Consider the following 68,986-nt stretch of genomic DNA (forward strand, 5'->3'; position numbering starts at 1 on the left):
TTGGGAGGTGATCAGGGTTTGATGAGGTCATGAGGGTGAGGCCCCCACTATGGGGTTAGTGATCTTACGAGAAGAGCCCAGAAAGCCCCTTCTCCTCTGTCCACACACAGCACAGAGGAAGGGCCAGGTGAGCACAGGCGAGAAGCGGCTGACCGTCTGCCAGCCAGGAAGTGAGTCCTCACCAGAAACTGACAATGCCTGCACCCTGATCTCGGACGTCCAGCCCGTGAGAAATAAATAAATGTCTTTTGTTTAAGCTGCCCGGTCTGCAGCGTTCTGTTACGGCAGCCTGAGCAGATCAAGACAGTGTGCAAAAGCTAAGACCCTCGGGCTTCCCTGGTGGCGCAGTGGTTAAGGATCCGCCTGCCAATGCAGGAGACACAGGTTCGAGCCCTGGTCCGGGAAGATCCCGCATGCCGTGGAGCAACTAAGCCTGTGAGCCACAACTACTGAGCCTGTGCTCTAGAGCCCGTGAGCCACAACTACTGAGTCCACGTGCCACAACTACGAAGGCTGCGTGCTCCACAGCAAGAGAAGGCACAGTAGCCCCCGCTCACCACAACTAGAGAAAGCCTGCACACAGCAACGAAGACCCAACGCAGCCAAAAATAAAAACAAACAAACAAAAAAAAGCTAAGCCCCTCCTAGAAGAGTGAAGCAGGTGTACAGGTGAGGCCTAGACTCCTTCCCGACAGCCTGGCCTTGACCATCTTTGCCAATTGCATGACCAGATCCTGGTCTGTTTGCTCAGCAGTCACCATAGGACTTCGTGGCCATCCCTCCCAGCCTGAAGGGGGGGGGTGATGAGCCAACCCCCCAGACCAAATCCACTCGCCGCTCCGTCTTGATCTCCACACGTTCTTCTGCCTTCTCCCCCCACCCCCCCGCCACTGCTCCTCTGGTCCCCTCCTCTGCTCAGCCCTGCAGCCGCAGGCCCAGGGCTCAGCATGTGGCCAGCCCTCTCACTTCCTCCTGTGGGGACCTCAACCAGCCCCGACTTACCATCTGAGCCCCAGCCTCACGCAGCCAACCAGGAGCCTGACACCAACCGCAGATGTTGGTCTCTGGAATTCAACAGGGCCAGGCCAACTTTGATCTCCACTCTCATCTCTGCACTGCTCTCCCATCCCCTCCCCTGCAGTCTTTCATCTCAGCCGAGGGCAGCTTCATTCTTCCTGCTGCTCCGGCCAAAGCCCGGCAGGCAAATGTGACCTCTTTGTCGCATACCCTGGATTTAACCCACCATGTGTCCTACCTTCATACATACCTGAAGTCTAACCCTTCTCACCAGCACCACCGCCCGCCCCTTGCCTGAGCCCTACTGTGTCTTGGAGGGCGGCGATGGCCCCTCAAGGTTCTCCAGCATCTTCTCTTCCCCTGGTTTGCTGTCCTTCCAACACGCTCGCCCCTTCTGCCTCAGGGCCTTTGCACATGCAGTTCCTCTGCCTGGGCTGCTTGCCTCTCCTCACCTCCTTGACCCACGGTCTCCTTCTCAGAGAGGACACAGAGGACCCACTGTGTGCAACAGCCCCCTCCGCCCGCCCTGCTTTACTGATTTTTATAGCACTTAACTTCACCTTACTTGTTTATTTGTTTTGGGTCTCTCTCCTGGAACGCAGACCCAGGGGCACTTGGGCTTGGCTTTGTCTCCAGGGCTTGGTGTGGAGCAGAAGCCCAGCAAATGTTAGTGAAGGAAGGCAGGAAGAATGAATGGGGAGGGGGCGGAAGTGCCTCGTCCAGGGGCCCTTTGGTTTGGATCATCTTAGCCAGGGTTTTCTAACCTTTGTCTGAAGCAAAAACAACAAAGCTCTTTTCAGACAAAATCTTACACAGAACCTCACAATGTAAAGGGCAGAGAGAGGATTGCATTGCTATAAATGTAGTTTGTGTTCAGATCATACCATTTACATATTTAACAATCACGCATAAGAATGAGGTGGCCTGGAATGTGAGAATTTGACCTTCCAGGCCAAGGGATGACGGATGCTGACTCACGTCCGCTCTGTTGTCCACTTCCTTTCTTTTCTGTTTTGGTCACACAGTTCAGAGAAAATCTTGATATGCATAAAACAATTAGGAATAGCAATTGAAAAAACAGGTCTGCTGTTAGATTGAGCAAACAAGCCATAGGAATCTTTACTTCCTAGGTGCACGGAGAAGTCACCCCTGAACGTTCTAAAACTTACCTCTGTAACACATCTGAGTTTGTGCGGGTGTTTTGTTACATTTTATGAGTTAAAATACCATATTAAAAAGTCAAGGTCAGCGTTGCAGACCCTCTGAAGCCGCAGGTAGGGTTGCCAGAGAAAACACAGGACGCGCAGTAAAATGTGAATTTCACTTAAACAGCGGATCGTTTTTAAGTCTAAGTATGTCCCATTAAATTTGCATTTCAGGTATGATACATACTTAGACTTCAAAACAACTCTCGAAAAAAACCCCAAAAACAAAAAACGGCTCTCCGTTTATTTGAAATTCACATTTAACTGAGCGTCCCGTACCTTCGCTTGCTAAATCTGGCGACCCCATCCCAGCTTGGGGTGGGGAGTGGGGTGTGTGGTGTGTCTGCGGAGGCGGTGAGAGTAGGGGCGGGGCATGGAGGGGCGGAGCCGGACGCGAGGGGGCGGGGTCCGAAGGCGTGGCCAGGTGGTTGGGGAGGGGCCATGAGCTCAGGGGCGGAGGCAGGAGGCGTGACCAGGAGGTTGGAGGAGGGGCGAGTCGGTGCCTGGCGCTCAGGGTACGGGACTGAGGGGCGCCTGGGAGCCGGGGCCGGGCGTGGGCGGAGCTGGGGGCGGGGCCTGGTCTCCGGCGGTGGGGGCGGGGCCGGGCGCTGGAGGAGGGGCCGGGCGCGCGCGGCGCACTTGACGGCGGTTGCCGGGGTGAAAGGTCAGGCGTGGCGCGGCGCTCCCAACATGGCGGCGGCCGGGACGTCGGTGTTGGCGGCGCGCAGCCCGGGAGCCCCGGCGGGAATGGAGGCCCGAGTCCGGCGCCCGCCCCCGGCGCGGCCCTCGCGGCTGCCCCCGCTGCTCGTGCTGCTGGCGGCGGCGGCGGGGCCGGGCGCGGGCGGCGCGGCGCGGCTGTACCGCGCGGGCGAGGACGCCGTGTGGGTGCTGGACAGCGGCAGCGTGCGCGGGGCCACGGCCAACAGCTCCGCCGCGTGGCTCGTGCAGTTCTACTCCTCGTGGTGCGGCCACTGCATCGGCTACGCGCCCACCTGGCGGGCCCTGGCCGGGGACGTGCGAGGTGAGGCGCGCCCCCGCGTGGGACTCGACCCCGGCCGCTCGGCCTGGCACCTGCGACCCCCGGATTCTCCCCTCCGGGTCGCGGCAGCCTCTCAGGCCCCTTTCCCGTTGCCCTACGGGGGCACCTCGCATAGGCCGCCGCTGGCCTGCACCCCGGGGTGTATTCCCCATCTGACCGGTGAGATCCTGGGAAGTCAGCCGTCTCAAGTCAGAATGACAAGAACCCTTCTCCTCCAGCCCTCACTCCACAGCTGGGGACAGGGAGGCCTCCCCATTATCGCCTAGCTCTCCAGACCCCTAGTTTTGAGTCCCTAAGACCTTCAGTAACGTCCCAGGCCTTTTTCCTAGCTGTGTCCCGACGTGCGTCCCAGCCTCGGTAATTCCACTCCAGTCCTTAGACTCCTCATTCTTTGAGGACCCCCATTCCTCTTCCAGGCCGCTTTCCCTGTGAGTCCTTCTTCATCCTCTTCAGGTTTGGTTAGCTGAGCATATGGTGGATACTCAGAGTGTCCACAACATAGATGTCCAACTACGCTGGAGACTTCTCTATAGAAGCAGAAAAAGACCTTCAAAGCATTTCATTGGTTGGTTCCTTGTTCATGGACATGCAGCCTTGGATAAATCTGTCACCCACCAAACTTCTGGTTATGTTCCCACAGTTTATTGATGTTTGGCACCTTTGTCATGTTGCAAATTGCTAATCAGTCACTGAGCTATTGGCCTGCTTTAAATGGCAGAGTTGTAGCCAATCAGGCGTTTTGCTGCAGCCTCCCTGCAAGCTGGCCACGCTTCAGAACGGAATGCGAATTGCTCTGAAGTGGGAGCTGGTCTCCAGCAAGACCGAGGTTTGGCAGGGCTCTGGCTGAGGTTGAGCTGACCTCTAATTATGTATTTCAGTGGGCAAGAGAGTACCAAATTGCTGGGTTCTCTTCCTGCACTTTAGTTTTACATCCAACCCTGTTGTGATTTTTTTCATATCTAGACAGACTCATAAGGAAACTTTAAAAAAGTCTGAATAGGGCTTTTGTGCACGATTGTAAATGATTATTTTTAGATGCATCTCCATTTGCCTTAGGGTGTTGGGGCCTGTTGATTCTAGAGGGTCTGTTCTTTGATCTAATGTTTTCTTGAGTCCCTAGTGTTTGGCAATGGTCAGAACTAAAATCAGAGGCTATGAAACGGACATTTTACTCCTTAGTAGGTTATTTTTTTTTAAGCCTTTGCTTTGACGCCAAACAGAGGACTTTGCAATTCTCTTTTGTCATTGGGCGGCAGAAACACAGGTCAATTAAAATGCGGGTAGCTCTGGCAAGACGTTTGTCACCTATTCTGTGCATATTTTGATTTTTTCAGTTTAGTGTCTGAGATATAAATGTTGTAAACCAGCTTTGAGTGTCGCAAACTATTTCATGATTGTAAACCAGCTTTGAGTGTCGCAAACTATTTCATAGTTGAACCAGCATGTAAAGAGCCTTGAAAATTGTCCCTGGAACTCAGAAGGAAAGTTATTTTTGGAACTGAAACGAGTAAAACCCATACCTAATGGTGTGATTAACTTAACTGTTAGCTAAATAAGGTTATCTTAAATGAGTTGGACATCCTACAAGTCAAAGCAGGAAGAGCAGGCCTGAGACAGAAGGACATGTGGCTGAGTGAAAGACGGCAGGCTCGAGAGACAGGGCGGGCAGGGGCAGGGTGAGGGGCGCGGCGGCCGGGGGGTCCTGAGAGCCAAACTGCCCGGGGGGCTCCCGAGCACCAGCTCTAACTGGAGGCAGAGCCTTGGCACTTGGGGTCCCCAGAGAGAGCTTACCTGGGGACTTTGCCGGCCCAGCCCAGGCCTGCTGGATCAGAAGCTCTGGGCGTGAGGCCTGGCATCCTGTCAGCACAAGCCCCGGAGGTGGAGGATTTCTGTGCTCAGGGACACTAACCCTGCAGGACAACTGCAGGAATGGGCCTGTGGGCAAAGGGGGCGGAAGCGTGGCTTACGAAATACCCCCTCGTGGCTGTCCACACACGAGAACTCCCCAGTAAAGGAACCCGTTACCTGGCCCTGGGGTCCCACGTGACTGGCCACAGGGCCCTTCCGGTGCCTCGTTTCCCGAAGTCCCCGTGGAACGCGTTGGGAAGAACTGCCCTCACCCTCACTGAGGAGGCTGGCGCAGCCCCTCTGCCCAGCGCCGCCTTCTGGCCGCGGGCCATCCCACAGGGGAGGGGGCGCCCAGCGCCCACAGGGTCCAGTCTGAGCGCCGTTGTCACTCCCGCTGTCACTGATTTGGGCCGGCTCCGTCACTGGTGAATTGGAGTGTCCAGTGAGTCCCCGGGGCACGCAGACCTTGGACTAGGCCCGTCGGGTGCCTCTTCCCACCCCTCTTGAAATGCAGTGTCCAGCCAGCTTGTCCCATCTGCCCCCCACCCCAGTCTCGACAGCAGTGTGGCTTCTAGAAGGTGGGTGGTTACAGTACAGCCTCTCCTCCCTGGCTTGAGATTGCCTGTGGGGCGGGGGCGGTGACTGAGCTAGAGGAGCACCTGCTTCCCCTGCTGTCCCCCTACGAGCACCTCCTCAGTGGCCTCTTCCACTTGCTCAGAGTGGGTAGGGGTCTGCAGAAGGCGGGACTCCTCCGCTCGGCAGGGCCTCTCTGTGCACAGCTTAGGGACACCTTTGTTTTCCTAAAAGATTTGGATTGAACTTTAGCTCTTCACTGATATTTTCAAGATTTTAAAAATAATTGTTTTTCCTTCTAAGAAGATGGCTTAACAAACAAAAGATCTACTGTTGGGTGCCAATTGTCCTCCCAGCGTTTATGTAGATCTGGCTCAGGCCTGTCACTTCTAAGTCCTTCGCAAAACAAAACCTTGCTGTGTCCCTGAAAATCCTTTTGCCCAGAGCTGTGATGTTAGCTCAGTTGGTGATGCCACTTCCTTTTGAGGTGGGAGCTGAGACACCTGTCGGGGTGGGGGGCAGCCCGCCACCACCGAGACAGAGCCGTGGAGACTTTGTCAAGGCAAGGAGCGTCCCTGTCAGCATCACCGGGTCCTGGGGTCTGTCCCGGCCCATCTCTCCTCCGCTCTGTCTTTGGGGAAGAGCGCCAGGGAAGCGGGGGCAGGTTTTCTGTCATTGGCCCCAGAATTCTTATGAGAGACTCAGAGGGGCGCCCCGGAGCTGGCAGGCAGGCACCCGCCGCACACCCCTTCTCCTCCTGTCACCCACGTGTGGTCACACGGTTGAGTGGCAGGCCGGGGGCACCAGAGCCCCGACGGCTCGCTCCTGGCATCTGTGGGGACAGCCTGGCCCCTTCTTGCTGCCGGGGCCTGGTCTCCCCTCCCGGTGAGCTCTTCATCACCAGCGGTCTCCTGGTCAGCATGGCCGCAGGCTTCGTGGACGTGAACTAGACCACCTGGTGTTCCCCCCGGTCATTACCTGTGCACCGCAGAAGGAGGCGGGGCTGAGGGAGGAGGGGGTGCTGATGGAAGGGGAGCTCACCTGGACCCCAGAGAGGTGGGTGGGCAGGGGCGCCCCCCTCCCTCCCCCGTCACGGGCCCAGCAAAGCTTGTCGTGGGCTCCCGCCACCAAGACTTGTCTGCAAGACCCAGACTTCATTGCGACCAGGTCCAGAGGGACACCGCCGCTGTGTGAAGCCCGTGACATTGAGTGAAGGAGCTCTGGTGGTAAATGCCGCCGGCCCTGCCTGGGCTTTACGGGCGAGTCAGAGACCTTACCCGTCTTGGGAGCTTTTCCTGCCTCGCGAAGCACAGCCTCCAGCCAGCAGGAGCCCGTCCGCATCCAGTGGGCTCACTGCAAAGCCCGTGGGACCACGTACAGTGTCAGCTTAACCACACCGGGCGAACTCGGGGGATGAAAGGACGCTTGAGACCCAGTCCCGGCCCTCTGCCCCGTGGCGAGGCTGAGGCAGGGCGCCCAACTCCAGGCTGCTCTGGGGGGGCTCGTGTCTAACGCGTGCTCCTTAGCATGAGGCTTAGTTTCTGCCTAGGCATGTGTGTCCTGATTTGCAGCCTGCACTTGGAGCTTATCTAAAAAGCCCTTGGCTCGTCCAGGAAGGGGCCTATGCAGGGACCAGAACGTCCTCCAGCAGCTGGAATGCGGGATCAGAAACCCCAGCGTCCCCCTGACTTCCCGAGGACGAGGAGGAAGAGGAGGCCGTAATGGAGCTGGGCCTTAAGCACTACACTCGGTCGCATCCTTTTAAGCCTCGGGGGTGAATTAATCTGTACTGTAATCATTTTCTAGAACCAGTTGTTGCTTGACCATAAATCAGACTTTTATAGATGTTTTATTAGAACTTGACAAGTAATGGTGAAAAGTTTAATCCTGTTAGGTTAAGTAATGTGGTTACTTGACAAGGAAACTTGAAATAAATTTTAGTCTACTGTGTATAGAAGCTTAATTGTTTCACAAGTATTTTTTAAGCCTGTGGTACTAAAAACAGACGGGCCCATGAGTGGGAGTGGGGAACGGGCGCGGGCCTCACCGCTGCTCCCTGTGGAGGCTCTGGCGGCCTCCCTGCCTCGCAGCTGGCGCGCTTCACCCCCGTGTCTGGTTGTGGGTGGCTGATGCTGTCTTGTCCTGAAAGCAGGCAATTTACATTCGGTTTAGAGCGCTTCTCTCCTTTGTGTGGTGGGGTCCCAACAGGTGGGAGAGGCAGGAGGAGGGGAGGGTACCAGCTGAATGGGCGAAGACCCCGAAGCTCAACCTCTGAAGTGGTTTGCATTTTATTTGATAAAATAGACTGTCTCCCTTTTGTGTGGCGTGAATGCCGTCCATCTGCTGGGATACTTGCAGTGGCTGCTGGCGCCTCTATAACCGAAATTCTCCCTCATCTGCCTCCTTCCGGGCCTTCCTGCGGCTCTTTTCAAAGGTGGACAAAGGCCGTGTGAGGTGTGGGCAGGCCCCGCCCCAGGCTGCCGCCTCGACGGGGCGCGCCGTCAGGAGTGGAGCCCCGGCCGCCCTCGGGCCGGGCAGGCGGCTGTCCTCTGCCCACCAGCGTGTGCCCTGTCAGAGCAGCGTCGGACTTCGGCTCTGCGTTAATCCAAGTGGTTCCCTCTCCCGTGGACCCCGTCCTTGGGGGGAGGTGCGGACAGCGAACAGAAAGCGGGCAGCATGGGCAGGGGGTTGGAGGGGTAAGTCCTGGGAAGGGGAGCGGGGCGGTGGGAGCGGCGCAGGGCAGGGCCGCTGAGCGGGGGGCCCGCCACGTGGGGGCACGGCAGGGTCGGGGCCCGCCCAGAGGGTCCAGCTCCGAAAGGGGCCGGGGGAGCCGTGCTCTCCCTCCTCCTGGCCAGCAGAGGAGGAGCAGTTTTCAGCCGGGGCCGCACGACCTGCTTCCTCTGGAGGATCCCTGGCTGCTCCCTGGAGGACTGAGGGCTAGAGCCCCACTGGCCGGCGGGAGTGCTGCGGGGGAGGGAGGTGCCCCACCCCGCGCCAGCTCGCTTCGTGAGGGGCTGACGGGCTTGGGGGGGTGGGTTGTGGAGGGTAGTAGCGCTTGTCCTCCAGAGCGTTCAGGTGTTTGGGAGGTAGCGTCCAGTTCGCGAACGGGAGGAAGGACGGCCTTCCAGGTGGAATGCACTCTGGGGTAGATGGGGTTTGGCCCAGACTTGCCAAGTGAAACAGCGGGCGGCCCGAGGCGCTGTGGCGTCACTGTCGCGTTCGTTTCCAGGCCCAGCTGCCATTCCTGCCCTTGGCCAGGCACTGCCCAGTCGGGCTAGTTTTCTTCCACATCCTGCTGTTGAGACACATTTAAAACTTGGACAGAAGGGTGGGACTCGTGTCCTCTCAGTGTCATGTGGCCTCATCCCCAGGTTCCCCAAGGACTAAGTCCAGGGGGTGTACCTGTGTTTGACCTTTGCTGAATGACTGTTAGTTCAGACTCAGGCTGCAGTGAACTCGCAGACCTGATCGGGCAGAGATGCAAATCGCTTCTGTCCAGTGGGAAAGGGAACCCTGCTGGCGTTGGCCAGCTCCGTCTCAGCTGGGCTGGTGCTGGTGGCCATGTGCTTTGTCCTCTCTCACCCCGAACGGGTCCTTCAGTGACCAGGTCAAGGGCATGTGTGACACCTGTTCCCTCTGCAATGTATGAGTCATGCTCTTAGCTTTTTGAAAATTACACCGTGATACTGACTTAGGATGGATGCAGCATAGGGAACCCTCATGCTAGTAAATTTACCAAGCATTTCATCTATTAGAGATGTCCAAGGAAAGACTAGGCCGGCGTACGTTTTTCTTAAACATCCCACAAAGCATTTCAGCACGGTCGGACTGCTCCTGAGGCACCATTGCTTTTTCAGGTAACACCTCAACTTTTCACTGTTACGCTGGGAATAAGCAATTGGTTAAAAACCTGGGGAAAACCAAGGTGGTTTTTTTTTCTTTTTCTTTTTCATTTTGAAGCCACTGGCAGTTGTACCCTATTTTGAAGGGCTGGGTCTACCTACTGGGTGCCTGGGACACTTGAAGGCGCTTTGGAGGCTGAAAAACCTGAGTAGGAAGAGGTAATCTAGGGTCTCTGTTTTACAGTTGGGGTGACACAGGCACAAAGAGACTCCTAAGTTTCCCGGCTCCTCGAAACCTGCTGGCAGAGCGGGTGTGGGCTGGACGCTCTGCCTCCAGCCGGGCATCCTTATGCTGTCCGGCACTGCCTGCCACATTGGGGTGGGACACAGTGAGGCTGGAGGACCTTTGGGGTCCATTCAGGGCGGTGGCCCGGTCCCAGCTTGAAGGGATGGTGGGTGCACACTGACTCCCTCCCAGGAGGGCTCCCAGGGTGCTGGTGCATGCGGGTGCCCACCCCCAGCAAAGCCTGTTTCCCCACCCGAGCATCCCCTGCGTCAGGCCAAAAAGAATTTTCCACCTTTTCACTGGGAAGGTGCAAGTTGACGCTGAGCTGGACGAGTGTGACCTGCCAGTTGAGGGCGGGCTGCCCTGCCTGGAGACTTAGTAGAAAAGCACGCTTGGGCCTTCCCTGGAGGTCCAGCGGTTGAGACTCTGCGCTTCCACTGCAGAGGGCGCGGGTTCGGTCCCTGGTCGGGGAACTAGGATCCCACATGCCGCGCGGCCAAAAACAAACAAAAGCGAGCTCAAGGTCTGTGTGTCATGAATGTAACAGGAGGTGGGGAGATTCCCTGCCTGGCGGTCTCCTCTGCCTTCCCGGCTACTGCCCAAAGGTCCAGCCTGGCACAGCTCCAGGGCAGAATGCCAGGCCCCCCTCGGTCATCCTGTGGGGACTTTGAGCTGCTTCCCCACCGGTAAAGCAGGAAGGGAGACAGTCGCATCCCAGGCTTGGCTGTGAGGCTTGCCCGGGATCACGAGCAGCAGAGTTGCCTTGAGAGCTGTGAGTCCTGAGCGGGATGGAGGAGGTGACAGCGGCCCTCATGGCACAGGTACATCGTGCGGGTCGGGCCTGGCCGGCCGTGGCGCTGTGGGTGGAATGCCAGGCCCTTCCGCTCCATCCGTGCGTTCAGGCCCGTGACATGGCTGCGTCCTGTGGTCGAGGTGGGGTGCCACGCTCACGAACGGCTTCCTGCCCTCTGGGGTAGCCCACGTCTAGTGAAGAGAAGGTGTGGGATGTGTCGCGAGTACAAGGATTGTCTGTACGTTGAAGAAGGGGCCACGCTGTGCAGAGGCTTTTGAAAGAAGTTATCAGAGGAAACAGCTGCTTCATTCCACGCGTGACCGTCTGAGGGTCTGGGGGGCGGGCGTTGGGGTGGCAGCGTCAGGGGGCGCTGAGTTGGAAGTGGGGCACGTCTTCGTCTGGAGGCAGCAGGACCAAGTGGGGAAAAGATCCTAGTGGGACCCTCCGCTTCGGTGGAGGGCGGGCCGGGCGCCTCGGGTGCGGTGTCTGCTCTGCCTGCCTGGACGGCGGGCCACGGGCTCTGTAGCCACCAAGCCAACTGGACCTTGGGCGGAGCTCCAGGCCCCTCCTGCATAACAGCCAGCTGCCCGCCAAGCGGGCCCCACAGCGCGTAACCTGTGAACTTGCTCCGCTTGGGAAGAGAGGCCGCGGGGCTTCTCTTGCCCTGGTGACCGCTCCTGGGCAGGGCCAGGGGTGGCCTCTGTGAGGAGGAGACGTGTGTGACACTGAGGAAGAACGTGGCCGGCCACTCAGAGGACAGTGTCCGCCTGAGGACTGTGTCCTGTGGGCTAAGAGCCGGGCGCGTTGTGGTGGGGCCAGCGTCCCCACGCTGGCCGGGCAGAGTCTCGGGCTGGGGTGGGCGCCGGGCCCCGATCCGGCTCTGCGGGCCGAGCAGCCCATGGAGCCCGCGGTTCTCGTTTGCAGTCACGGAGCTGTTGAAGCGGGGCCATGCGTGAAGCCAGCGCCGTGTTAGAGTTGGGAGGGCCGGCACCCCGGCCTGCGGCCTCCTCTCCCTGCGGCCGCGTGCGGCAGCCATGCTGTGTGCTGTTTGCAGCCTCCTGCGCCGGGAATCCTGGGAGGTGCAAGCTGAGGAACAGGACACGCGGCCTGCGATGCACAGACACGTAACACGCGGCCCTCGCAAGTACCCTGAGGTTCCCAAGTTTTCTACATTTATTTTTATAAGTAACACATACTTATTAAGAAAAATCTGAAAAAAAAGTGGGCCCAAGTCCTACCGTGAAAACTGCGCCCTCGTGAACGGCTTTTTCTGTCCGGGGCCGGCTCCGTTGTGCGCATAATGTCAGCTCTTGAAGCAATTTTCCGTTTTCTTTCTCTCTGGGTCCTAGAGCACTTTTTTTGAAGATGGAGTGAAAGTGTGCCACGGAGATTCTCAGTAAGCCCTGAGCCCTGTGTCTGTGCGCCGGGAGGAGGTAGCAGGAGCGTGGTGGCGAGTACGCCCACAGCCTGGCCGCTGGGGCGGAGGTGGCCCTGGGAGCCCAGCAACCTGCCAGCCGTGCATCCTGTGCTGCGTCTGGGCCTCTGCCGCACTAAGTGGATGAGAGTATTAACTGTTCTTCCTTAGGTCCTTGTAATTGGAGACTCCAGAAAGATGTGACCTGGGATTCGAGAGGGCTCTGTGATTTTAGTTTTCCATCCATTTAAATGGCCTCGAGATGAACCGGTTTCACTGAGGCCACATTAAGTGGAACACTGTTCGGTCATTGATTGTGAAAGCAGAACTTTGGTTTTGTTTTTTGTTTTTTTTTTCTACTTGATTCTTTGCATTATGTTAAGGTCGGTAAATATTTTGTATAATTACAGAGGAAAAGTTTTTTTTAAGATTTTTTTTTTTAATGTGGACCATTTTTGAAGTCTTTATGGAATTTGTTACAATATTGCTTCTATTCTATGTTTTGGTTTTTTGGCCCTGAGGCATGGGGGATCTTAGCTCCCCGACCAGGGATCGAACCTGCACCCCCTGCATTGGAAGGCAGAAATCTTAACCACTGGACTGCCAGGGAAGTCCCAAAGGCATGTATTTTTAAGCAAAAATGGTATATGAGGCGGAAAAAAAGTAATGATTGAATGCTAATATGTAGAAGCCGTCATGTTTGTATAATACTTAGTGACGGGCAGTATTTTCTCTCTCCTTCCAGGCATGCTTTTAATACAACCTCTGAAGTCTCAGGTCTTAGCAACTCTCAGAGAAAACCCGCTTGGCGTGATTTATAACCAAATGACTCGTTTAGATGGGTGGTGTCTGTCGGAACTCACCAGCACCTCAGGGATGGACCGTTGTCAGTTCCCACTCAGACGTCACATGGTGCAGAAGGCAGCTAGCGGGACTCGCCCCGTCCCTGGCCCGTCCCCTCCGGCCGGTCCTGCCTGGGTGGTTCTCTGCTCCTCTGTGTGTCTGCAGAGGCCGCCAGCTCATCCTGCTTCCCCTGCAGCCCATCCCCCTGTAGGCGAGGAGCCAGGAAACGTTTGGGAATCTTACCGTCCAGAGAAAGGGAGCAGATCTTTAAAGGGAAAACCTCACTGGAGGATGCTGGGAGACCGCTCCTTGGAAGCTGGTGACCGAAGGGACAAGCTCCGCCCTTAGCGCTGGGTGAGCCGCGCCCTGGGGTCTCCAGGGCACAGCTTCATCTGTACAGACTGCCCCCGCCCGCCGTCTGGCCTGCAACCCTCGGGAATTAAAGTGTTGGGCGGGGGTCAGTAAGAAGGAAGGCAGCCAAAGGCCCCCCATCTCCTGTTGGAAGGATGCCACACCACCTGGGAACTGCTGTCCCCCAAAGCTGAGAGCTAGGTCCGCATGCTTACAGAAAACCCGGGGGCGGGGGCAGGCACAAAATCCAGATGGTTGGGAGACCGCGGGTGTAGAAGACAGGCTTGTTTGGACGCGATTTAAACAAAGTAAGCCAAAATGGGACAGTTAGGAAGATTGGACTCCCGACCAGTTGTTTGTTGCTGTTGAAGCACGTTGGTCTGAGTTGGTGTGGTGCCGGGAGGACGCTTGTGCTGGGAGAGAAGCTCTTCCCTTCGGAGGCGCGTGGTCGGTGATGTTGAAACGACTGGCTGGCGGAGGCCCACTTGGCACCGTTGGGAAGGGGCTCAGGGTTTGAGTGAAACAAGACTCAGCTGTGAGCTGGTTAAGTGTTGCTATTAAAGGTGGGAAAAAAATACGTGAAACTGCTTCTTTTCTCCCAAGAACGGCAGCAGTGTCTGAGGGTGTGGGAGGGGCCTCGGGGAAACACTTCCTTGGTGTGTGCACACAGCTGGCTGTGTCTTTGGCCTGAAAGACCAGTGGCCGGACGCTGCCGGCCTTTCCTGTCGTTCGAGTGAGTGCACAGGAACGTTCTGGCTAAACGGCCTGGACCACGCGCGTCCAGTTAAACTGTAAACGCTGGCTCGGTGTCCCTGACAGAGGGCCGGCCACGGGCTGATGGCAGCCCTCTGTTCCCGGCGCTCTCATCCGTCTTGGTGTCGTTTAATTAGGAGACCGAGGAGGCTGCGGGGCGATTTGCAGGTTCGCCAAACAGCGCTTTGCCGTGTTGCCGTCAGCGATGAGGGTCCCGTCCTCTTTCCCAGCTCAGCTCAGGACTGTCCCGAGCGTGGACAGGCTTGCAGGATGGCCCGCGAGGCTGCGGGCCTGGGTGGACCGTGGGGACGGGGCCGCACTGACGGTGTCACTCCTGCTTTTCAGACTGGGCCGCTGCCATCCGAGTCGCCGCCCTGGACTGTGCGGAAGAGAAGAACCACGAGGTGTGCCGCGCCTACGAGATCCACTTCTACCCCACCTTCCGGGTGAGTACCTCCTCCCTCCGCGTGGCGGCGGCTGTAAGTTGAAACCCACCAGCTATGTAATTGCTGCATTTTCAGCATTTGGGGCAGGCGTCTTGAAACGTAGGGGGGATTCTGTTTGCGGAGGGGCGCCTCTCCTTCCACCCCGTTGGGTTGCCCGTGTCGTGGTGGGATTGTACCCGCGGCTCCCGCTCACACCCAGCGAGGGGAGGGGGGTGAGGCCTGCAGGTGGGGGAATGGCCGGGAGCTGCCCTGAGAGCCTGTCTGAGGCCTCCAGCCGTCGACGTGCGGCCGTGTGCCTGGCACGGCTGTCCCTCAGACAGGCCTGTCCCAGTCTCTCCCACTAGGGGGCGGACTGGAAGCTGAGAAGCAGACCCAGGTCTGTGTGTGCACGTGTGCGGTCACTCGCCTGCACCCGAGCGCATCACGGTGACTTTACATCTCAGGAAAAAAGCTGAGCTTCTGGAAGTGACCTTTGAGAAGCTTGGAGACCCCCCTGCCTCTCAGCCCTCACGTCCCACGCTCTCTGTGGCGCAGCGTCAGATGCTCCTCCCCTAAGTGTTGACCTGGTGACAGCCATGCATCTGTCCCCTGGCTGGGCCGCGCCCACTGGTCGGCCTGGTGCCCCAGCCCCACCAGAGTCACCCTCCCCTTGAGCTCCGTGTCGAAACATGTTCCTGTTTTATTTTCCTGTCTTATTTTGTTTCCGCTTTACGCACAGAGCTCTGTGTGCTGTGTGTGAGCTTCTGGCCTCCTCTTTTTCCTAACAGGACGTTGCTAGAATCACCCGCACACCGGGTGGGGCTGGGGTCCGCCGGCAGCACGGTTTACCGCCGCAGGCCCTGAGCTGCCGTGGGCACTCACGTGTGTCTTCTGTGCCGCCTGGCGCCGGCTTGGTGTGCGGTGCTGGCCCTTCCCTGCTGATGCGTGACAGGGAGTGATCACTACTCCACGGGTGGCCCTGTCTGTTGGTGTCATTTGCCCGTTTTCCTCTCCCCCGTGTGTGCTTTTTTGACTGATTTACAGGAGTCCTGTGTCTTCCCGACACTAGCCCTCCTTCAGCTATGCGTGTCCGGGGGTGTCAGCACCCAGCCTGTCACTGTTTCCACTGTCTTTACCGTGTCTTTTAACGAAGAAAGTTTTTAATTTTGATGTAAAATCCTTTTGTTCTGCTCAAAGACACTTGGTATAGTGCCTGCCCTCGTCCCTAGGAGTTTTTGTGTCGTTGAGCGGACATACCGTGAACACCTAGCACCAGGAGCCTTTAGGGGATGCGCTGTCTGCCATAGTTCCAGCCCTGCTGGGGCAGAAAATGGAAACAGCAGGGCTCCGGTCGGTACTGAGCAGCCACTCAGTGAATCCGGAGGGAAACACTGTTATCCACAGAAACACATAGAAGTGTGGTTCGTCATCAGTCAACGTAAAGTTTCTGGAAAAAAGGGACTAAAGCTCTCAAAGATGATGGTCGTTTTGTTGCCTAAAGATTAAACGTTTACACAGACGCCAGGCAAGGCTGTTTCTTATTTGTTCTTTGCTTTTCTTCTTAGTATTTTAAAGCATTTGCAAAGGACTTTACAACTGGAGAAGATTTTAAAGGTAAGGACCTAAGTGTTCTATTCTACCGTCCTAGATTCCTTCCCTCTTAGATAAATCTATTCAGGTGAGACTAGAACACGCCCTGGTTGGGTCTGCCCCTCACCCCGGCTTTGGCACATTTACGTCGGCACTATCGGCCCTTTCTTTCCTGTAAGGGTTCAAAGGGTCCTAGTTTCAGCGAGAATTCTTTCTTCTGTGCTTTGCCTTCCTTGGCAAATATGGTGGTGAAATTTATTTTCTTAAGTAAACCTTTCTGGGAAAAAGAAAAGTTTGAGAAGTGCACACATCACAAGGGCACCCCGATGCATTTTTGTCAGTGATCCCCACCAGCTCCCCCTGGGAGCCCACAGTGAGGGCAGTCTGCCTGCCTCTGAACTTGGTATAGATGGACACATGCCTCTGTCTCCACGCCGCGTGTGTGTGCGTGCGTGGGGGGGCGCCCCCCCGTGGCCGTGTGTCCCTGGAGCTCACCGATTCCCACGCTGGTTGCTGAGAGGCCTCCCGGCATGTGAATCCACGGCCGCGTGCGCTCGCACCATCAGGGCCCTGGGGTGGGACGGGCGCTCGGCAGGCAGACGCGGCCGTGACGGTGGGTGCCGCCCTGCAGGGCCGGACAGAGAGCCGCAGACCGTGAGGCACACGATGATCGACTTCCTGCAGAGCCACACGGACGAAGGCAGGCCTCCCGGGTGCCCGTCTTTGGACCCCATTCGGTGCGTAGTGCTGTGAAAAAGGTGGCACGCTGCAAGCTGAGTTTAATTTTGTAAAGTAGCGACTTGCGTTAAGTGATGTGGGCGCTGGTCTACGATGGCCTTGAAAGCACTAAAAGCCTCTTTTCCTCTTAAAAGGCCCAGGGACGTTCTTTCTCTCATTGACAACAGCGGCGGCCGTTACGTGGCTGTCTTATTTGAAAGCAACAGCTCCTACGTTGGACGCGAGGTACTGTCTGCGCCTCTTCCAGTGTCGGGTCTGTGATCAGATTCCTGTGTAGCAGTAACTACGTCGCCTGATCTGTTGTATTCTCGGAATTGGCGTTTGTGTTATTCAGCAGACGCACTGGTTACAGAGAAGACTGTTGGGGCGAGGATCTGCCTCCAAGGGGAGGGGAAGCAGCTCCTGAGTGCAGCCTGGTCCTCTGGGTGGGGGGCCTGGTCCCCCGGGGCGGGGCCAGGAAGGACTCGCGGCAGACCTAGCCCTCGGGACGCGCGTCTTCCCTGAGGTCATTCTCTCTTTCCTAGGCGTTACTTATTTATTTATTTTTGCTGTACGCGGGCCTCTCACTGTTGTGGCCTCTCCCGTTGCGGAGCACAGGCTCCGGACGCGCAGGCTCAGCGGCCATGGCTCACGGGCCCAGCCACTCCGCGGCACGTGGGACCTTCCCGGCCCGGGGTACGAACCCGTGTCCCCTGCATCGGCAGGCGGACTCTCAACCACTGCACCACCAGGGAAGCCCTCCTAGGCGTTATGATCAAGACTTTTCCTTTGCTGTATCTGAACTCCCAACTTTCCTGCCAAATCCCAGATTCTGTAAAACAGTGTTTCTGTCGTGAATCTTTGCTTTATTATCACTTCACACGTGTGGGTCTGAAGCCCTTGCCTTTGGCAAAGTCTCAGTAAAATCCAGGTGCCAGGAGCCGGGCTGGAGGACAGGGATTCTTTACCCCGAGGTCTCCTAGGGATGAGAGAAGACCTCACTCCGAAACTTAGCCCCGGGTGCCATGTTTCTCCCTCTCTGCTGGCCTCTCGACTGTTCTTCCGAGATTGGGGCTCTGGGAAGAAAGTGTGGTGGTCCCAGTGGGGCTTTGGCTGCCGGGCGGGTGCCCGGTTCCCGCTCTCAGCGAGGCCTCTGGGTGGGACACGGCTCTGTCGCTCCTGAGAGAGAGGTGGTTCCGCACCCGACTGTCCGGGTGGCACGCCCGGGGCTTGCTGTTCGTCTTTCACACTCCTCTAGCTCCTGAGATGCCACCCGGGGGTCCCCCTGCCACTGCCCCCCACCACTGCGCCTTCAGTCTCAGAAGCCCTGGACCGGGCAGCTCTGGAGGGAGGAACGGCCAACCGGGGGCGCTGTCAGCCTCCCAGCGCAGGCCCCGAGGGTGGAGGGGAAGCTGGAGGCCGGGGCGCGGCCCCAGCTCGCGTGGGGCTGACCGTCCGTGTCTGACGACTGCGGGCCTTGGAGGGTGCGTGCGGAACACAGCACAGGCCCCTCTGACGGTCGGCTCGGTGAGGAGGCTGTAGTTCCTGCCGCGCGACAGTCGGGGGCCTGAAAGTGCCACAGAACAGGGATGTCGGTGGTCCGGCTTAGAGGGGATGAGCCGCGATGCTGTAAGAAGCTGCGTTCGTCAGTTCCATTTCCGGAGGACCCTGCCGTCCACAGCGAAGGTGACCGTACTTTCTCGTTGCCCAGGTGATCTTAGACCTGATTCCCTACGAGAACATCGAGGTGAAGAGAGCGCTGGGCTGGGATAAAGCCTTGCTGCAGAAGCTCGGTGTTTATTCCGTCCCCTCGTGTTACTTGATTTACCCAAACGGGTCCCACGGATTAGTTACCGTGTAAGTAGAGTCTGGCTTCCGGGATGTTTGTGACGCCCCCGACACCCCCAGCCCCTGGGCGCTCACTGGTGTGTGGGGTGGTGGGGGAGACCGGCTGCAGGCCCCACACGGGCGCTCACCTTGCTGACACCAGCAGCACCGTCATCAAAATGCCACTCGCCTCTGTGCTGGGTGCCTGCACACCCGTAAGATAAGCTTGGCTGAAGAGGAAGCAAGTTGAGTCAAGGCTGGGAGAGCGTCACAGGTGGGGAGGTGAGCTGCCTGCCTGGCCCCCCAGCCTCAGGCTGGAGGCCCCAGGCCAGCCTCGCCCGCGTCCCCGGAGCTCTTGGCGAGGCACCGCGTGTGGACAAGGCGGCGAGAAGGCGGGCGCTTTCCTCCCTCTGGGCTCCTGTCTCAGCCTCTGGGAAGTTTAGCTGGGGCACCGAGGGCGCCGCCCCCAGGAGCCTCAAGCACGCCGTAGTTCCTTGGGTGTATTTTCTATTCTTTGAAAAAAATGGAATTCAGGGTAAGCCAGGAGGTCTTACCTGGGGCGCCCGGCCCTACAGCAGACCTTCCTTGAACAAACTGCCATCTTGTTTTGAAGAAAAAAGCTTGTTTTACATTCAAAGCGTCATCTGTACAACCTCAACATAAAATGACGTTGATATTTTTACCAGTAACTGCTGCGTTCTCCTTTGGGGAATGAAAATAATCTCTGGACCCTTTGGGGGACCCCTGAGCTACCTGGGGAGGGCACAGTAACGGCCTTCACAGCCCTCCACTCCCCGCCAGTGGAGGGGCCACTCCGCAGTGCTCAGGAGCCACCGGGCTGTGAGGAGGGGCCGGGCGCTCCTTCCCCCTCCCCGCCCGACTCCGGACGCCCCACGCGGAGCTGGCAGCCTGTGGGCAGAGGATGTCGAAACCACAGTTTGGATAAAGCTGATCTTGGCAGATGCTCAAACCAGCGTAGTACACGATTCATTTTTGTTTGGTGGGGATGTTACGTTCTCAGGTTGGGGGCCAGCTCCCCGAGGCCCGGTCTTTGCCACCATCCCGCTCCGCCCAGGATACCTGCAGTAGATGCCCAGAGAATGGCTGGGCTGGGTGGTGCACGTCACCCCGGAGTTACGGAGGGAGGGCTGCTCTGAACCTGGGGCCACAAGGCGCCTGCGGACGGGGGCCAGGCCGCCGAAGCCCGCCTCTGAGCCCGCGCCCTGCCCTCCCCTTTCTCGCAGCGGGAAGCCTCTCCGATCGTTTTTCTCCTCTTATTTGAAGTCATTGCCGGATGTGAGGAAGAAATCGCTTTCATTGCCTGAAAAACCAAGCAGAGAAGACAACTCTGAAGCCGTGGTTTGGAGGGAATTTGACAGGTGAGTGAAGCTGCCTGGAACGTGTGGCTGGGGGTCCAGGGGTCACTGCAGGGCGGCTCGTTCAGAAGCCCGCCTGCCGGCACTCGGGGATTCTCCGCGTTGTCTCCCCGGGGTGGCGTCCCTCTGGGGTAGAAGCCAGCACTCGGGAATCTACGTGAAGAGAGAGGCACCCACACTGACCTTGTAGCGTTTCCTCCCAGGTCGAAGCTGTACGTGGCTGACCTGGAATCGGGGCTGCACCACCTCCTGAGGGTGGAGCTAGCCGCCCGCAGGTCCCTGGCCGGGGCCGAGCTGAAGACACTCAAGGACTTCATCACTGTCCTGGCCAAGGTGTGTGGGCGTCTGGACCGGGCCGGGGTGCACGGGCCAGCCTGGGCTTGACCACGCGACCTCGCCCGTCCTCCACTCACCCAGACGCCTGCCGTGTGCTGGGGGCCTGCGGGGCACAAAGCTCCTGGCCGCGTGGAGGCGCCCGCACACTCGGCGGGGGGTGGGGTGGGGGGGCTGGGACCGTGCAGGGCAGCGCCGCGGCCTGAGGGCCCTGCCGGCTCGGGGCGAGCGGTGCCTGGGGCAGGCCTGAGGACCAGCAGGACGAGCGGGGAGTGAGCGGGAGTGGGCAGGAGGCCTGTGTGTCGGGGAGCTGGGAGGAGAGGTGGGGAGCGGCGGGCCTCCGGGCAGGGAGACGGCTGTGGCCTGCGGTGTCGTGTTGGGTGGGCCCTGGGGGTGGGGCACGTGGTGGCTGCTGTGTCAGCTCACGTTTAGAGGGGTGCGGCTGTCGGGATTACATTCCTGCCAAGAACTCTTAGCTCCAGAGCTGAAAGTCCAGGCTTGTGGTCTTTTTCTGGGCCCAGAGCCCCTGTGCTGGGCAGAGGTTAGAGCAGTCAGTCATCCCTCTTCCCCGGGGATGGACCTGGGCCCCTGTTCTGTTGGCCCAGCAGCCCTGGCTGTGGCCCTTCTGCTCTCTGACCTCTGAGATAGCCCAGGCCCTAGGCACGCCCCGCCCGCCGTGGTCACCTTTGGTCACCTTTGGTCTTGCGCTGGCTGCCTCCAGAGGCCACCCTTCATAACCCTGTTGTTATCTAAGAGATAAGGAAGCTTAATTCTGAAAGGTTTCCCTTGCCAAGTGTGTGCCGTCCCTGACGAGGTGCTCCGCAGCCAACACTTCTGCTGGTCAGAGTTTACTCACGTTGTAAGATCTTTGAAGAAACTCAGGAGGTAGAATTTACATTTTAGGGAATAAGGAGTCACCTGATTTGTTTCAAATGAATAAATGGAAGCTGTTTAGGCAGCTCTCCTCGCGCTGCGCCCCGCAGAGGTCGGAGCCCCCGCCTGCCCGTCCGCGTCGGGACAGGGGTCTTGCTGCGCACGTGCCTCGCGTTCCCTGTCCTCGTTCCAGCCCAGTGTCACCCTGGAGGGCTCCACACGTGGGCAGAGCCTGTGAGTCAGATCAGCATACATTATTCTGACTAGTTTTTCTACGCGTTACTTAAACTGTAGATGCTGGTCCGTTGGTAATGGTGCCCTGTAACCAGTGTTGGAAAACCCCAGATTTTGCAGAGATGAAGATACGATGTTTCCGCTGTGGCTGTTTCTGCAGCTGAGGCAGCTGCATCTGTCTCGGCACCGGTGTTAGTTAAGGTCTCAGCCCAGGTTTTTAAGAGCTCTTTCAGCCTTGAATTTGCACATTTCATTGGCAGCATCTAATCGAAGTTCCTCACAGAAGGCCTGCAGGACCGCTGGGATCCTTGCACTCGAGGCTTCCCGGGCCGCCAGCGCAGCCTGAGTGTCGACATGTAGTTAGCCAGCGCTGGCACTTGTTTGCGTGGAAGCCTCAGGGGTGTGCATGCCTTTTCCAAATAGTCTGACAGTCAGAGATGGCAGAGGGGGAGACGAGGCAGTGTAAGGACAGCGGGCAGGATTGGCATGAATTACCATGAGGGCGTGGAGTGAGAAGGCAGCAATTTCAGAAAGGCCCACAAGCCCTTGACAACGTGGTAAATAAGGCCCCCGGCGGCCGTGTGGTCCGTGGTCGTGAAGTGGCCGCCGGGCGTGAGGATGAGCGGCTGTGTCCCGGGTGCCGGGCGACGGTGGAGCTGCAGGAATGGGGCCCAGTGCGGACTTCCCCCTCGTCTGTGTTCTGGGGAAACTCTAGTTCCTCCAGAGACCCCCACCCCTGTGCTCCGTCGGAGCCTGGGTGGACTGGAGACACTTGCTCCCTCCAGCTGGTGGGTCCAGGGCAGGGCAGGCCCGGTCTCCGCCCCTGGGAGGCCGCGCCGTGGGGGGCGCTTCCCGACCGGTCCCTGAGTGTGGTCTTCCCTGCTCAGCTGTTCCCCGGGCGGCCGCCAGTCAGGAAGCTGCTGGAGACGCTGCAGGAGTGGCTGGCCAGCCTGCCCCTGGACAGGATCCCTTACGACGCCGTCCTCGACCTGGTCAACAACAAGATGCGGGTGAGGCAGCCCCTTCGACGAGCTTGGGGGACCCCGCGCCTGCCCTCGGCCGATGCGCCGCCGGTCTCCCTCCCCGGTTCTGCCGCCCGGTCTCCACAGCAACCTCCAGCTCCCTCTGCCTGGGTCTGGGACAGACGGCCGACCGAGACGATGGGGGTTTTGTCAGGCAGTGAAGCATTAGGGTTTGTTTTCTGTTTTAATTTTTAGTAAACTCATCTAGATTTCACACTTAAAAAAGTAGTGAATAAAGGCGATGGGTCGAGCTGCCGTGCAGGCCGGGTGTGCAGCCAGGGTCTTGGGCCGGCGTCTGTGGCCACAGGCTCCACGGCGTAGGCTCCCCGGGGTCTGATTCCAGCAGCCCCGTGGGTGCCGGTCTCTAGCCTTGGCCTCTGCTCCATGGGACCTGAGCCGTGTGACGGGGAAGGTGGCCGAGAGCAGGGGCTCAGACCCACAGGGGCCGGGCCTGTGCAGTCACCCGTGGGGACCGAGGGGCCGGGACGCCCGCGGAGCGCAGTTCGCAGCCCCGCTTCTGGGCTGTTACAGCCCTTCGGCCTCCGGCTCACTCCTTGTAAAGTGAAGATCCTATTCATTCAGATGGAGAATTGCCTGACAATTGAATTTTTTTGTTACTAGTCTCCTATAAATCTCATTGTAACTAATTCTAACTTTAAAAAAAGATGGGTGTCTTTCATGCTGCCTAGTGCTGCTTCATGAGGATACAGGTGAACTCTTACCTTCTCCCCAAAGACTGGAAAACAACGGGCAACGTTTCCATATTTTGAGAACTCTTTTAGTAAAATAGAGACTTTTTTTCCCCTCATTTATTCGTTATTGGATTTAAATTTACACATGGTGAGATGTACAGTTAAGTTTTGAGAGACGTGCTCCCTGTGTAACCACCGCCCAATCAAGACTGACCACAGTCACCAACTTTTTTTTTTTTTTTTTTTGGCTGTGTTGGGTCTTCATTGCAGCACGTGGCTTTCTCCAGTTGCAGCTACTGGGCTCTAGGCACGCGGGCTTCAGTAGTTGTGGCTCATGGGCTCTAGAGCGCAGGCTCAGAAGTGGTGGCTCACGGGCTTAGTTGCTCCATGGCATGTGGGATCTTCTCCGACCAGGGCTTGAACCTATGTCCCCTGCTTTGGCAGGCAGATTCCTAACCACTGCGCAACCAGGGAAGTCCACCACCAACTATTTTTAATTTTAACAATTCAATTATCTCTTATTTTTTTCCTACCCCCCCCCCAGATTTCTGGAATATTCCTTACTAATCACATAAAGTGGGTTGGATGTCAAGGAAGCCGACCAGAGCTGAGGGGCTACACGTGTTCTCTGTGGAAATTGTTCCATACTTTGACTGTTCGAGCTGGGACCCATCCAAAAGCGCTGGACGGCACAGGTGAGCTGTCCCCACCTGGGCCACCCGACACGGGTGCTGCGCTACTGCCTGCCGGGGCCGTCCCAAGCTCACACAGAGGGTAACGTGCCTTCAGGGTGCCCGGGGTCCATTCTAAGGAGGGTGGAGGTGAGCATCTTTCCTGGAGGTCTGCTCAGCCCCTGTGCCGGCTTGGGATGCCGGAGCCCGAGTCCCCACCCTCTTTCCTCACAGCCGGTGCCTGGCTGACCCTTGGGGACATGAGTCATGGGCGGGGTGAGGGAGCGCTGGCCAGGAACGTCTCTCGGTGTCAGCGCCTCTTTCTTTGCTTTAAAGAACACGAGAGTAAATGAAACACATTTGGAGAAGTGTACGGTTACCTGTTGTTTCTAACAAGTCACCTGGAGCAGCGCACACCCCTTATCTCATGGTGTCTGTGGGGCGGGCGCTCAGGTGTGGCCTGACCAGGGTCTTCGGCTTCAGGTCTCCGAGAGCCTGGGTGCAGAGTGCTGGCCTGGGACGGTGGGGAAGAGAGGAAAAGACACCCTCCCTGCACTTGCGCCCCACATGGGGGGCTATCCTTCCTCACCGTGTGGTCTCCCCATAGGCAGCCGGCTTCATCGGGGCCCTCGGTGGTGTTAAGTCCGTCACCTCTGCCATGTTTGTTCGTTAGAAGTGAGCCACTAGGCCCACAAGGGGAGGCGATGACACAGACGTGGCTGCAGGAGGTGGGACCACGTTTATGTCCCACACAAAGCGCTAAAAGTCGTGTTGGAGTCTTGGATCCTCTCTGGACTGTGTTGTGCGTATGCCTCTCAGTTTAAGCAGGCCCCTGACAGCCATGGGAATATCTGCTTTTAGTTCTTTATTTTATTTTATTTTATTATTTATTTATTTATTTATTGGCTGCGTTGGGTCTTCGTTGCTGCACGCGGGCTTTCTCTAGTTGCGGCGAGCGGGGGCTACTCTTCGTTGCAGTGCGTGAGCTTCTCATTGCAGTGGCTTCTCTTGTCGTGGAGCACGGGCTCTAGGCATGTGGGCTTCAGTAGTTGTGGCACGCGGGCTCAGTAGTTGTGGCACACGGGCTTAGTTGCTCCACGGCATGTGGGATCTTCCCGGACCATGGCTCGAACCTGTGTCCCCTGCATCAGCAGGTGGATTCTTAACCGCTGCGCCACCAGGGAAGTCCTAGTTTTGTTTTTTTAATCATTCAGGTTCACTGACATCTGTATTAAGTCAAGGTGAAGTTTTGGGACCCACACCGTCCAATATTTTTTCCAGTAAAATTGTAAAATTCTTTTAGAGTTACCTTTTGCTGTGTAACAAACGAACCCCAGACGCCGTGGCTTAAAACAACCACCAGGTTTTTACTCATGGTTCTGGGGCTCAGCTCTTTGGACGGGCTCACCTGTGGCCTCGCTCAGGTGGCGGCGGCTGACTGGTCTAGACTCAGAAGGTCAGGCTCCCAGGCAGCGCCAGCTCCCGACGGGGCATCGCCACATCCGGGAGGGGCCTTGGGGTCTGGGCATCACTTCCGCCACAGCCTGTTGCTCAGACAGGTCTCATCCAGCCCAGGTTCACGGTGGGGAGATAGAGGCCACCTGTTGGGGAGAAGCAGCAGCGGGGCATGTGGCGTCTTCAGACATCTCTACCACCCCTGGCCCTGCTCCAGGTGACGTTGGATTTCTATTCCTCCAGGGTCTAGTGGGAGAGGTGGGCTTTCAATCGAAAATCCTCTTAAGAATCACACAGAAGGGACTTCCCTGGTGGCGCAGTGGTTGAGAGTCCGCCTGCCGAGGCAGGGGACACGGGTTCGTGCCCCGGTCCTGGAAGATCCCACATGCCACGGAGCGGCTGGGCCCGTGAGCCATGGCTGCTGAGCCTGCGCGTCCAGAGACTGTGCTCTGCAACGGGAGAGGCCACAACAGTGAGAGGCCCGCGTACCGCAAAAAAAAAAGAATCACACAGAAGAACACGTAGGGTGTGTTCAGGAGAAAGCTCGGGAGCCCAACAGCAAGTGAGATCAGAGCCTCAGCACTGCCTGGCGGGACGCCGGCCGCAGCGTTGGAGCCCACGTCTGAGACATGAGCCTCAGTTGTGGGGAGAGTTCTGCTGAGAGCAGGGAGACACGTTGAAGGAGGTGGGGACAGCAGGGAGGAAGTCCTCGCCAGGACGCTGTATAAAATCCTGCAGAACCGCTGCCAGCAGAGTGGGGGCAGCCGGATGACAAAGCACACAAAGAGATCTTGAGCGTTCTCTCTCTTCGTCGCGTAAATTGAAGCAATATCCGAGGAGTCTGTCTCACGCTGAAAGAATTGGGTCAGACTGAGACCCGGATTATGTCTTGGAAGGTTTTTCCTCTCCTTATTGCATGCTTAAACCCCATCGACTAAAAAGCCTGCCGCGGCCTCTAATCCCCCACAGGTAGGGGTTTATGGTTCTTGTCCACTTTAAAGATTAGGGTGGCCCGAGTGTGCAGTGGTTCGGTGGGGGACGCGGGAAGGAGGATTACCCCGCCGGGCACGGCAGATGTCAGCCCAAGGCCCGCAGCTGGGAGAGCAGCACCCGGCTGACAGTGAGGCCTCAGCACGTGCCCATGGCCTCAGGGCTGGGTGCCCCCTGGCTGCCCTGGGAAGTACTGGGAGCCAGGGGCAGGTGGCGGGGTGCGGCTTCGGGCCTTCTCTGAGTAACACAAGCAGGACTGCCGAGGCTGACGGCCCACGAGGCCTCTCGGGGTGGGTCCGGCTTCCCGGGCCGTGAGGACAAGCGTCAGGACCGCACCGGCCACAGAGAGAGATCGCTCATGAGGGCCTGCTGTTAAGATGGATTCAGCCTCCAAAACCATGTCTTTTTTTTTTTCCCAATTATTTTGCTGGATTTCTCTTAATGCTGACATTTAATCTGTTTTAATCTCACGGTCTCTTATTCGTACGCCCCATCCCCCGTGTTGTCTGGACAGGACTCTGGTCCACCCCATGCTGCTGCCCCTCCGCCGTCCTCAGGGGTCCTCCTTTCAGCACGCTGCAGGCTGCGCTGTCCTGCCCTTGGGGGGATTGCTTTCTTCAGACGTCGTGCCCCTCACTCCCAGGGCCTTTACTCGGCACCCATTGTCCTCCTGTTAGGGTCTGTGTTTACACCCAGTGGTGAAAACCGTCTGTGTGGCTGGTAGATGCTGGAGGGTTTCCTCACACGGAGAGGCTCGGCCTCTTTGAAAGAGTGCAGACCTTCACCAGCCTGCCACCCTGTCGCTCCCAGAGGGAGCCCCAGCAGCTGACCAGCCCGTGACTGTCACTGTCCCTTTCGTGGAAGATCCGCCACAGGGCGGGGCTGGCAGCAAGCCCAGAGACTCTTCCTATGGCCTGGTTCATATTCGGGCTTGTGTTTCGCAAGGATTTCAAAGCAAAACAACTGCAAATTTCGAATGAGTGGCTGCCACGGCCCCGGCACAAGCCTCTGGGGTTGCTTGTAGGGCAGGAAAAGTTGCACGTGGGACTCAGGCCTGGGGCAAGCCCGGACCTCTGGGCATGGGGCTGGGGGCTCCTGGCAGACCTAATAGCTCCAGGCCTCTGGCTCGTTCTCCTGAGGGCCAGCGCATGTCCTGGAGTGGCTCCGGCGGCTGGACACAGGCGGCCGTCTGCTCCTGGGGTGAGCGCGTCTGGCGCAGTGTCAAGGCAGCAAGCAGCCATCTTGCGGTCGCGGTGGGCATCTGGGAAGGAGCTGGTTTCTTCCCGTGTCCATGCGCGGACCCAGGGGGCTGGCCCGTGGCCTGTGTCAGGCGCTCAGCTCGTCCCTGGCTCCCTCGCTGCCACCCCAGGCCCTGCGGTTCTAGTGGAAACAGTCCGACACGCTTTGGTCCCCCCACAGGTTTGGAAGACGACCCCCAGGCAGTGCTGCAGACCATCAGGAGGTACGTTCACACCTTCTTCGGGTGTAAGGAATGCAGTGAGCATTTTGAGGAAATGGCTAAAGAATCGATGGATTCTGTGAAAACCCCGGACCAGGCAATTCTCTGGCTTTGGAAGAAGCATAACGTGGTCAACAGCCGTTTGGCAGGTGAGCAGAAGCCACTCCGCGTGGCCTGTGCCTGGGTGCGGAGCCCGAGCTGTGGGTGGCGGGGATGGCACCTGAGCTTCGCCACCACTCTGCCTGCCCGCCACGTGCCAGCCTGCCTGCCCGCGGGGCTCACGGCCGGGTCGTCTGCCCTGACCAGATGTCAGTTTCCTGGTGACATTGGCCAGGGAGCTGCCAGAGACAACAGTCATTCCCAGCTGCCAGTCCCTGGCTTTCCAGATTGTTCTCTCACTGCAGGGCTCCCGGGCTGCATGGAAATGCAAACGTCCTTCCCCCTTGGTAGCCCGCTAGGCCCCTGAGTAAATTCGACAGTGGAAGGCTTGGAATATAATTAATTTTCAGTAAAGGAAAATTTTAGCGTCGTTAAAACCTGCTCTCAGACTGTAGACCAAACTCCTCAGGGTGGTTTTGTTTAAAAAAACTAGGGCGCGTGTATTTTCTCAGAGTTAAGTAGTTCAAACTGTTCCTAAATCAATGGTAGATTAAAATTAGGCTTAAAAATAATCCACTGAGAAATAAATCTTAATAGAGATGAATAGAAAATGCCACTAAACTATTGGTTTTTATTTAATCCACTGTATCATAAAAACATCTTACAGCTAAAGCACTAAAGAGAATTGGTTTTTCTTTGGACTCGGAGCTGACCGCTGCGGCTCCAGTCACGTGGCCGCGGCCCCTCGTGTTGTCCGGGTTTGTCCTTCGCCTTCGGCTGCAAGTGAAGGCACTTCCGCTGTGGCCCTGGTACAGACGGCTCCACGACCAGGGTGTCAGTCCGCTGGCCCTCTCAGGGGGCGCGTGGTGACCCTGTCCCGGCAGCGCTCAGCCCCAGAGCAGCTGGCGAGACTCCAGCCAGGCTGCCGTGTCCGGGCGCCGCCTTGTGCCCCACGAGATGCTGCGCCAGAAAGGCGCCTGTGGTCGTGTGGTTCCTTAGACTCCACGTGTCCCCCCAGCCCCCTCGGTCCCGCCTGTGGCCTCTGGGTTGAGGTCCATGCAGTGCTGCGCCGGACACACTCTGGCATCTCCTTCCGTCTCGGGGTGTGAATCCAAACCCCCCGCTGGACGCAGACCCCCAAGGGGCGCGCCCAGGCCGAGTGGTGTGCGTTGCCCTCCAGCTTCTGCCCAGCCGCGGCCCGTCGTGCGCACGGTGAGCGGGCCGGAGGAGAGCGCCTCCGCCGAGTCAGGAGGCCCACAGACTGACCGATTCCCTTTACGTGGGCTTCCGGAAGCCCTCTGAGGTGGCGAGGCAGCCCCAAGTCAGGTCGGCGAGTCCCAGGAGCCCGGGGAGTCACGGGCCACGCTTGCTGTCAGCAGGGCCTGTGGGAGCCGGGGGTCCGGGGCTGCCACAGCGTCGCACGTGGAAGAGAAACAGGAGTTTGGAAGTGCAGCTGCGAGTGCGGGGGCTTCGTGGCTCTGCCTCAAAGGCTTGCCCCCCAGTCATTGGCTCACAGCCCAGGCGGCGCTCTGCCCAGGGGTGTCGAACGAGGGAGGGAGGGCGGGCGTGGGAGAGGGTCCCCTCAGCCCGTCCGCATGCTGAGGGAGCACCTTAGGGAAGGGAGGACAGCGGAGGTGGGGACCCCTCAAGCAGGGCTGCGAGGCCAAGCGTGTGGAGCTGGGAACTTGCCCGCCCGCTTGGGTGTTTGCGGCGGGGTTTGGCCAGGCGAGTGGTGGTGCCTGAGCGTGGACGGCTCCCTGTGCTGTGGGCCGGGGATCCGCCAGAGGGCGTGAGGGAGGGCGCGGCGGTGCTGTGCGGGCAGCCGTGCAGGGAGGCGGGTGGGAGGGAGCGTCGTCTGGGCCCCACTGGACGGTCGCAGGGAGGCGGTGCAGGGAGAGGGCAGTAGTGGGCAGGCAGGAGGCACGGGGGCCCGCGGCGCCGGGGTGGGCGGTCAGGTGGCCGGGAGGCCTCTTCACGGTGGCCCTTTCCTCCTCACAGGCCATCCGAGTGAGGACCCCAAGTTCCCAAAGGTTCCATGGCCCACCCCGGACCTCTGCCCGGCCTGCCACGAGGAGATCAAGGGCCTGAGCAGCTGGAACGAAGGCCAGGTGCTCCTGTTCTTGAAGCGGCACTACGGCAGCGACAACCTCGAGGACATGTACTCCTCGGACTTGGGAGACGCCGGTGAAGGCGCCCCGGCCATGGGCGAGGAACGGGCGGGGGGCCACGCTTCCCCAGAGCAGCCGCCCGCGGACCAAGGTGCCGAGAGTCTCCGTCCCCCCAGCGTGCTGCCCCCCAGGCCTCGCCTGTCAGAGAGGTCGCGCCAGGGGCTGGACGCCGAGGGCCGCCGGGGGGCGGGGGCGGGGGCAGCCTTCCTGGGGACGGGCTTCTCCAGCCTGGACATGAGCCTCTGCGTCGTGCTCTACGTGGCCTCGTCCTTGTTTCTCATGGTGATGTACTTCTTCTTCCGCGTGCGGTCCAGGCGGTGGAAGGTCAAGCATCACCACCCGTCCGTGTAGGACGAGGAGAGACTGTGGAACCGCCTTCAGAAAGCCTGCAGCTTTAATCTTCAGATCAGGGATTCGGTCAACACGTCGGACCTGGTGTCGCCTCGATGGCTCCCTCCGCTGCCCCACGTGCTCTCCCTGCAGGGGACGCACCCCGCACGTGGTGAGACTGTTTGCATTCCTGGAACCCTCAGGTGGCGCCTTTCACAGATCCTAGAGCAGAGAGCCTTGTCTGCTTTTACTCTTCCAGGTCTGAAAACAGAAGTGGGGAGGCCAGGCCCCACGCACAGAGCTTTGCCACCTGCTTTCACCTCGAGTTGCTAGACTGCAAGGCCTCGCTCTGGGATCTGGAGAAAACTCACTCCCTTCCCTCCCCTGCTGGGGCCTCCGGACGCCTCCCCTTTCCGCTGCTCCTTGAAGCCAGTGTTCTCAGTGGTTCAGTCGTGTTTGTGCTTTTCAGCTGCTTGGTTGTTTCTGCTTGAAGCAGGAGAACATCTCCGGGGCGCCAAGGCAGCTCAGGACCGGGGAAGGGAAGCCCCCTTAGTCAGTCGTCCCAGGCTCTGCAGACGTGGAGATGAGAGTGTGGAGGGGAAGGGGGGCCGGTGGGTTTTTGGGGCAGGGTGGTGCCCTTCTAGTCTTCAGGGGCATCGTCTGTGCTTGTTAATCTGGTGCCCAGAGGCTGTAAGCAAATCCCAGCCTGCGTCCACTGTGGGAGGGGAGGGCCTTTGGGGAGGGGGCTGCTCTTCGGGATCTCTGAAGGCGCCCTCGGTCCTGTGTCATCATCCTCCAGCACCTGCAAGTCCCCGTGAGAACCTAGGGCTCAGTGTGAGGGAGCCGGTGGCGCCCGGGGCAGACTGTGGTCTCAGCCAAACTTCATTTGCCTGAGGCTGTTTCACCATGGGTCCTGGTGCAGGGCCCCAGTGCCCCAGGCTTCGATGATTAATTTTCTAACATTGAATGGTTTTAACACATTATTTGTAAAACCCAAAACATTTAGAAGTAAATTTGCCTCTGAAAAGGTAAACAAAGAAACAGAACAAACTATGGCAGGGAACATTTCCTTTGAGATCCTTTGTGGCTTTGTTGGTTTGTCTCACAGGCTCAGATGTATCCATGCGCGTGCGTCTGTGTGTGTGTGTGTGTGTCTGTGTGTGCCTGTGTGTGTGACTATGATGGTTGTAACAGTGTTTCCCACTCTGCCTGTTCCACACTCCAGTTGTGTGTTTACTAAGTACCGATGACCATGTGACCATGTAACGCTGATGTGACCGTTGCAGCTTAGGGAGAATAGGCTGCTGATTCCTTGAACAACTCTCATGAGCTTTGTGGTCACCTTCAGTGGGAGGCGCGGTCACCTTCAGTGGGAGGCGTGGTCTGGAGGCCTCCGGGCAGGAACCTGCTCCTGAGCCGCCGCTTCCTCTGCACTTCTCTGCCGTGAGAGGTTTCTTGTTTGACACTTTTTTAACCCTTGGGAGCCTTTGTGTTTTAAAAGCCAGAAGCTTGTCTTCATGGCTAAGTTGTGTGCGTGGGTTACTGAAGACACCTGTTGTTTCTTTTCAACTTGAAAACCGGGCAGATTTACAGAGAACCCAAAGGGAAATACTAAGAACCGTTAATTAAACTGCCTTTTGGTTTGTATTGAATGTCTTTTTCTCCCATAAAGGAAGTTTCTTTCGACAGTGGGAACTGGGTGATTTTGCAAGTGTACCATCTTATGTACTTTACAGAACCTAGCTGAAGGGCGACGCTGGCCTCCGCGGTTTGTAATAATACTGCAGCTTGAGGGGCAGTGGGTCAGGGAGAGGACGTGCCGAGGCGGCCCGTGGGCGCTGGGTCCCGTCGCTGCCCAGAACTGGACGCTCCCTCTAGGCAAGGGTTAAGTTCTGTTTTCTAAAGTTGTAAGTATTGAGACTAATGAATATAATAGTTCGGTAATTTAAATGTATATTTATTTTTAATGGAAGGATTTTGATTAAAAAGAAGCTAATGGACATGGAAATGTCGGTGAAACTTCTTACCTGCAAGGAAAATGAACATTTTGTATTTAAGTAAACTATAATGTGCACATTTTAAGAATAAAGAAATCCGATGTTTGAAAAAATTGTAATTCTTTTGAAGTTAGAACTAGGGATGCGGTGTCGGATGGGAGTGCCAGACGAAGCCTCCTCTCCCTTCTCGGGTGTATGGACAGGACGTCTGAAATCCCAGAATTTCTTGTATTGAACCAGAGGCTTTTTGGAAGATGGCCCAAGGGTCAGGTGGAAGATGAAAGATGGGAAATCAATGATAAATGATAAATGGTCTTCTTGGAGCCGAGCTAGACTGAGTGGGCTCAGGACAGCACCCTTCCTCCGACGAGAGGGGAGACGGGACGGTGACTGTGATGGGTGTAAATCCTACTCACAAGGCACCAGAGAGGCCCCCCCGCCGCCAGGTGAGGGAGCTGCCAGGCCTTGGCTTTCCCTGAGCATCACTCTCCTGGGCCACCCCACTCCCGCCAGGCCTGAATGCCCAGCATCGCAGTCGGCCACCAGGTGTGCCTCATGCCCACGGCTTTGCCCCAACACCTGTTTGCTGCCTTCGGTTCTGAACTATTTTTAAAGTAATTTTATTTTATTTATTTATTTATTTTTGGCTGCGTTGGGTCTTTGTTGCTGCGCGTGGGCTTTCTTCAGTGTGGCGAGCGGGGGCTATCCTTCGTTGCGGTGCACGGGCTTCTCATTGCAGTGGCTTCTCTTGTTGCAGAGCACGGGCTCTAGGCACACGGGCTTCAGTAGTTGTGGCTTGAGGGGTCCGGAGCACAGGCTCAGTAGTTGTGGCTCGCGGGCTCTAGAGCGCAGGCTCAGTAGTTGTGGCACATGGGCTTAGCTACTCCACAGCATGTGGGATCTTCCCGGACCAGGGCTCGAACCCGTGTCCCCTGCATTGGCAGGTGGATTCTTAACCGCTGCGCCACCAGGGAAGTCCCTGTGAACTATTTTGATTTTTTCTCCCGCCTCCCCCCACCTTGTTTTGGTCGAGTGTGGCTTCAGGGGAGTTCTCTTGGCTGCAGTTTCTGTGAATTCACCTTCCCAGCTGGGCTGTGCCCCCGTCCGGAAAGGGCACAGGCAGCCAGCCGCTGGCACTGGGTGACCGGCGGGCACCCTGCCCCCCAGCCCGGTCTGTGTGGTGCCGGTGTAGGCTTACCATCCGGTAACCCCTGTCACCCAGGATCTTGGCGCTCACGGCTGAGTAGTCTCTGTTGGGGGCGCCCCAGCTGCCCTGCGGGAGTGGGAGGGGGCTGTGGCCTGAGACCTGGGGGCAGTGCGTGTTGGGGAGGTCGGGCGTGCAGAAAGTTCCTCCCGCCTAACGCAACCGTTGAACGGGGCAGCAGCTGGAGCTAGAGCCTCAGTAGGAGCCTGTCTGGAGGCCGATGGGGCTGGAGAGCCCTCGGCCTGGACGCTGCCTTCCAGGAGGCCGGGAGCAGGAAAGAGCTGGAACGGCAGGGTGGAGCACCCGCTTGGGGCGAATCCGCAGCCCTAGGGCCGGCCTGGAGCTCAGGGCGGAGCCGGCTGACGCTGCCACCCAGGCCTGGCGGCGGCGGGGTGGGGGAGAGGAGGGGGCACGGGGGGGCGGGCCGAGAGACCGGGGACCTGGAAAGGGGGGCGGCGGGCGGGGTCGGGGAAGGTGGGCGGCCGCGCGCCTCCTTCAGCACCTCGGACAGCGCCCGGCCCAGAGGCTCCCGCGTCTGGCCGCTCTGCGCGCACAGGGACGCGGGGAGGGCCGAACCCTCCCGGGGGTGGGGGCGGGGGTCGCAGAGGAGGAGGAAGGAGCGCTGCCCGCACCACTTGGGCCCGGCCTGGCCCCGCGGCCGCGATGCTGCTGGAAACGGATCTCGAGGGCGACCGAGATCGGCCCGGGGCCCCCGCAGCTGCCGCTCTCTGCACCTTCAGCGGGACTAGGGGTAAGAGCCCCGCCTGCCCGCAGCCTCCAACCTGGGCAGGAAGACCCAGAGGGGAAAAACAGCAGGGTCGGCAGAGGCAAACAGAGGGACAGCGGGAAGGAATGGGTGCAGCACCCCAAAGGCAGGGAGGGGAAGGGTCTGGGGAGACCTCTGGCGGGACACGAGACGGGAACCGGGGTGAGGGGACGGGAGGCTGGCAGAGCCCTGAGTGGGCAGGGGGCCTGGCGCTCCCTGCGATGGTTCGGGAAGCCTGGACCTGCGCTCTAGTGCCCGTGGCTGTTTGCGGAGTGCCCCAAGAACAGAAGGGACCTCACAGGCATTTCTGGTGGGGAGGGGATGGGCAGAGAAAGGGCCGCCGAGTAAATCCAGAGACCCCACGCGTCTCAGCTCCCACACACAGCCCAGCCTGGGCCTCGCCAGCCGGCCCAACTGCGCAGTACCGAGACCCCTGGGTCGGCCCACTGCCTAAACCGCCCTCCCCAAGGGCCTTTCGATCGCAAGGACGTTGGGAAATAATGGAGGCATTGTTGGCCACCCGGCCAGATGCCGAGCGCACGGGCCCGCCCGCCCCTTCCCCAGTCGGACCACACATGGCTCCTCTCAGGCAGGCCTCTGCAGCAGCTGACACTCAACGGCCGACACCGCAGCGCACCCAGCACCCGCTCAGCTCCCCAGCTTGCACGCTCTTACTCTGTCCCGGGGAACAAGTGTAGCACAAAGTGAAGGGGCGGGCGCTGGCTGCACGGGGCTTTGCTCAGACTGAGAAACGGGGTCTGCTGAGAGCTAAGAGGAGCTGTGCTTCCCCTGCCCGGGTCCTTCCAGGCCGGCCACCGGAGGCCAGGCGGAGGCAGGGTGAGATGGGGCATTACCGCGGGCCTCCCAGGTGGAGCCTCTTGGAGGGTGGCGTCCACCTCTAGTCCCCCAGTGCTTCCTGGGGTCCCTGCCCTCGCCATGCCCTCCGCTGCCAGGGGCCCACACTGCTGTGTGCTGACTGTGGGTGACTCCAGGGGGCGGCCTGGCCTGTGGCCAGGTGCTGGATGCCCTCTGGGGTAGGTGCATCTCTACCTGCAAGGACGGTGCGTTCCTGCAAGCTCACCTGTTTGGGCTGGAGGCAGGGTGTGGGAAAATCGGGCACGGGGGCTCGCTCCGGTGCTAGCAGGGGTGCTGGCGGGTGGAGGGAAGTGAGAGTGGATCCCGGCTTTCCCAGCTCCATCCCTCCTGACCTGGAGTCTTGGCTGCATCCTAGAGTCTGAGCCGAGGACACTGGGTTTCCCTCCGGAGACTCACCCTGCTTCCCTGCGCCCACTGTGGGCTGCAGTTCCAAGGGTGGGGCCCAGAAGCTGCTCAGAGCGGGAAGGTCTGAGGTTGGGTCCAGCTCCTGGTGGCTTCGCTGTGAGCCCTTGGGCGCCACACTCATTCTCCCTGGGTGTTGGGTCGCGCTCATGCGACCAGACATTGTAACCAAGCCTCCCAGCTCGTACATAGCCTCTCGAGTCCGAGCCTCAGCGTCGGTAGGACCCGGCTCCCTCCCTGACCCCCAGGCTACCCTCAGGCTTTCACGCCCAAGCCCCAGGCCTCAGCCCTGAGCCGGCGCCGGGGCAGGAAGCTGCCGGGCCCGGTCAAGTGCCCTGGGGCAGCTCCGGCCTGGCTCCTCCCCTGAGCGTCCCCACCCTCGGGCCAGGCACTCGGGGTGGCGTCTGGGCACAGCAGTTCTCCGCGCAAAGGCGCGCGGAGTCCGCGGACGCCACCGGCGCGTCTCGGAGACCCCGGCCCCGCCCCGCGCCGCGGCCCCGCCCCCCGCCGCTCCGCCTCCCCGCGGCCCGAGCCTCCGGGCCCCTGGGCGCCCGCGGGCGCAGCGCCCAGCAGCGCCGGGAGTCGTTCGGACGCCGGCCCGGGGCCTTTGAGGCCGTGGTCTCCCCGGGCCCCTGGAAAGTTCAGGGCCGGAGAGCCGCGGCGCCGGGCGGCGAGAGCCCATGGAGGCGCGCGGGGAGCTGGTCCCGGGCCGGGAGTCGGCGGGCGGCGACCTGCTGCTGGCGCTGCTGGCGCGGAGGGAAGACCTGCGCCGAGGTGGGTGCCCGGGCCGAGCGGCTGCACCCGGGAGGGCGGACCCCGTGGAGACCCAGAGGTCCTCGCTCCCTTCCCGGCCTGGCCACGGAGGCGGCGGGAGCCAGGGAATGCCGGCAGGAGTAGGTGCTAGGTCCCCAGCACAGCACGTCCCTGCCTGGGCATCCCAGCAGCGAGGCTGCCTCTGGGCCCCTGGAGCTGTGTTGTCGGGTGTTTGGTCGTGGCGCCCAGGCTGGGGAGGGAGGGGGGCCTCCGGGTCCCAGGACCGGTTCAGGAAATACTCGGCCTAATCGGGAGAGCGCACAGCGAGCAAACGTGAGACCCAGTGACGACGGGGTAGGAGGATCTGCAGGAAGGCTGCCTGCACCCAGACCCTACACACTTTCCAGGGGAAGAGAGTCAAATGCAAGGGCCAGCGTGGAGCTGGACCCCGGCCGTAGAACACCCCTAGCCGGGATCTAGGTGTCTGCACTCACATGCACCTGCTCTGTTGGCCCACTCGGGGCTGGTCCTCCTACAGGAAAGCCCCCAACTTCCCAGTGGCACCAGTCTCGCCCCCAGCGCCTTGGCTTCCTGTGAACTGGGATGGTTCTCCGCGGGCTTCCAAGCAGGCGGGACCCGCAGGATGGAGATGGAGGTGGCCCTGGAGGGGCGGGGAGCAGCAGGGATGGAGCGGGTGGGAAAGGGGTTGCATCCAGGCTGCGGGGTCTCATCCGCCTCCTACTTACTTATTTATTTATTTTCCGAAGGTTCCTGGGAGGGGTGGCCACAGGGGCTGGGAGGAAGGGGCGGGAGGGCGGAGAGAGAGGAAGGGAGGGGTGCGGGCTCTGGGCGAAACGGCTCAGGAGAGCCGGCGGGGATCGGCGGGCGGGCGCAAGGCTCTTCTGGGCCTCGCCAGCGCGGAGGGTAGGAGACCCCGCCAAGTCCGGAGTCGCCATGCAACGTAAGGCCCGGGTCGCCAGGGCTTCGCGAGAGCGCGAGGGGCGCGGCGGGAGCGGCTTTTGCCCGACGCGGGCTCCGCGGGTAGCACGGCCGGGGCGCTGTCCTGGCCGCGGTGCTGAATCCGCGCTGCGCGGGCCTGTCCAGCCACCAGCTCTGGGCCGGGTGTCCTGGCCGCCCTGCCACCGCCGCCCGGGGTTGGGGGGCCAGGGCAGGCGGCAAATCCCCAGGCTCCACACCCAGGGCTACGGTTTTGCCCGACGCGGGACCCCGTCCTTCGTGGTTTCCTGGGGCTGAGGGAGGTCCCTCTCCGGCCCTCTCACCGCTGCCAGGCCAGCCTGGGGCCGGAGGAGCCCGCCGTCAGTGAGGTGAGCGTGGTGCGGTGGTGCTATATTTTTGTATGTTCCAGTTCCTGCTCGTGGCTCTCTTCCCTCCGGAGACCTTTTCTAAAGTAACAGGGAGTCCTCACCCCATGAGCACCCTGCAAAGCCCCTCATGGACCTGTGGCTCCCTGCGTTTCCCCAGCCTTGTTCCCCTGGAGGCCTGCAGGCCCAGGGGAGCAGAAGCCAAGTGTCTCTGTGGGGAGGGCAAAGTGCCTACTGTGAGCTCAGGCATCCACGTCTGAGCATGAGGACAGAGGGTCCACGTGTCCAGTCCACTCACAAGTACCCTCACGGCCGCCCAAAGACAGGGAGGGCAGCAGCTTTTACTTTGGTGGCCTGCAGACAAGGCCACGGGGCCAGGCAGCCACACCTGCAAGGAGCCCCCGCCGCCATGATGCTTAATTGTGCAAGTAATGAGGGCAACTGGGTGGTGGATGCCCCACGACCCACATGTGCCTGGCCTCCCGTTTTCCAGCCCAGCCTCTAAGGGAGCCCCTGGGGCCGGGGTTTCATTTGAGCTCAACGTGCGTCCTTCATGGACTGGAAACATTTTGCAGTTGAAGGCATCTGGCCTCATGGGATGGCCTGGGCACCTTGCTGCTCATGGGCATGTTTCTAAACCTAGTTTCAGTTGTCCTGAATTTCAACTGTGTGCCGGGCTGTGGACTTCAGAGTCATGCACTCCCTGAACTTGGGGAGCTAGGCAGCCGCTCAAGCTGGCTGGGGAAGAGGGTGTGCAGGGAAGGGGGTCTCCTGGCAGCCCCGGTCCCGGGAGCTGGGGGGGAAGGTGAGGCCTCTCCCTCTCTGTGTGGTGCCCATGGCCACTGGTGGCTCCTCTGCCTGCAGAGATCCCACTGTGTGCTGGCTGCGACCAGCACATCCTGGACCGCTTCATCCTCAAGGCTCTGGACCGCCACTGGCACAGCAAGTGTCTGAAGTGCAGCGACTGCCACACGCCGCTGGCTGAGCGCTGCTTCAGCCGCGGAGAGAGTGTCTACTGCAAGGACGACTTCTTCAAGTGAGCCCGGCTGCTGCCTAGGAGGGAAGGGGTGGCTGCAGTCTGCCCAGTGGAGAGGAGGCCGAGAGTGGGCCACCCTGAGGGACTCCCCGGACCCCCACGATAACCAAATCTGGAGCCCGAAAGTCCCCATCCCCAAACCCCTCCTTTTCCCCAGGCAGGGCACTCTGGGGGCCTCTCCGATGGCAGCTGGGCTAGCACATTAGCAATTTTTTAAAGTAATTAATTTTGTGAATCATTGAAGCAGTCGTTAAAAAGATAACCCTAAGTTTGTAGCACTCTATTGGACGTACTCCCTCTTCATTTTGATCTTGTTTTTGTCCTTAACGCTGGGGATGGGGCGCCTACCAGGATTCCCCTTCCCCTTCCAGCACAGAGGACCGCTGTGCTCCCCAGGGCCTCCGGATCCCCTTCTCGGTACTCTGTGCGGCTCTGCTGGAGCTGCCGGGCAGGCGACCAGTGGCAGGGCCCGCGGGGAGCCTCCCTCCAGAAAGCGCCCTGCGCGGTGCCGCGTTAGCTGCTCTCCTACCCGCCGCCACGCTGAGCCGCGCCCTGTGCGTCCCGCAGGCGCTTCGGGACCAAGTGCGCCGCGTGCCAGCTGGGCATCCCGCCCACGCAGGTGGTGCGCCGCGCCCAGGACTTCGTGTACCACCTGCACTGCTTCGCCTGCGTCGTGTGCAAGCGGCAGCTGGCCACGGGAGACGAGTTCTACCTCATGGAGGACAGCCGGCTCGTGTGCAAGGCAGACTACGAGACCGCCAAGCAGCGAGGTCAGTGGGAGGCGGCGATGGTCCCCGGGGTTGGCCTGGGCAGGGCCCCCCCTCCCCTTTCCTCGCCTGCAGAATGGGGCTAAGGCCAGTCGGGATGGGGCGCGGAGGAATCCTTCCCTCCAGGATCCTCCGCGAAGCGCTCACTACGGGGCGAGAGGTTACGGCGCCTTCCCGCCCCCAGGCCCCGGAGCTGGAGTTGGCGGGGACAAGTATCAGAGCCGCTCCGGGGAAGCCGGGGTCTGGGGTCTTGGCGGCCGCCGCCCTTGGGAGCGCAGGGCTGTTGGTCTGAATTATGTGGATTAACTCCGCGTCTGAATTATCTTCCTAAATCCTTGACTGTGAAGATCCGGCCCTACCCGCACCCTTGGAACAAATAGGAACCCGGGGGTGGGGGTGGGGCGCTTGTCAGAGAGGGGCCGAGGCTTGAGGCGCCTGCGCCCCGATCCAGGGCCGCGGGGCCCCTAAAGAAGGCCGCCGCAGGGCCGCCCCTCGCAGGGCCCGGACGCCCCCCGCCGCGTCTTCTCCATCGCTCCCGGCGCCCGCGTCCCGCGAAACCCGCCGGCCTCCGCGGCCGAGACGGGCTGTCGCAGCGGCGGCGGCGGCGGCCTCAGTGGCCCCGACGTCCGCGCGCCGGAGGGGGTGGGACCGCTGGGCAGCTGCAGGAGCTGGCCCAGGCTCACGGCTCCCCGCGGTGCAGAGGCCGAGGCCACGGCCAAGAGGCCGCGCACGACCATCACGGCCAAGCAGCTGGAGACGCTGAAGAGCGCCTACAACACGTCGCCGAAGCCCGCGCGCCATGTGCGCGAGCAGCTCTCCTCTGAGACCGGCCTGGACATGCGCGTCGTGCAGGTCAGCGCCCGGCGCCCCCCGCCCGCCCTGCGAGCCGCTGGCCGACAAGGGCCGCCCCGGGTCCCGGGGCGCCGGCCACTCACCCGCCCCCGCCCCCAGGTGTGGTTCCAGAACCGCCGGGCCAAGGAAAAGAGGCTGAAGAAGGACGCGGGCAGGCAGCGCTGGGGCCAGTATTTCCGTAACATGAAGCGCGCCCGCGGCGGCTCGAAGTCGGACAAGGACAGCGTCCAGGAAGAGGGGCAGGACAGCGACGCCGAGGTCTCCTTCACCGGTATGGCGGGCGCGGGCGGCCACCTCACCCGCGGCGCCCAGAGCGGCAGCCCCGAAGGGGGAAGAGCGTTGGGTTGACCGCAGGGAGCCTGGAAATGTGAATGTCCTGGGTCCTGGCCTCTTTAGCCTCACGTATAAAGCGCTCGTTTATAGACCCTGGTCCCCCATGCCCAAGCCCTGTGGTTTGGCCACTGAGGACCGCTGCTGTTCCTCTGGAGGGGGACAGAACCGCTGTGACCCGAGGGCCTGTCCCTCAGCAGGCTTTGTCCTGGTGGGAGGGGTGGACTGTGTCTTTGCCCCCCGGCACTTGCAATGATTTTTAGGAAGGTGGCAGCACAATTTGGGGGTGATGAAAAGTCCGAGCTGCTTGGAGTTGGGGGAGGGTCCTCTCTGGAACCCGATTATCTCCTCCCAAACCAGGAAGACCCCCCCACCCCTTAATGTCCATCCTCAGAAAGTTTGGGCAAGAGACTCTTTGGCAGCGTTTGTGACCTTAAGCTACTCACCTAGCCCCGCTGGGACTTAACTTGTCTGCATAATCGGGCAACCTTGGGATCGTACTGGAACCCTGGGCGCTGACTGGACTATTCCTGGCCCTGAGCCCACCAGGGGAGCCCACCATTCCTTAGGCATCAGGTGGGATTGAGCTAAACAAACTCAAGGGTGGAAGGGGTGAGAGACTTGGGCTGACCTGTCGTGTGTGACATGGCGCAGGTCACCCCTGCAGGGGGCACTGAGCAGGGCCAGAGGTGGCAGAGGGTGGACACCGAGCAGTGCCCTCTGCTTCCACTGCAGATGAGCCAGCCATGGTCGAAATGGGCCCTGCCAATGGCCTCTACGGCAGCCTGGGAGAGCCTGCCCCAGCCTTAGGCCGGCCCTCGGGGGCCCCAGGCAGCTTCCCGCTGGAGCACGGAGGCCTGGCCGGCCCGGAGCAGTACCGAGAGCTGCGCCCCGGCAGCCCCTACGGTGTCCCCCCATCGCCTGCTGCCCTGCAGAGCCTCCCTGGTCCCCAGCCCCTCCTCTCCAGCTTGGTGTACCCAGATGCCGGCTTGGGGCTCCTGCCCTCGGGAGCCCCAGGTGGGCCCCCACCCATGAGGGTGCTGGCAGGGAACGGACCCAGCTCTGACCTCTCCACGGGGAGCAGCGGGGGCTACCCCGACTTCCCTGCCAGCCCCGCCTCCTGGCTGGACGAGGTGGACCACGCTCAGTTCTGACTGAGACCCCCGGCTCCACCGAGCACCGGACACGAGGAGTCTGGGCAGCAGCACGGCCCCTGGCTGGGGGGGGGGGTCTGGAGCTGAGCTGTCCTGTCCCCAAAGCCCTGGACCCCTGCAGGACGCAGTGCCACCGGCGGGGGACAGGATGAGGACTCAGGGAGGGCTCGTTTCTGCGGAGTGCCCCCCGCCGCAGCCCCCTCCCCTAGGCAGAGGGACTCTCCAGGCTCCCGTCTGAGAAGCTCCTCCTGGGACAGGGGGCCAGCCCACCTGGTGGCCCTCAGCAAGCCTTGTTTTGTAAGCAGATTTCTCCCTTTATCGACCAATTAACTGAGTGCTTGCTGCAGTTTCCAAACAGGAAGTGTCTCACACACACACACACATACACACACACACCCCCCACACACCCAAGGCCAGGCCTTCACTCTGCTCCGCTCTGGGGCCTCTGCCCCGACCAGCACAGCCCTCAGGCCGGAAGATGCTTTAATTTCTAAAATTAAAAAAAAAAAACATAACTAATTGTGCTTTCATTTCCCAGGCTCCGTATGTCTGAGTTCTGTAGCCCCCTGGCCCCCCCACCTTTAGGTCAGAGATTGGCCTGTCTGGCCACGCAGGAGGCCACGCCTGTGTCCTTACTGGTCCCTCTGGGGGCCTCCCAGCCACCAACTCCTACCTTCCCCAGGAACCTCCTTTCCCCTCTCCCCTGGGGCAACTGGCTCTAGATATCCCCGTTCTTCTGGGCTCCACTACTCTGGGGTGGGGGGAGATGGACTCTTTAAGCCCCTAAGGAGCTCCCTACCAGGCACAGCCACCCCCAGGCCCTCAGCGTCCAGGCTAAGCCCAGCCCCCCCGATTTCTGTTGCCAAACAGCCCCCAGTTCCCCCTCTCCACGGGCTCCAACTGCCAGAGGATTGGACGCCCCGCTGGAGAAGGCTGGGGCAGGGGCTCCTCCGAGCCTCGGTGCCCTCCTCGCCAGATGCTTTGCTGCCTGCCGCCTGCCACGGACACACAGGCTGGCTGGGTGTGAATCCAAGTTATTCCTCAAGCCTGCATCCCAAGCTACCTGTTGGTTTTGTGACGGTCCCCTGTCTTTTATTTATTCTCTGACCATCGGTTCTTTCCCAGACTTCAATAAATTTGTCAGTAACAATCACTGGAAAGCCTGTACCTTTAATGATGCTGGGGGGTGCAGACGGAGGGGGTCATTGGGAGTGGGGGACTGTTCTTTGAAAGCTGGAAGCCCCGTTGGAGTAGTTGTTGGCTCCCTGCCAGGGATGGCACCTGGTGTGAACTGGGGCCCCTTTGTCCCTGGATCTCAGCCAGGCTTCTGAGCACTGGAAGGAGATGTGAGAGAACAGACGGTCCAACCATGGGTGGAGGGGCTGGGCCTTCCCGCTCTCCCTGGGAGAGGCCGGTGCTGGGGTGGCCAGGTGACACGACCAAGCAAAACTGCTCACAGCTGGGAGCTGGCTTCAGCAGGCGGAGGGGGACTGCTGGAGTCAACCAGTCAGGAGATTCAAGGAACGTGGTCACGGGGGTCTCTCCAACTTGCATTCCAGTCCCAGCCATCTGCTAACTTTCTGTGTGACCCTGGGCAAGCGACCTGCCCCCTCTGAGCCCTGCTTTCCTCCTGTGGAGACAGTGGTGACCGCCCCCTCCAAGGGGAGACATAAAAGGAGAGTTAGTGAATTTGGGGTCCCCCCAACCTTGCCCGAGGGCAGAGGCCTGGCTCTTGTGTCCTTCACTGGACAACAGGGCACTGAGTTGGGTGGGTGAACAGGCCCCTAGTGTGGGGGAGGGGAGCTGGGCACCCGATCAGAGCAGAGGATGGGGGATAGGCTGAGGGGCCCCTGTGTGGGAACGGAGGAGGGGGAGCTCCCCAGATGTCCCCTCAGCCAGGCAGCCCAAGGGGCTTTGGTCAAGTCACCCCCAGTCCCACTGGCCCTGGCAGGGACAGCTCCCTCACCAGCACCTGCTGCTGCCCAGGACCCAGAGCATGTGGCCCCACCAGGAGGAATGCTGCAGACAGCTCCCAGGCACACCTGGGCCCTGGGTATCTAATGGGGCAGGGGCATGCCAGGGTCAAGAAATGGGGGAGGCCCTCAGGAGAAAATTCAGGGGTGGGAGCAGAGACCATGATCTCCCTTCAGTCGCGGGGAGCGCCAGGGAAGAGCCGTCTGAGTAGAGGTGGGGGTGGGCGGCTGCATTAGCCACTGGGGGACCCATGATGAGCAGAGGTGTCAGGCGGGAAGTGCAAGGAGCCCCAGGCTGGCCTGGGGGCTGGCGGTCAAAGGTCTTGGACTCCCAGGGGCGTGGCCGAGCGGCAGGTGGGGCGGGCTCCTGGGGGAACCACTTTGGACTCTTTCTGGCAACGGATACCCCGAGCGGAAAGCGGCTGAGCCCGGGTCGGATTCAGGATTTGGGGAGGGGGCCCTGGCGGCCGCGGGGCGGACGCTGCCTCCTCCGGCAGCCCCGAGGGGGGCATAAATCCTCAAATCGCGCCCCGCCTCCAGCCTGGAGACCTCCCCCAGGCCGCCCGGCACCTTTCAGGCGCTGACAGGTTAATAAAGTGCCGGCCGTCCCCTCGGGGCCCTCCGCCTGTCTGCAGGTCCGGCCGCGCTCGCTCCAGCTGGCGGCGCGTCGGGGCGGCATCGGGGCCCCAGGCGCAGCCCCCACCCCGGCGCGGGGAGGAGAGTGGTTGCCGCACAGGCCGCATCCGCCGGAGGAAACGCGCGCGCCCCGCGCCCCGGCCGGGACTGGGGGCGGGGGCTCAGCTGGGTCGGACCCGCGGTCACCGCTACAGTGCCCGTTTGTTTGCACACCTCGCGGGTCTGTTTCCGCATCTGCGCTGAGCGCCAGCTCGCGTGTTATCCCTCTCCGCTCGCCCCACCCGGGCAGACACGCGGGCTCCCACCTCCGGGCCCCGCTCGGCCAGCGGACGTGACCTCGGACTGGAGGACCAAGCCCGAACTCGAGGCTTGGAACCCGCAGTGAGGAGGTGGGCGGGGCAGACCTCTGGTGGGGACGACCTCGGGCTGCGGGCCTTCCGCAGGGGAAGGGGGACGCCCCATCTTTCGGGCCCCGTCTGCGGGGGTCACCTGGAAACCACAACTTATTTCCCACGATGGAGCCTGTTAACCAGGCGGGGCGTCTAGGCGCTTGTGGGTGTCACAGCCCAGGATGCGGGTTCCCGCAGAACCGGGCGGGGGGCGCCCAGCTCCGAGTCCGAGGACCGGCCCTGGGGTCTCGGGGCCTCGGAGGGGACCCGCCCACGAGGGGCGCGCCGCAGCCCGGCCGGGCCACTACCCCGCCCAAGCGGCTCCGGGGGCCGCCCGCGAGGAACCGAGCAGGAAAGGGCGCTGCGAAGCCGGTGGGCGCCGGGCGGGGGCGGGGGCGGGGCGGCGCCGCGCCCTCCGGGGACCCCGACCGAACTGCGGCGAACGGGAGGGGCGCCGCAGGCTCGGGGTGGGAGGCACCCTGGCGGGGACGCGGGACCCACTTGAGCTTTTTTCGTGGAGGGGGAGACGGGGGCTAGGGCTCGTCAACTTTTTCTTCAACAGTAATCTCTTTATCATAATAATTAGAACATTAAATTTTAACAGAATACTCATCTTGACACATACATTGTTGTTAATTTTTGAACCCGACGATTGTATACATTATCAAACGTAAATACCTGAATAATAAAAATAATAATTTCGACCAGTACATAAAAGGACTTCTTTCCTTTTATTTTTTATTTATTTAATTTATTTATTTTTGCGGTACGCGGGCCTGTCGCTATTGTGGCCTCTCCCTCTGCGGAGCACAGGCTCCGGACGCGGCTCACGGGCCCAGCCGCTCCGCGGCATGTGGGATCTTCCCGAACCTGGGCACGAACCCGTGTCCGCTGCATCAACAGGCGGACTCTCAACCACTGCGCCACCAGGGAAGCCCCTAGGACTTCTTTCCTTTTAAATATAAAAGTTGCACAGGGGATGAAGGACCATAGGGAATCAGAGACACACCTCCCTCCCTGAGACCAGGGGACGCGCCGCTCCCCTTCCTGCGTTAACTCCCTCCTCCCCACCTGCTGGCAGGAGGGGGCGGACGTACCTTGGGGACTGGTCCCCCGACTGGGGCAGGAGCGGGCTGGGGGCCCCAACCCCGGGGGCTTGCCTGGTTGAGTAGCAAAACGATAAATCAGTGGGTTTTCAAAGGAATCAGCCTGGAGTGCTAAATCCCAGGGGCTGTAATGATCAATTCTTTAAGCCCATAATTGTTCAAATTACTCTGAGCAACATAAAACATTAATTTTAAGAAATTTAATAGAAAAAAGCTCTTTAAATCCACAACGAGATAAATGACACCCAGCATGACGACCTTTTTCCATACCTTGGTGACATTGAATAATCTGAAAGTTATTTACATTTTCATTCTTCGTGGAAAGTGTTGACAAGCTTTTGGCCGTGGGCGAGGTGCACAGTGGCATGGAGGGGCCCCCTCCCCCCTAATTAATGGGGGAGCAGCGACTTCATAAGCAGAATTTTCATCAGTCTGCCTGGGTGACCTGCGGTGACGGCTTCCCCCGCCGCCCCCGGAGCTGATGCAACTTGGCTCATTTTTTACCATAAAAATATTCCCTCCTGACCAGCGGAGCCCCCCTCAGCATTCAAAAATAGATATGAGCCTAAGAAGCAAGCCAGCAAGCCGTCACGGGGCCATCACAGGGATGGAGTCCAAGACAAACCTGGGAGTAAAGTACAGATTCTGCAGACCCCAGAGTCAGCGAAGCGTGTGTGTGTGTGTGTGTGTGTGTATGTGTGTGTGGGGGGGGAGTGCCCATGAGTGTCACAGCGGGTGTGGAGGCCATCCCTGGAGAAGTGGCCTCAAGCCCCCAGACACTCACACAGCCCTCAGACCCTCACACAGCCCTCAGACCCTCAGTTCCATGTGTTCCCAAGAGCCCATACAGGTTGTGGAATGTGACCCGTCACGGGTCCACCAGGCTGACATCTGCAGAGCTGGGGTGAGACTAGGTCTGGGGAGCCTGAGAGACACAGGGTAGGGATGATCTGGGCTCCCCACTGAGTCCCACGTCTGTTGTTATGGACCTGGTAGAGCACAGGCTCGGCTCAATGGACTCAGGGACCCTCCCATCCGTGCTACTTACTCACTGCAGCTGTGTGACCATGGGTGAGCCGCTCATCCTCTCTGAGCCTGCAAAGGGCAGCAAGTGCAACCTCCTTTCCAGGCTTACTGGGAGGCTTACCAAGGCAAAGCCGGAAACAAGCATGAATGAAGTGCTCGGCAAACCTCGGGGCAGCACCTAAGCCACCTTCCTCAGGTTCTGAGGGCAAATCCCATTGACCTGGAGGAGGTGGAAGCCACCAGACCCGCCGGACCTGCACATATTCACGACTCAGAACACAGAGCTACGTGCAGAACAGATGCACACGCCAGCGACACTCACACGCAGGCACGCTCACCCGTGAGCACATTCATCCACTCTCTACACAGCTCACACTCACAACCCCCCACCCATGCTTTTTGAGGGCAATGACACGTGAACCATGGGAGGAGCCTCTAGCCTGTTGTCACAGAGGTCAAATACCCCCTCGGCCGGGTTAGATCAGACCTGCCCTGAGGCAGGGGCATGGACAGTGCCCCAGGACTTTCTCCCTAACTTGTAGGTCTGGTGGCTCTGAGGGAAACATGGCTTCCTTCCGTGCTGAGGTTCTGGGGCCCTTGTGTGCCCCGTGCTTCTGAATGGAGCATTTCCAAATCGAGGGGTGGGGAACCCAGACGGGGTCAGAGGTGGCTTACCTCCATCTGCCCTGCTCGGGCCAGTGTCTGCACCACTGGTGGGCAGGAATGGGGAGAGAGGGGAATGGCCGGAGGAGGTCCTTGTCCACGTGGACCGCATCCCGGAACATGAGGGCCGGGAGGGAAGCCCACGTTCATCCCCCCACGCTTGTCGTCCACACTCAGCACCTCTGGAAGCCCTGTTTCCTCATCCATCAAAGGGGCTGATCCTGGTCATCGAGCATGCGAGGAGCCGATCACGGCACCACGGAAACAGGAATCAGAGCCCTGGGCACCGCTGACAGGAATGTTCACAACGCAGCCACTGAGGAGAACAGTCTGTTGGTTCCAAAGCCGTAAACACAGAATCACCAAGTGATCCGGCCATTCCACTCCTAGACCAAACCCAAAGGAACTGAAAACAGGGACTCAGACAAACACCTGTACAAGTATGTTCACAGCAGCCAAAAGGTGGAAATGGCCCAAATGTCCATCAATACATAAATTAATTTTCAAATGTGGTCCATCCATACCACAGAGTGGGGCATGGACATGATACAACGCGGGGGACACTTGGAAATGTCGTGCTGAGTGAAGGAAAACAGACACAAAAGGTCACACGTTGTATGTAATTCAGTTTTTATTAAATGTCTGGAACAGGTGGATCCACAGCAACAGAAAGTAGATTCGTGGCTGTGGGGTGGGCGGGGATAGGGAGTGACTTCTGATGGGTCCGGGGTTTCTATTTGGGGTGATGGCTGCACCTCATAGGCTTTAGAATGGTTAATTTTATGTTATGTGAATATCACCTCAATTTTTTTTAAAGTCTATTGAATTTGTTACAATATTGCTTCTGATTTATGTTTTGGTTTTTCCCTGGGGTGGCACGTGGGATCTTAGCTCCCCGACCAGGGATCAAACCGCACCCCCTGCATTGGAATGCAAAGTCTTAACCACTGGACGGCCAGGGAAGTCCCTCACCTCAATTTTATAAAGGGGGCACCACTCACCCCTCCCAGGCAGGCCTGGCTCACAGCCTGTCGGCAAACAGGAAATCACGTGATTAAGGAGAGCAAGCAGGACCAGTAAGAGCCCTCCCTCCTCACCCCCCATCCCCCCCCTCCCAGGCCTGCTCGGTCATGGAGTCAGCATCAGCGTCCCACCCCTCCAAATGCTTCCCCTCCCCAGAGTGGTCCCTGGAAGCCCCCCTCCTGGGAGACCCTCCCCTCCACTCACCTCCCCCGCCGGGGCGGAGCACACAGAGGGTCCTCAGCGCTGCTGCCCCGGGACAGGGGATGGTGCATCTGTGGTGGGGTCCATGGGCCCCACGTGCAAGGCAGGAGTCTGGCCGCAGAGGGACCCTCCCCAGCTGAGTTCAGTGGCCCAGTGTCACCAGCTTCCAGCAAGTGACAGGAATGGATGTTAAGTACCCGCTCCCCTTCCTGGAAAGGGCTTGTCTGGAGAGGAGGGGGGCTTGGGAGACCCCACTGGTTGGGGGAGGCCCTTGGCACAGGCGGAAAGTGCGTTTCCAGCCCCCAGCCCCTGGGGCCTGGTGGTCATTTGGGGAGTGGCTGTGTCCTGGCCCCCTGGCCATTGTACCCAAGCTAGCCTGCCCTGACCACCAGCCTTGTTTGACTTCCAGAAAGGTCAGAAGTCGAGACCTGTGATGTTCCCGGGTGATACAGTGACGTGGTGACACACTCTCTTCACACGCTGCCCACCTCCCCGCCCCGTTTTCTTTCTTTGCTGGGGGAACAATGCTGGCTGCTGGCAGGGCAGGTGGCCCAGCGCTGGGGGCGGCCCCTGCAGCCTCTGCACTAGAGAGACTCGCCCTGGCCTCTCTGGGGGGCAGGGGAGGCCAGCCAGCCAGCCACCACCAGCTCTGAGCTGTGGGGACCGGTCCCCAGGTGGTGGCAGGTGGGTGAAGAGAGAGATGGGTGCTCGGCCCTTGGAAGGGGGCAGCCATCAGCCTGCGTCGGCTGCCTGGCGTCCCAGCTGGGGGGTGTGGGGAGCATCCCTCCACCATCTCCTCCAGCGATGGCCTCAGGGGCCCGGCTCATCCTGGGGCCACGAGGCTCTTACACCTTCCAGACGATTCCTTTTTGGCTGGTCAGGCAGAAGCCTCTCAGTAGTTTGCACTCAAGACCTTAAACTGGACTTTCCTTGGGGAGGGGTGGCGGCTCCCTCTCTCCCTGACAAAGGCTTTGTTCGGAGCTCCCGCTAATCTTTAGAATGACAAGGTTTAAAATTTAATTAGCAAGTTCCTCTTATGCAAACTCTCCTCATTAAACTAAGTGTCCTATTAGTTAAAATGAAGCCGAGTGGGGGGTGGGATTTGGATACAGGCTGGCTGGCCGGGCAGAGACGGATAACGAGGCAGGAAATTTTACAGGCGGCCTTGGCGGCTCCATGTTGGGTCATAACTTAGGTGGGCGGAATTCTCTCCTAGTCCTTCAGGTGACATCAGGCGTCAGAAGCCGGAGGCAGGAGCAGGCTGGCTGGCGGGGAGGCTGTCAGGGAGGTAAAATATGGGGGCATGGGATACGGTGCAGCCTGGAGAGATGATGTCACCAGTGGGGACCACTGAGCCCGGGGCCCTACCAGGTATTTGACAAACGGGTGGGTGGCTGCTGGTGGGAGCTGCTGGGGCCCTCCTGGGGTCTCCTGGGGGTCCCTGCTCTCCTGTCCCATCTCCCAGGTCCGGGGCTGCCTGCTCACAGCCACCAGAAGGCAGAGGCCACAGTCAGTGTTCATAAACTAATGCGAATGGATTATGTTTTGCTTATGAAAGTAATATACGCTCATCGTGCAAACTTTGAAAAACAGAAAAACACACCTCACCCCACCTGCAAAGGCACTGAATTCCTCTAACCAAAGATACCATTTTGGTGTTGCTCCTTCCAGACTCTGTTCGCTGTGGCGTATATGTCTTGGGTGGGTTGCATCTGTACACAACTGCTTTGTGACCTGCTTCTTCTCTTGGGTGTCGCACCATGGCCGTTTCCTGGGCCACCAAATGTCCCTTCTGAGATGTGTCTGCTGGAGGCCTTATCTGAGGTCTGACTGGCCGTTCAGGCCCCTCCCACTGTTTGTACTGGGCTCCTGGGGGTGTCAGCTCCTGGCAGAGCAGACCAGGTCCAGCCTGGGCAGGAGGGGGCAACTCACCAGGCTGATGGGAGCACGCTGGCACAGCCTGTCCCTACCTGCGTGCCCTAGAGTCCAGAGCTGTTGGCCCAGGACCCACTGGGGAAGGGTCAGCATCTTCCTTCTCCAGGGATGTCTCCCTGGCCGAGCGGACCAACCCTGTGGAGACTTCCTCTTCTTCTCTAGAAGGTTTCCATACCAAAGCTACTCCCACCCCCCCATCTATAATCCCCCCGGCCTCTGATGGGGCTCTGAGCACAGTTTGGGGGAGCCCGCAGCCATCTCCGTGGCTCCCACTCCACCCCTAGCTCTCTCCTCCTCCCCCGGGGGTCGCTGGCTTGGTCCTGTGGACTTTCTCCAAATTCGGCCAAGGGCCCCCTGCTCTTGGAAGCTCCTGAGCGCTTGACACTGTGACTTGTGCCAGCATGGTGGCTCTGGCCTGGGGGTGGGCGAATGCGGTTATAGGCTTGGGAAGGTCCGGGGGGCACTGAGAGGAAGCAAGTGGTCTCTCTCCAGGAGCAAATGGGTGGAATCGTTCCAGTCAGAGGAGGGTTGGCATCTGGGCTTAGATGTTGGCTTTGGGCGGCTTTCAGCCGGGCGTCTCTGGAGCACACGGTGACGGGGTGATGGCTGAGGCTGGAGGGGACGCCCTGGGGAGCGGCTGGTAGAGGGGCAGGAGGTGGGTCCACGCTGGGACGGGTGGAGCTGCAGGGAAACCCCGAGGCAGCCCAGAACCGCGCTGCCATTCCTCCTCATTACCCATTCCTCTAAGTGTCATTGTCGCCCTCCCACAGAGACGGCACGCCTTTCCCAGGCTTTGGGCCCCTCGTGCCGGGTCCCCCACCTCTGTGCCATCCTTAACCCGACAGCGTTCTCCACCACCGGCTCCCAGCCCCTCGTCCGGCCCAGGCATGCAGGCGTATGGCCTCCCAGCTGGCCAATGAGCTGGGGGCTCCCAGTGGGTCTGGGGGCTGACTCCAGAGGGCCGGCCCCTGGGAAGAGGCCTGTGCAACCCATCCCGGTGGCCTGCACCCTCCACCCCTACATCTGGCCGTCCGTCTCATCCATCTGGCCCTTTGTGTGTTGGCTGCAGTTGGCGGGTGGCTGGGCAGGCGCCCCACTAGGTCTAGGCAGGCGGCAGTCCCCTCCCCAAGAGACCTGGCCGGCCTCCTGTCACCGCCTTTAACAAACTCTCTGAGGAATTTTTCAATGGAACCGTCTCCTGACTTCCCCCAGCCTCTGGCCAGGAGAGGGGTTAATGAGCCTGGGGTCGAGGGGGATGGGGGAGCCCAGGCAGCCGCAGGGGGCACAGCCGCCCCCTTCCTCCTGTGCCCAGGCCCAGCGGGACTTTCCGTGCCCGCACCCTGCGGTGCTGGTCCAGCTCCACCGTCCCAGGGCCTCCCAGAGCCGGGGGACGTGACCCAGGACAGCAGCCGAGTGAGGGAGCAGCAGCGGGGAGGGAAGCAACTTTAACTCAGGAAAATGCAGAATTAAGGATGGGAATGTTTCCCCACTTGGGGTTTAAGGAATCTGTGCATTTGCTGTTTTCTGTTTTCGTCTTGGTCCATTTAGTCATCAGCTTGTGATTCCAACTGATACGTTTAATTAAATGACCGATTCCAACTTTTAGGGTCAATCTCTTACTAACTTTGTAAACCACACTGGAAACGTAAGAAGACGTAAGAGTCTCTGTGTTTCCAAGTTTACTGCGGTTTTTTTGATACACGATGATTTATGCTTTGGGGAATTTTTCTTTGCTCCGTCCAGAAACTAAAGTTACGAACAAGGAGACAAAATATTAAGGTCGTTAAGCGGATTTTAAGTGTTTAAGGGCATTTCATTGAGTTGTAGAAGTTCCTTACCATTGCTCGTAGCATTTGCTAAGCTTTGTAAGAGAATTATATTTGTAAACTGAACTTAAAAACTTAGCAAACAACTAGAGTGTTGAGTTAATTGAATATTTGAAAAACCAGATTACACTGAATAATCTTTTTTATGGGAAAAAAAAGAGAACATTCAAGAACACAGGATAAATGAATAGCACTCGGGCTACTTCGTCCTCCGAGCGTCCTCTGGGTCTGAGGTGGCAGATGCCCCTCCCCGCTCCTGCTGTGGGCTGAATCATGTCCCCCCAAAAGAGGTGTCCGTGTCCACACCCCCAGCACCTGCGAATGGAAACTTATTTGGAAATCGGGTCTTTGCAGGTGTGATCAAATTAAGAGGAGGCCGGGCTGGGGTGGGGTGGGCCCTGACCCTGAGTAGTGTCCTTCAGAGAAGAGGGAAATTTGGACCCGGGGACACAGGGAGACACAGGGGAAGATGGCGCTGTGATGACACAGGCAGAGATGGGGTGATGCTCTAAGAGCCAACGGGCGCCGGGGACTGCGGGCTCCACCAGAAGCTAGAGAAGGGCCTGGAACGGAGGAACCAGCCCAGCGGGCACCGGGATTTCAGACTTGTGGCCTCTAGGGCTGGGAGAGGGTACGTAACTGTCCTTCCGCCGCCCAGGGTGTGCTGCCTTGTCACCATGGCCCCCTGCAGGGAGGATTCTCAGCTCCACCCCAGGCCAGCGTCCAGAGCTAACCAGCCCCCAGGAGGTCCGCTCAGGACCGTGGTGAGGGGCGCTCAGGGCCCTGCTCACCCCAGGCCCGGGGCGAAGCTAGTCAGCTGGGTGCAGAATCGGGTGCAGGGCATCCCCAGGGGGCCTCCGTCCTTCCCCCACCCCGGGCTGCCCCTGGATGCCCGCAGCCCTGCCCACCGCAGCCGGGCCCGTCCCCTATGGCCGCCCAGCCCGTGTGGACATCTGCAACTTCACCTACGGCCCAACGGTGCTGCCGACTCCCCCATCACTTTTGTATAGGCAGAGAGGGTGGAAAGCAGCCCACCAGCTGCCCCCCCCTCCCCAAAGGCCCCAGCAACCCTGCCCGGCCCTCCCAAATCCGCCAACATTAGAAAGGATTTGTGTCCCCAATAAATAATGCAAAGTTCAATTACATCCGCTCCGGCTTAAATGTTCATATTCCTACGTCTCATCTCCATAAAGAAATTCTATTCGCTGGCCTCGCAGGGTGGCCTCTGCCAGCTGCCAGGACTCCTAATGAAATTGCTCCTCCAGGCGGGATGCCCGAGGGGCGTGGGGGCAGCCCGCCCTCTGGGGGAAAAGGTAAAAGGCCAGAGTTCAAATTATTTATCTCCCTAATAACTAAGCAGATCCCCTGCCTTCTGCGGTAGAGGCCGGCTGGGCTTGCAGGGTGGGGCGGGGCGGGGTGGGCGGTGATATATGAGGGGGCGGGCCATCCTTACGGCAGTGACCCCACCGCAAGGGCACAGCAAAGACGTGCCATTTCAATGTCCCCAGGGCCGGGGACCCCCCACTTCCGGGGGGGAGCGGTGTGGGTCAGCCTGACCATCCCCAGGCGCAGCAAGCAAGCACTGACCCCACGTGCCCGTCGTAAAATGCGGGATCGGGGTCAGTGCTGGCTTCTGTAGACCTGCTAGTGGTCTTCCCCGGCCTGGGACACAGTGGGCTCTTAGAGGTGTTGGGTGTACGATGTCACCCAGGGGCCTCGAGGGGCCAGGGGTCCAGGCAGAATGGACTGGAGTCCCAGGCAGGACCGGAGAGGCCCGGGTGGCTGGCATCCGTGCGAGCGCCAAGCAGGGAAGCCTACCCATGTGCTGAGAAGGCGGCCGACTCAGGGAGCAGCCCTGGGTGGGAAGGATGAAGCCAGAGTGTGGGAGGAAGCGGCTGGACAGCCCTGGAGACCCCAAAACCAGGACAAAGAGCTGCAGCTAGATTTTGAATCCCTTGTTACAATTAAAAACAAGGGTGCACGCCCCTTCCCTGCTCCCCGAGTGTCCTTCCGGGTGGCAGGGTCCTTCAGTGCGGGAACTCACTGGGCCCCTGGCTCTGTGGATCGGGTCTCTGGGCCGGGACCAGGGTCTCTGCAGTTTCCTAGGTCCCTGGGCCCCAGTGGCCATCCTCTGCCCTCCCCACCTCCAGAGGGGCCATCTGACTGAGCATGCCAGCTCCTGTCCTGCGTCACAGCGCCGTACCCTATTTGCCCTCCCTCTGGGTCTAGCCCCTCTGAGGACCCCCGCCACCAGGGCCCGGGAGAGCCCCCAGCCTCGCTGGACAGGCAGCACGGCACCATCGTCTGCCTTCCTCTCCGCCGGCCGTCCCCGCACCTCATATCTACGGCCACTTAATCTGTGTGAGCGGCCGGCCCCCAACCCCAATATATCTCCAAGTATTGATCAGCTTTAGGCTGATAGAAGTTCAAGCTCATGGGGTCCCGCTCTTTGACCCCCAAATAGGGTATGAATCTCAATCGAATAGACTGATATTCACACGTGGCTTCTCCCGGGCTGGAAGCTGCAGGAAAATCAATGAAGCGTGCTAATGACTCACGATTTATAGAACACCTGCCATTTTAATATTAGAATAAATGTTATACTGCACAGGGGGATGCAGGGGGCCTTAAGGAAAATATTTCTTAGAGAGCCTTTTCTGCTGGAAAATGATGTGCGTGGAATTTTATGAAGTCAAATTTATAGACCTCATTTAGGCTTATAATTGAAAACTCCTTATGAGAAGGGACATTAAGTAGAGTGCTGGGGGCGGGGAAGCAGGGGCTGGGCAGGTGGGTGGTCCCAGAGCTCTGTGGGGCGGAGCCGCTGGGCAGCAGGCACGGGAGAATTATAGGGGGGGCGCCCAGGGTGCGGCTCGGCGGGGGGAGGAGGGGGCAGCTGCGGGCCGGGCTGGAGGGGACCAAGTCATACCCATCCCAGGGTCTCAGGTCTCCGGAATCCCAGGGCATCAGTCCTGGTGAAGGAATAAACAACCCAAGGAGGTGAGCCCCCTGCGGGTATCAACACACGCGCCAGGCAGGTACACACACTCACTCACAGGTACAACTGCCCGCCCCCCTGCAGGCACGCACGCACACGGCCACATCGTGCCTACTCGTGCACACGCTGTACACATGTGTGCACACATGCGTGCGTGCATGGGCACACGTGCCCACAGTGTACCCACCCACCCCCCCCCACACACACACACCCTGCACACGTGCACAGAGACATGCACACCTGCCGCTCCACAGCCTCCCTGCCGCCTCCCGCTTCAAAGCCACGCCTCCGAGTTCCCCGCTGAAGGAAGTTCTTGGCGCCGAGGGTCCCATCCCCAGAGGGGCTCAAAGTCACAGTGTCCTGGGGTGGGCGGAGGGCAAAGGAACACCCTCTACATTTTTACTTAGATAAACCCGCAGGAAAGCACTGCTGGGTGACTGGAGGAGGCACCACTGTTTGGCAGAAATGGGCTCAGGCCAAGGGCAGATCATCACCACCGGGTCTGACACCGCAGCAGGAAGCAAACCTGCGGCCTGGACGGCGGACGGAGGCCAGACGGCCCTCCCGCGCAGCCTGAGTCCCAGGCAGAGGCTGGCCTGGCGTGTATGTGGGGGGCCAGGAGGCCAGGTCCAGGGCCTCAGGGAGGTCTCTGGGGGACACTTGGCCCATCCCAGCTGGTGAATCACCTCCGAGGGTCTCTGTGTCTGTTGGGGAGAGCTGGGGGCTGCCCGTGGGCTCCCAAGTGAATCCCGCCCCCTCTGGGCCTCAGTTTCTCAGCTGTAACTAGAGAGGTGGCTGGCCAGACAGTCTGAGAGCCTACGACTCCAGGCCCCAGTCTGGACACCCCCGCCCGAGAGGCCAGTTCAGATCTTCCACCACCCCTGCCAGGAAACACTCCTGATCTCAGATCTCCGAGAGAGGTCTGGCCTCGGGGATCAGGCATTTCCTGAGGGGTGGATTAAGGCCGGTTGGGGCAGGGATTAGCTTTTCTCCTAAGGGGTGTCGTCTTCCCCAGGCAGCAGACCCTCCAGGTCTGGGGACCTCCACTGAGAGCTCGGAAGGTTGTTTCCAGGCACGGAGCAAGGGCGGAGCGTGCAGGGGGCTTGGGGAACCCCTGCGCCATCCCCCATCCAGGCCTGCCACCTGCCCTGCCCCGGCTCCGGGCCGTTACCACCCCTAAATCATAGACGCCCGGCATGACCTGGGAGGCCCCCACTGCATCTCTCTGTCTCTCCAGAACGGAATGGCGAACAGTCATATGTTACTTCCCTCCATAAACTCATTGGCCGCTGCCCACGGCTCCCAGGGTGGGACGGGCATATTTTACATTTTCAACTTTATTAAAGGAGTGAGTGTAGCTTGGAAATGTTGCCTTCTCTCTGTGGTCAATTCCACTCCTGGAGGTGATAAATCTCCAGGCCTATGATTTGTGACCCCGCACTCCCAATAAATTAAACCTTTGTTGATGAAAAGGTTGGCGCTCCCGGCTCTGCTTTAGGTCACGGTGTTTGTCCAGAGTGGGTGGCTGAGAAGAGGCACCAGCCAGGCTCCCATTCCCGGCCCCGGCAGCCCCTTTCTCGTAGTGGGGATTGGGGTCCAGGAGACGGCTCGGGGGAGCTGGGCAGGGAGGGCACTCGGGTCGTGGCAGAGCCAGGCCCTCCGCGAGGATTTGCTCGTGACTCGTGGCTAATTCCTTCTCGTCCTCCACCACCAATGGACATTTTGGCTCTTGGTCTAAAATTTCTAGAAATCTCTGTAGTAATAAAGAGCTAGTCATTCTTGCCCTTCTCGGTGGCAGGGTTGCAGGTGGACAGGGGCCGAGCTGGTGAAGCCCGTCAGAGCTCAGAGTGCTGCCCGGGCCCTGCACTGTGGGGTAGCCTTAGGACTGTGCCAGGCGTGACCTTCTGGGTGGCCTCTGCCGCTGGTGGGGCTGTCAGCGGGAGTGGGACGGACAGAAGCCTTGGGTTTGAACCTCTGGGCTTCCCCGGCCACACTCCGAGCCTCGTCCTTAATCTGTAGGATGAAGACACAGCCACCTGAGAGAGACCGCACGGCCCGCGCAGGCAGTGACCGCTCGGCCAGCTAAACTGCTATTCAGCAAGGACTTCTGCTGGCCCTAACTGTTTCAGAACAGAAAGGGCTGGACTGTGAATGCCAAACACCTGCGCAGAGGCTTCTAGAACCAGCGAGGAAAGCGGTAGACACACCAGCCCACTCCGGTCAGGGTTGCAGGGCACGGAGGACATCGGCCCTGGGCAGAGGGAGGGAGGAGACGGGCCCCTGAGCCCAGGTGGGTCCGCGTCGGCAGTGGTGCCATCCGAGGGGGGCGACCTTGCCACGAAAGCAATTCACAAACTCATTTAGGGCTTTAAACCCCAGCTCCAGGCCCCCTGGTCTAATACGCTGCAAATCTGTGTCAGAAACCAAAAGGAATGAGGTCTACATTTTGGAAGAAAAAGATTTATGGCCTCGGTTAGGAGCTGATCCCAGGGAAAGTGCTGGAGAAATTGCTCGGCCAGGGAACAAAATCCCGCAGAGCTGAGAGGAGCTGGGCTTTTGCGGAGCCAGAGTCACCGGGGCAGCGGCGTAGGGTTTCAGGGTGCGACCCGGTTGGGCCCGCATTCCTGCCCGGGGAAGGAGCTTAGGCGCTGGCACTGGAGACAAAAGCCCTAAGCCTGGCTTCCTCAGACTCGGGCTGCAGAGCCATCATGCTGATGAAGCCGATCGTTTCGGAAGCACGCGGGCCTTTTTGGCTGATTGCATTCCAGTGCCCCCTCGGAATTCCCATCTATTTATTTTATTTAGTTTTTGGTTGGGAGGGGGTGGGGAGCCTGGGTCACCAGGAGTGGCGAGTGGGAGGCCTGCGATTCTCCCTGGGTCTGAACAATAGCGTCTCTGTTGAGCCCAGGGAGGAAAAGGAGGCAGGAAGTGGCCTGGGCAAGGGTCAAGGGTCAGGAGGTCCCTTGGATCCAAAGCCCCCCACTGGGGAACTCAGGCCCCCGCCCCCAAGAGCTGCCCCAGGAGGGAGGTCCATCCTCAGGCTCCGGGAACCCAGGTCCCATGGGTCAGCCCTGGGGCATGGCTGCTTCCCTAGACAGCCTGGGTGAATCCAGGTGGGCAGGAAGGCTGGACCAGCTGCCCAGGTAGCCTGTGGAGCCTCCTGACTGGGGCTTCAGGCCGTCCAGGGGCTGCCCAGAGTGGTGACCTGGAAAGGCCCCTCCCCGGGCTTCCACAAGCATCTGTTCACACCCGTTACCTGGCTCCCAGGGCCCCACAGTCCTGCCCCGCCCTTGGGGAGCTCCCAGCTGGGAGCAGGTGTACCAGCCAGGGGGCCACCAGGTAAAAAAGAGGACTGGGCAGTCCCTGGGGCTGGCCGTCTTTCCTGTTCTCCAGCAGTGCAGGCGACAGCGCCCCACCCACTCCATCCCCACTCCACCCCGCTGTGACCTGGCTCCTTTCTGAGTCTTTGGCCTCAGGACCTTTGCACTTGCTGTGTCCTCTGCCTGGCACACTTTCCAACTGTTCGCTGGGACCCCCTCCCCAGGCCTATGGCTCAGCCACCCACGCCAGCTCCCTGGGCCCTTTCCACGTGGCTCACCCCACTTGGAATCACTGTGGTCCAGGCCTGTGCTGGGGAGCCGGGTCCCCTTGGATCACAGTGGAAATGTCGGAGGCCAGTGAAAGTGGATGAGGGACAGAGTGGGAGCTTGTGATAGGGTTTGGGACACACTACCCCAAAATACGGCACCTGGGCTTGATGAGTGGTTAAAGCTGAAGGAGTCTGAGAAAACTGTGGAAACAGAAGGTCACTCTGACCTTCCTCCACCTTCTCCCCTGAACCGTCGGGTGAGACAGGCCCTCCCAGCAGCCAGAGGACGGGAGCATCCTCATCTCTAAGGACGAGGGACCTGGGAGGAATCCTAACCAGCAGGCCTTGCTAAGCTCCCTCCACGACTGCCTGCCCCCATCACACACGCCCCCATCACATCCCGGGGCTCACTGTTTCTTCAGGTGTTCACTTCCTCAGCAGGACCCCATATCATGTAAAACTTATACCAAATAGACTGTGTGCTTTTCTCTGTTCATCCATCCTTGTCAGTTCACTTTTCAGACCCAGCCAGGGGCCCTAAGACAGGGAGGAAACTTCTCCCTCCCTTGATTCCTGGAGCAACGGGAGTGAGGAGGGGTGGGGTGGGAGGGGCACAGACACAGCCTGGGTCGTGCACACCTGGGCTATGAATCAGTGTCCTGGAGCCACTCCAACAACCATCACAGACTAGATGGCAGGAAACAACAGGAATTGACTCTCTCCCAGTTCAGGAGGCCAGAAGTCTGAAATGAAGGTGCGGGCAGGGCCGCGCTCCCTCAGGAGGCTCCAGTGGAGGGTCCTTCCTGGCTCTTCCAGCTGCTGGGGGCCCCAGGTGTCCTTGGCTTGTGACACGTCACTGCAGTCTCTGCCCTGTCTTCACACGGCTCCTCTGGGTTTGTCTCGAATCTCCTCTGCTTTTCTCTTATAAGGACGCTAGTCGTTGGATGCAGGACCACCCCAAGCCAGGACGATCTCAAGATCCTTAACTAATTACATCCGCACAGACCCTGGGTCTGCTGCTCACTGGCTGACAACGAGCCCTGGGCAGCCTCCCCGGCCTCTGTGTCCCTTCTGGACGTGGCTGTCCCCCCTTAGAGGACCGTGGGAGAGGCCAAACTCTAAGAGGCTCCCTGCCCACCTGCTTGAACTCTGGACCCAGAGAAATGCCCCAGAGGGCCCAGGATTCAGGGCCGAGCTGACAGCGGTGTTTTCTGCTCTCCCAGCGGAAGGATTTCAGTCTGAAGGATGTCTCCAAACGTCCACTGGATGCCCCCAGGTGCAGCTGGCGGGGGAGCCCTTGATCGTAGTTAATATCCAGCCGTGTTTGCACTGTCAAGGCATCCGTGGCAGGGGGGATGGATGAGCTCGTGTCGTTAATAGCGAACCCGTCGGGGCGTGCTTGGCGCCTCCGTGGGGCATTAGAAGGACCCGTCCCGGCCGCTCACCTGGCTCTCACCTGCGGGGTTTGGATGGGGGTCCAAAGCTGTGCTCAGGCCCTGCCATGCGCCCACCACCGCGGGAGGGGTCCTGCATTCCCAGGCCCAGCACTTCTGACCCCACCTGGCCCACCACACGCACTCAGCCAGTTCAGAAGCCGGAGCCCCATGGGGCCACGTGGTCGCCGCAGAGCAAGGCCAGGACGATGCTTCCTTTTAGGTATGGGCGTCCCCCCTCCAGCCCTTCCAGTAGTGCCAGTGGCAGGGGTCCCATTCCCACCCCCGAAAACCGCACCTGCACATGGGGGCTTCCCAACCCTGACACTGTGACCACTGCCACCAGGCACAGCTTCCGGCCACGCAGCCAGATGCTGCCAGCGCCAAGCTTGGCAGACATCTGGGCTGATCCCAGTGCCAGTCAGTGCAAGGGGACCATCACCCTCTTACAGCTGAGTAAACTGCATCTCCCAAAAGTGAGGCCACTCGCTCGAGTTTACAAGTAGCTCCTGGGACTGGGTCCAGGGTGGGGGCCAAGCCCAAGGCCATGACCAGCTGGTGTCAAAGACTTGCTCCCCACCCTGCTCATCTTCCAGGCCCTCCAGCCTAGCGGGAGTCCCCAGGGTGGCCAGCACCTCCCCAAAGGCCCCCACCAGCCTCCCCAGAACAGCCTCCGAGGCTGCAGCAGGAGGGGACAGGCTGCAGGGCACGGCCTGGAGAGGGGATTCCAGAGGCCCCCTGAGCGCTGCGTGTCGGAGGAGGGGCCTTCCCACAGCCCAGAGCACCCTTCAGTGCCCTAGCTCCCCCAGGGACTCCCCCCATGTCTGCCCACCCAACCCCTGGGGGGCAGGTGCAGGTGCCATGTCCCATCAGGGGTGCCTCTGCCAGGGACCGTCAGTGCCAGCCCCGAAGGGAGGGGTACTGTCCACGGGTTCCCAGGGTGGCTTTAAATTGCACAGGATGGAAATCAGACTCCACGCAGCCTGCACCTGAGAAGGGGACATCCTTTGTTTGCTCTTGGGGGTAAATTCCAGCCTCCCAGCCTCCCCACTGCAATTCTGTCCGCTTAAGTTGGCTTTTGTTTGGGTGGCCCCCAGAAGGGATTACCCAGGGGTCCTGTTACAATTCCCAAGTCTGGGCCCTGCTAATGAGTTCAGGGCCAGCGGCAGAGGTGAGCTCTTGGCCTGTTTTCATGTCGTCCTGGTAACAACCTGCCGTGGCCGCTCCCAGGCTCAGGGAGGCCTCCAGGTGCCGCTGCCCGAGCGGGGAGGGCGGTCAGCCCACAGGCCAGGCTACAGGCAGGCAGAGTCCCTGTGCTCGTGGTGGGGCTGACGGTCCGGCAGAGAGACGGGCGAGCAAGCCCACCCATTGGGAGATATGCCAAATGGTGGCAAGTGCTTTAAACAAAACAAAGGTGGGGTGAGTGTCCCAGGGATGGGAAGGAGGTTGCCCACGTGGAGGACAGAGGGAGCTGAGAGCCTGGAGGGGAGATCAGAGATGAGGCATCAGATGGGCTCTGCGGGTGGATGGGCAGGCTTGAACGGGCCCCACTTCACAGAAGAGGAAACCGAGGGTCAGAGAGGCTCAGAAGCAGTGCCCCGGTGATGCAGCTGACAGGGGCTGGGCTGGGATCAGATCCTGGCCTGGGGATTTCAACCTGCTTTCATGACCTCTCTGGCCCCCACCCCCTCTTCCATGAGTCCCTGACCGGAGAGAGAGACCCCATTGCAGCTGGGCTCCCAGCCTTATACACACCCCCTCCCAAGGCAGTGAGTTCCCTGGGGCGGGCACAGAGGAGTCTCAGCCCTGGCCTAGCTGTGTCCACCCCCCCACCCCCACCCCTGCCCACCCCCCAGTGGCTGGCTGGCCTCTGCTGCCCCCTGGCTGCCACCCTGGCCCAGCCCTAGCGACCCCACCATATATTACCCCGAGGCTCCGTCTAGGGCCCAACCTGGGATTTTGCAAACAGGTTCACCAAATTGTCAATTAAGTGAAAATCAATCCTGAGCCATTCATCACGGGCTGCTCAGGCAGCACAGGGGCCTCCATCGACCGGCGCCCCCAGGGAGCGATTGAGGCCAAGTGCGGCCCCGCATCTGCTGCATCAGGGCGGCCTCTGCGATCCATCATCCAGAGTGGTCACTGCCCAGCCCCCAGGGGCGCAGGGCCCTCTGCCCAGCACCTAGAGGCTCCCCTCCCCATCAGCCCCCACCGTGCCCCGCCCCTCCTCCCAGCCTTCCCCAGGGACCAGGGCCCCTCGGGACCACTGCTCCAGGGTGACTCACCTTTCCTTCCCTGCTGGCTCCCGTGGCCCTGCCGTCTCCCTCTCCCAGCACCTGGGGACACTTTGGGGTCTCTTCCTCACAAGGAGCCATGGCCCTGAGGTCACGTCAGGGACTGGGGGAGATATGTGGTGGAGACTGCCCTCCCCCCCATTCTCAGCCACCTCTTTCTGTCTGGCCTCCCCATACTGGGCACCCTGACCTTGTCCCCCTGACTATTGCCCTCACCCCCAGTGGTGGGTTATGACCCAGGCGGCACCTTAAATGTGCTGAGCTGAGCTCCAGGCCCCCCTTTAGGGACAGGGTCCAGTGAGGCCCCCATCTAGGGGCCATGCAGGGGGACAGCAGGCTGGGGTGCTCCCCGGGAGACCAGATACCCCTGGACTCCCTCATGGCTCCCTGCACTCACACGGGAAATCTGCAGGCCCAGAAGAGCCTGAGCCATAAGTAATTCCTTTATAATGCAGCACTCAGGCCGTCATTTTTATGTCAAGAGGAAATAAACCATCTCCACCCCGCCTGCAAACAGCCTGTCTCCAGGCCCCTCTACTGGGAGCCGTACCAGCCCAGAATTCTGGACCCTCCCAGCAGGCCTTCAGGGCCTGAAGATCCAGAGCTGGGACCCCGTGCACGCGGTCAGCCTGTGGGAGCTGTGCACCCTGCCCTACAAGTCAGTGGTGCCTCGGGTGGAGGGCCCCCTCTGGGAACCCTAGTAGTCCCCACTGGACAGATGAGCACGTGACAGGGAGAGCTCTCAACCCCGCTTCCTGGGCTTGAGGGGGAAACCAACAAGGGCTCACCGCCGCCCAGAGCCCGTCCTCTCCTCGCATCCCCCCCTGAGCACAGGAGTCCAGGTTGCACGTAGGGATCATTCCATGAGGACTTGGGAGGCAACTAGCCACATGGGTCAAGGGCCTTACAATTGTCCATACCTGTTGACCTTGCGGTTGCACTTCCAGGGGTTGATTCATAGCCAGCATCCATGCCTACCTGGGCCAGATGCTACAATGCAGGGACGGACAGGACACCCCAGCCCTCATGGAGCTGAGGCAATAGTAATCAGCCTAAGTAGGAGGAAGGCTTTCTGCTCAAAGGTATGCTTGGAGCATTACTCATTCACTTATTCATTTATTTACTTAGAAGTATTTATTAAACCATTGGAGGACTTTTGCTTCTAACCATGAAGGAGAAACAGGGACTGAAATTACCTTCATGTTGAAAAGAAACAACAGCAAAGTATGTAAAATGTATGAAACAATGGTTGTCGGACATTGGAATGTAGGCAGCACAAGACAGTGGTGCCCAAGAGATGGGAAGCGAGCAAGGTGACCCCACAAGGACCAAGTACCACAGGGGTGAGGGCTGCATGGAGAGCTCCAGAGAGCTGCAGAGCATCCCCTCAAGTTCCAGGGGAATTGATCAGCACACATGTGTGTAAGGAAAGCAGGCAACACTGGAAAAGGCACACAAAGAGTAATCCTCAGAACTCACACCTGAGAGTGGTTTATGTTTCTACCAACGAGAGTGAGAAGGTCCCATGATACACAGGACATTGGGTGGGGCACTCAAGAGGGCATTGCCTCAGGTTTGGGGCAAAATTATTCCCGAACTAACAGTGCTGTGGTCTAACAGACTAACAGAGCTCAAAGGCCAGCCTCCAAAGGAGCAAACTGTTCCCAGTAATGTAAGCACACCCCAGAAAAAGCTCAAGAGGATCTGCAGGGACACAGAAATACCCAACACACAAGAAGATAAAATTCACAATGTCTGGCATTCAAGCAAAAATTACCAAGAATGCAAAGAAGCAGGGAAACGTGGCCCATGATGAGGAGAAAACTCAGTACAAGAACACAGAAATGACACAGATGAGAGTCAGTATACATGGCCATTAAAGTAGGTGTTATCACCCTCTTCCCTCCTCCCAGAAGGTAGAGGGGAGACTGAGCACTTCACAGAGGAACATGGACAATATAAGAAAAGACCTGCATCAAATTTCTAGACATGAAAAACACTGGATGGAATTAACACAGAGTAGGCACCAAAGAAGAAAAGATGGCAAGTGAACTTGAAGACATAGCAAGAGAAAGTGTCCGAAATGAAATACACAGAGAAAAACGACCAGGAAAAGTGGTACTGATTCACCTGTCATTGGGGCCCTTGAGAGAGAGCAGAGAGAATGGGGGATAGAAAAATACACGAAGAAATAATGGCTAAACCTTTCCAAAATTGACGAAACCTGTAAACCGACGGGTCCAAGAAGCTCAACAAACCTCAAACACAAGAAATATGAAGAAAACAACACTGAAGCATGTTACATTTCTTAAAACCAGGGATGAAGAGTACATTTTAAGAGCAGCTAGTGGGGAAAGTACATAAAGGACAGAGGAAGGAAGATGGACAGCCAACAACCTGCAAGAAGCAATGCAGGTGGAAGACAGTTGAGCAGTGTCCCTCAGGCTCTGGAAGGAAAAAAGGGTCCATCGACATTGAATTCTACGACCGCTGAAGGCTCTTTCAAAAGTGAAAGTGAAATAAAGGCTTTTCAGGCAGACAAAAGCTAAAAGAATTCATCACGAGCAAACCCACCCCACAAGAAATGTTAAAGGAAATCCTTCAGACAAAAAGAACATTATTCCCAATGGAAAGAGAGGTCTACACAAGGGAATGAAGAGCACTGGAAACGGCAACTGCACGTCTAAATATAAAATGATTTCTTTCTAATTAAAAAAAATATTTAAAAGGAATTGATTGTTTAAGGCAAAAAAAACCCTGATAATGTATCACGGGGTTTATGACATATGTGGAAGTATGAAACAGTAGCACAGAGGCCAGGAGGGGGCTACTGTTGTGAGGTTCCTACACATACGTGAAGGGGTTTAGCATCACCTGAAGGTAGATTGTGATAAGTTAAAGATGTGTAATCCTTAAAGAAAGCATCAAAAACACAAAATAAAGGGTCACAACTAATAAGCCAATAAAGGGGATAAAATGAAATCCCCTTTTAATTGTAAAAATACTTGATTAGGGCTTCCCTGGTGGCACAGTGGTTGGGAGTCCGCCTGCCGATGCAGGGGACACGGGTTCGTGTCCCGGTCGGGGAGGATCCCACATGCCGCGGAGCAGCTGGGCCCGTGAGCCATGGCCACTGAGACTGCACGTCCGGAGCCTGTGCTCCGCAACGGGAGAGGCCACAACAGTGAGAGGCCCGCGTAAAGCAAAAAAAAAAAAAAAAAAGTTAGATTTTTTTAAAAAAAGAAAAAGGCAATGGTTGTCATAATCAATTTTAAAAATCACTGTGTGCCAGGCACCGTTGTTGACAGTGGGGACTGAGCAAGTAAAACTCAGCCTGGGCCCTGCAAGCTCACCTTCTAGAAGAGACAATGAAGAGGAAAAGCTGCGAAGAGTATTCGGAAGAGGGGATGGAAGTGACGGAAAGAAGGAGGCTTCAAGGAGGGGCCGCGGGGAGGAAGCTCCGCGGGCATCAGGGAAAGAGGCTGCAGGCTGAGGAACCTGCAGGGCTGCAACCCGAGTGGCCAATTTGAGCAACATTATTTATAATAGCAGTGAAATAGCATCCTCTTAAATGTCTAAATGTCAAGGAAACTATTAGGAGTTTTATGCTACAACCAATCCATTGAACATTTTGCAGCCATTAAAAAAATATTTTTCAAAAAGAATGTTGAATAACTTGGGGAAATGTCTGTTGCAATGGGTAAAAAACAGGAAATAAAGTCAACCATGTGATACAATTATAACAGGGCACAGGGTATATGACAACTGCTTGCCCAGGGCTGGCCAGGTACCGTGAGTCGGCCGCTGGGATTATTCCATCCCATCCTGAGCGGCCTCCTGCCAGCTTCTCCCAAGGCCAACCCAACCCCATTCGGTGACATCTCTCCGTCGCCCCTCCGTGTCCCCTGGTGCCCAGAGCCCCTGCCCGTGACCCCATGTACGGGCATGAAAACAAGAAGGGCTTGGCCGTGCCCTCCGTACGCTGATCCCGTGTCCCAGGGACAAATGAGAATCTTCCTTGAATCCTCATAAATCTTCCATTCCAGACAAACCAAAGGAAGACCAGGGCGAAGGAGAAAGGATGAGGGGAGAGAGCCATGTCCTCTGCTAATTCTTTCCAACTGCCGTTTATTGAAATGAGGCACCAGGGATAAACCAGAGCCGGATCGATGATGGTCTGTCTAATACGATCAGCTGAGGGCCACCAGCCTCCCGCCCCGCCTGCAGCCCCTCCTTCCGGGTGACGGTCCAGAGGAAAGGGACCTGGACCAGCTGGCCCCAGGCCCTGGGAACCTGCCCGCCCGCCTCCCCCGCACCACCACCAGGGGAAGCTGGGGTCCACCTGTGGAAGCAGAGTGAGGCTGCTCTCTCCCGGCTCTGGGCTGACCCCGGCCTCCTTGCCCTCCCGCCTTCCTGCAGGGACCCCCAGAGAGGTGAGCGCGTGCCCCGGGCCCAGCCACCGGCTCGTGGTGAGTAGGGCTCCAACCCACGCCCTCTGGCCGCTGCAGTTCCCAGCCGGCCTGCACACTCCCGCTGGCCCGGGTCTCTGCCCATCAGCGTTTCCTGCCCTGCCCCCCACCACCGCAGCCCCAGCCCTGGGGACCTGGGGGACCTGGTGTCTGTGATTCCCCTCACGCGAGCCCTGCAGGCTGACCCACAGCTTGGTGCCTGGCTCCTGGCGGCATCTTCCTTCTACGTTGAGTTACCAGAGGCTGACAGGGGTCTCAGCCTGGCTGAGGGCAGAGTTGCCAGGAGATTTTACCAAACACGGATGCCCTGGAGATGGATCCCACTGGGAAGGCCCCCCAGGGGGTGGACTGGGGGCTCTGATCTGGGGAGGGGGCGGCACATGGGCTCACTCAGGACCCCGCTGGGCCTCCATGAAGTGGATCTGACGGTGGTGGCGCCACAGGTGCCCACGGCTCTGCACCCCCTGCTCAGATCCAGGCCACGTGGGACATCCACCAGCTCCACTTAGGGGCCAGGCAACCTTACCTGGAGACCCAGGGGTGGCGCTCCTGGGCCCCAAATTCCCCAGGAAGTGGGCAGACATGGGCTCACCAGAGAGCCAGCTTTCCGGGGTGGAATCGTGGTGCCCCAGCTCCCAGCTTCCTGATGACGAGCCTGCTTTCCGAGCGCCCCCTCACCTTCAAAGCTGACGTCTGAGAGCAACTGTGATCAGTGACCTCGGCCAAGTCGAGAATTAGTCTTTTCGAGAGAGCCTTCCAGGTTCCACCCATCAGGTGAGGACCATTAAAGGTGGGAGGAGGGACGGAGTCACGCAGGGCAGCCAAAAGGTGATGTACTGCCAAGAGGTTGTCACGGAAGCCATCAGATTTTTGAAAAATAAGCCTGCGTGCATGGCCAGCCTCACCTGGCTATAGACTGGCCCAGTCCATCGTCAGGAGGCAATGGAAACAGATCACAGCGGGGGGGGGGCAATGGAAAGAGATCACGGGGGGAGGGGTTGTCTGCATCCCTCACCCTCACCCCAGGTGTGAGGAGGTGCTGAGCACACACCCAAGGAGCCACCGGTCGTGGAGCGCCAGCCCTTGGAGACTGTGTTCCCAGGAGGCTGCTGGGGACCACAGCTCCTTCCCGGGGAAACAGAGGGGGCTGTTGGAATCCCCCATCCTGCCTGGTGGCAGGGCCAGCCCCCCTGCTATGGCCAGGACCCCTGCATGGGGGTCTCTATAATGTCGCCCATGAGGTGGGTCCACTCAGTCAATGAATGAATCCTGGTCCAGGCCTCGCCGGAACTTGACGGTCAGGATTCGGCTGGCCCTTGACCTTGGTGGGTGAACAACTTGGAAGGTTTGTAGCCAGTCACCTCTTTCCAGAGACAACTTCATGCTTTCAGCTCAGGGTCAAGAGCATGGCTCTGCTTCCTGGCGGCAAAAGCAAAAAGGGAAATGGATTGTGTGCCCCCGGGTTTCACGTCTGCAGACACAGCCTTTCCTGGGGCCAACTGACCCAGAGCAGGGTTTGCCCGTGTTCCCTCTGCAGGGCCGGCCAGCGAGGCAAGAGGCCTGGCCTTTACAGGGTCACAGGGCAGCTGTCCATCACCCCCCACCCACCCCTCCTCTCTTTCTTCCTCAAGGAATGTCTTCCCTGTGACTTGTGTCACATGCTTTCCCGCTAGAGGAAAAACACAGGACGATGGTGTTGGAGAGACCCTGTGACTTGAGGAGGGGGGAGCCCACCCAGGTC

General features: G+C 59.3%; 2 protein-coding genes across 3 annotated transcripts; both read left to right on the forward strand.

Annotated features, from left to right (window-relative positions):
• Positions 1-2,912: 2,912 nt before the first annotated feature.
• QSOX2 (quiescin sulfhydryl oxidase 2) lies at positions 2,913-30,246 on the forward strand (the record flags this gene model as incomplete). Its single annotated transcript, XM_079705739.1, has 12 exons — positions 2,913-3,243; positions 14,310-14,410; positions 15,955-16,003; positions 16,611-16,716; positions 16,852-16,942; positions 18,408-18,553; positions 19,768-19,902; positions 20,103-20,232; positions 22,227-22,349; positions 23,598-23,748; positions 27,589-27,777; positions 29,726-30,246. The coding sequence occupies 12 exons, from the start codon at positions 2,913-2,915 to the stop codon at positions 30,244-30,246; spliced, it is 2,073 nt and encodes a 690-aa protein (XP_079561865.1).
• Positions 30,247-34,089: 3,843 nt separating this feature from the next.
• Positions 34,090-41,684, forward strand: LHX3 (LIM homeobox 3; the record flags this gene model as incomplete). Of its 2 annotated transcripts, none has more annotated exons than XM_079706539.1 (6): positions 34,090-34,177; positions 38,410-38,581; positions 39,149-39,351; positions 40,049-40,200; positions 40,300-40,471; positions 41,266-41,684. In XM_079706539.1, the coding sequence occupies 6 exons, from the start codon at positions 34,090-34,092 to the stop codon at positions 41,682-41,684; spliced, it is 1,206 nt and encodes a 401-aa protein (XP_079562665.1). The 2 variants fall into 2 exon arrangements, with proteins under 2 accessions (XP_079562665.1, XP_079562664.1); XM_079706538.1 differs by lacking the exon at positions 34,090-34,177 and adding an exon at positions 36,151-36,244.
• Between the last annotated feature and the right edge of the window lie 27,302 nt (positions 41,685-68,986).

The sequence above is a fragment of the Hyperoodon ampullatus genome (assembly GCF_949752795.1).
Source record: "Hyperoodon ampullatus genome assembly, chromosome: 6".
NCBI lineage: Eukaryota > Metazoa > Chordata > Mammalia > Artiodactyla > Ziphiidae > Hyperoodon > Hyperoodon ampullatus.